General features: G+C 51.1%; 2 protein-coding genes across 5 annotated transcripts in view; one reads left to right on the forward strand and one right to left on the reverse strand.

Moving 5' to 3' along the window:
- Window positions 1-8,758: 8,758 nt before the first annotated feature.
- Window positions 8,759-58,982, reverse strand: LOC120369058. Its single transcript, XM_039481949.1, has 26 exons — window positions 58,441-58,982; window positions 49,523-49,626; window positions 48,787-48,941; window positions 48,055-48,223; window positions 47,513-47,636; window positions 46,661-46,776; window positions 45,868-46,082; window positions 45,093-45,201; window positions 44,476-44,679; window positions 43,359-43,438; window positions 33,971-34,644; window positions 32,436-32,690; window positions 32,082-32,334; window positions 30,967-31,395; window positions 30,565-30,846; window positions 28,845-29,716; window positions 26,502-26,912; window positions 24,711-24,814; window positions 21,331-21,485; window positions 19,938-20,106; window positions 17,153-17,276; window positions 16,419-16,534; window positions 14,663-14,877; window positions 13,546-13,654; window positions 12,121-12,324; window positions 8,759-9,689 (listed from the first exon to the last, which is right to left on the reverse strand). The coding sequence occupies exons 1-26, from the start codon at window positions 58,840-58,842 to the stop codon at window positions 9,605-9,607; spliced, it is 6,135 nt and encodes a 2,044-aa protein (XP_039337883.1). The 5' UTR covers window positions 58,843-58,982; the 3' UTR covers window positions 8,759-9,604.
- An 8,633-nt stretch (window positions 58,983-67,615) lies between these two features.
- Window positions 67,616-70,303, forward strand: part of LGALS12 (galectin 12) — a 12,489-nt gene continuing 9,801 nt past the window's right edge. For 2 of the 4 annotated variants that reach the window (XM_039546297.1, XM_039546298.1), the window contains exons 1-2: window positions 67,689-67,840; window positions 69,556-69,644. In XM_039546297.1, the coding sequence (XP_039402231.1) occupies window positions 67,787-67,840; window positions 69,556-69,644 (143 nt within the window). In that variant the 5' untranslated portion in view covers window positions 67,689-67,786. Of the gene's footprint in view, window positions 67,841-69,555; window positions 69,645-70,303 lie in introns of all 4 variants that reach the window. The other 2 variants (XM_039546299.1, XM_039546300.1) reach the window with 2 other exon arrangements.

Below are 70,303 nucleotides of genomic sequence, written 5' to 3' on the forward strand. Positions count from 1 at the left end.
TGGCTGTATAAACAGGGGAGCAGTGAGGAAAAGCAAGGGGATGATTCTACCTCTGTGTATTGTATTGGCGAGACCAATACTGGAATGCTGCACCCAGTTCTGGGGAGTGCTTTTTAAAAAGGACGCTGAAAAATTGGAGAGGATGCAGAAAAGAGCCAGAGAAATTATTCAAGGGCTCAAGAAAATGCCTGACAGTCAGAGACTTGAAAACTCAGGCTGTTTTAGATCAAGAGGTGAGTCTATTACAGTGACTCAACACCTTCATGGGAGGAAAATACCAGGTACTAAAGGGATGCTGAGGATGCTTTCACCCCAGTTCCAGGTGGAGTTTAAACCTAGCAGAGAGGCAGAACAAGAACCAAAGGCTGGAAGCTGAAGCCAGACTAACTCCAGTTAGAAATAAGACACCTTTATTTCACAGTGAGGATGATTCACTATTTTTCCATCTCCTGACGTCTTCAAACCAAGGCTGGATGCCTTCCTGTAAGAGCTTTAGCCAAATCCAAGTCACTGGGCTCAGTGCAGGGATATCTAGGAGATATCCTCTGACCTGTGATATACAGGAGATGAAGATCCATGGTCCCTTCTGGCCTTAAAAAGTATGGAACTATGAAAATGAGTTGTTGTCTGAGGAGCCATTACTTGGGTCTCCCAGTCTTGCTGCTTGTCCCTAGTCTTTTTTGGGCAAGAGGGCATGGAAGCAGCTTGGGTGCTATGTAGAGCCAATTTTGGGCTGTTTTCAAGGGCAAGATATGGTCCAGAGGCTGCAGTGGTTGATCATTTGCTGCTTGTGTTGGACGAAGGTCAGATGCTGATGACTGGATCTGTATGCCTTTCACAGCCTTAGTCACAAAGCGTTGTTAACTCAACGGCTCATACTAGCAGTCACACCCCCCTCAAATCCCTGTTGGGCCCAGAGGGCATTTCTGGGAGAGCAGTCATCCATTCATGTAGAATGACATGGGGTTATTTTCTGTGCTCCACTGAGCAGTGTGGGTCAAAGGGAACTGCAAGTTGGGATTCCTGGCTCTGGGAGGGGATTGGGGGCTAGTGGGTGAGAGCAGGGGGGAGGGGGCAGGGAGTCAGGACTCCTGGCTTCTATTCCTAGCTCTGGGAGAGTTGTGGGTCTAGTGGGGAGAGCAGGTAGGGCTGGGAGTCTGGACGCCTGAGTTCTATTCCTGGCTCTAGGAAAGGGGTCAGCAACCTTTCAGAAGTGCTGTGCTGAGTCTTCATTCATTCACTCTAATTTAAGGTTTCGCGTGCCAGTCATACATCTTAACATTTTTAGAAGGTCTCTTCCTATAAGTCTATAATATATAACTAAATGACTGCTGTATGTAAAGTAAGGTTTTAAAAATGTTTAAGAAGCTTCATTTAAAATTAAATTAAAATGCAGAGCCCCCAGGACCGGTGGCCAGGACCTGGGCAATGCAAGTGCCACTGAAAACCAGCTCGCGTGCTGCCTTCGGCACCCGTGCCATAGGTTGCCTACCCCTGCTCTAGGAGGTGAGTAGGGGTCTAGTGACTAAAGCACGGGGCCTGGGAGTCAGGGCTACTGGGTTTTATTCCCAGATGTGGCTGGGGAGGAGGGTCTAATGGGTAGAGCGGGAGGGACTGGGAGTCAGGACTCTTGGATTCTATTGCCAGCTCTGGGAATAAGAACATAAGAACAGCCATACCGGGTCAGACCAAAGGTCCATCTAGCCCAGTATCTGTCTACCGACAGTGGCCAATGCCAGGTGCCCCAGAGGGAGTGAACCTAACAGGCAACGATCAAGTGATCTCTCTCTCCTGCCATCCATCTCCATCCCCTGACGAACAGAGGCCAGGGACACCATTCTTACCCATCCTGGCTAGTAGCCATTTATGGATTTAGCCACCATGAATTTATCCAGTCCCCTTTTAAACATTGTTATAGTCCTAGCCTTCACAATCTCCTCAGGTAAGGAGTTCCACAAGTTGACTGTGCGCTGCGTGAAGAAGAACTTCCTTTTATTTGTTTTAAACCTGCTGCCTATTAATTTCATTTGGTGACCCCTAGTTCTTGTATTATGGGAATAAGTAAATAACTTTTCCTTATCCACTTTCTCAACATCACTCATGATTTTATATACCTCTATCATGTCCCCCCTTAGTCTTCTCTTTTCCAAGCTGAAGAGTCCTAGCCTCTTTAATCTTTCCTCATATGGGACCCTCTCTAAACCCCTAATCATTTTAGTTGCCCTTTTCTGAACCTTTTCTAGTGCTAGAATATCTTTTTTGAGGTGAGGAGACCACATCTGTACACAGTATTCGAGATGTGGGCGTACCATGGATTTATATAAGGGCAATAATATATTCTCAGTCTTATTCTCTATCCCCTTTTTAATGATTCCTAACATCCTTTGCTTTTTTGACCGCCTCTGCACACTGCGTGGACATCTTCAGAGAACTATCCACGATGACGCCAAGATCTTTTTCCTGACTCGTTGTAGCTAAATTAGCCCCCATCATGTTGTATGTATAGTTGGGGTTATTTTTTCCAATGTGTATTACTTTACATTTATCCACATTAAATTTCATTTGCCATTTTGTTGCCCAATCACTTAGTTTTGTGAGATCTTTTTGAAGTTCTTCACAATCTGCTTTGGTCTTAACTATCTTGAGCAGTTTAGTATCATCTGCAAACTTTGCCACCTCACTGTTTACCCCTTTCTCCAGATCATTTATGAATAAATTGAATAGGATTGGTCCGAGGACTGACCCTTGGGGAACACCACTAGTTCCCCCTCTCCATTCTGAGAATTTACCATTAATTCCTACCCTTTGTTCCCTGTCCTTTAACCAGTTCTCAATCCATGAAAGGACCTTCCCTTTTATCCCATGACAGCTTAATTTACGTAAGAGCCTTTGGTGAGGGACCTTGTCAAAGGCTTTCTGGAAATCTAAGTACACTATGTCCACCGGATCCCCCTTGTCCACATGTTTGTTGACCCCTTCAAAGAACTCTAATAGATTAGTAAGACATGATTTCCCTTTACAGAAACCATGTTGACTATTGCTCAAGAGTTTGTTTTTCTATGTGTCTGACAATTTTATTCTTTACTATTGTTTCAACTAATTTGCCCGGTACCGACGTTAGACTTACCGGTCTGTAATTGCTGGGATCACCCCTAGAGCCCTTTTTAAATATTGGCGTTACATTAGCTAACTTCCAGTCATTGGGTACCGAAGCCGATTTAAAGGACAGGTTACAAACCTTAGTTAATAGTTCCGCAACTTCACATTTGAGTTCTTTCAGAACTCTTGGGTGAATGCCATCTGGTCCCGGCGACTTGTTAATGTTGAGTTTATCAATTAATTCCAAAACCTCCTCTAGTGACACTTCAATCTGTGACAGTTCCTCAGATTTGTCACCTACAAAAGCCAGCTCAGGTTTGGGAATCTCCCTAACATCCTCAGCCGTGAAGACTGAAGCAAAGAATCCATTTAGTTTCTCCGCAATGACTTTATCGTCTTTAAGCGCTCCTTTTGTATTTTCATCGTCAAGGGGCCCCACTGGTTGTTTAGCTGGCTTCCTGCTTCTGATGTACTTAAAAAAACATTTTGTTATTACCTTTGGAGTTTTTGGCTAGCCGTTCTTCAAACTCCTCTTTGGCTTTTCTTATTACACTCTTGCACTTAAGTTGGCAGTGTTTGTGCTCCTTTCTATTTGCCTCACTAGGATTTGACTTCCACTTTTTAAAGGAAGTCTTTTTATCTCTCACTGCTTCTTTTACATGGTTGTTAAGCCACGGTGGCTCTTTTTTAGTTCTTTTACTGTTTTTCTTAATTTGGGGTATACATTGAAGTTGGGCCTCTATTATGGTGTCTTTAAAAAGGGCCCATGCAACTTGCAGGGATTTCACTTTAGTCCCTGTACCTTTTAACTTTTGTCTAACTAGCCCCCTCATTTTTGTATAGTTCCCCCTTTTGAAATTAAATGCCACAGTGTTGGGCAGTTGAGGTGTTCTTCCCACCAAAGGGATGTTGAATGCTATTGTATTATGGTCACTATTTCCAAGCGGTCCTGCTATAGTTACCTCTTGGACCAGCTCCTGCGCTCCACTCAGGATTAAATCTAGAGTTGCCTCTCCCCTTGTGGGTTCCCGTACCAGCTGCTCCATGAAGCAGTCATTTAAAGTATCGAGAAATTTTATCTCTGCATTTCGTCCTGAAGTGAAATGTTCCCAGTCAATATGGGGATAATTGAAATCCCCCACTATTATTGTGTTCTTAATTTTGATAGCCTCTCTAATTTCCCTTAGCATTTCATCATCACTATTACTGTCCTGGTCAGGTGGTCGATAATAGATCCCTAATGTTATATTTTTACTAGAGCATGAAATTTCTATCCATAGAGACTCTATGGAACATGTGGATTCGCTTAAGATTTTTACTTCATTTGAATCTACACTTTCTTTCACATATAGTGCCACTCCTCCCCCTGCACGACCTGTTCTGTCCTTCCGATATATTTTGTACCCCGGAATGATTGTGTCCCATTGATTGCTCTCAGTCCACCAGGTTTCTGTGATGCCTATTATATCTATATCCTCCTTTATCACAAGGCACTCTAGTTCACCCATCTTATTATTTAGACTTCTGGCATTTGTGTACAAGCACTTTAAAAACTTGTCCCTGTTTATTAGCCTGCCTTTTTCTGATGTGCCAGATTCTTTTTTATGTGACTGTTTATCATCTGATCTGGCCCTTACATTATACTTTTCAGTCCTCTGCTCCTGACTATAACCTGGAGATTCTCTATCATCAGACTCTCCCCTAAGAGAAGTCTGTGTCCGATCCACACGCTCCTCTGCAGCAGTCGGCTTTCCCCCATCTCCTAGTTTAAAAACTGCTCTACAACCTTTTTAATGTTTAGTGCCAGCAGTCTGGTTCCACTTTGGTTTAGGTGGAGCCCATCTCTCCTGTATAGGCTCCTCCCATCCCAGAAGTTTCCCCAGTTCCTAATGAACGTGAACCCCTCCTCTCTACACCATCGTCTCATCCATGCATTGAGACTCTGAAGCTCTGCCTGCCTACCTAGCCCTGCGCGTGGAACTGGGAGCATTTCTGAAAATGCCACCATAGAGGTCCTGGATTTCAGTCTCTTCCCTAGCAGCCTAAATTTGGCTTCCAGGACATTTCTCCTACCCTTCCCTATGTCATTGGTACCTACATGTACCACAACCACCGGCTCCTCCCCAGCACTACACATAAGTCTATCTAGATGCCTCAAGAGATCCGCAACCTTCGCACCAGGCAGGCAAGTCACCATACGGTTCTCCCGGTCATCACAGACCCAGCTATCTACATTTCTAATAATCGAATCTCCCATTACTAACACCTGCCTTTTCCTAGAAACTGGAGTTCCCTCCCCCAGAGAGGCAACCTCAGTGTGAGGCAACCCCAGCACCATCTGGAAGGAGGGTCCCAACTACGGGAAGGTTTCCCTCTGCTCCCATCAACTGCTCTACTTCCCTGGGCCGTTCTTCCTCCTCAACAGCACAGGCGCTGTCTGAGTGGAGGTGGGACAATTCTACAGTGTCCCGGAAAGCCTCATCAACATACCTCTCTGCCTCTCTTAGCTCCTCCAGTTCCGCCACCCTGGCCTCCAAAGTCCGTACATGGTCTCTGAGGGCCAGGAGCTCCTTGCACCGACTGCACACATACGCCACCCGCCCACAGGGCAGGTAATCATACATGCAACACTCAGCGCAATATACTGGATAGCCCCCACTCTGCTGCTGGGCTTCTGCCTGCATTGTCTCCTAGTTAGTGGAAGGGTGGTTTACGGAAACGAGTTTTGGAATGTGGCTTGGTTTACAGGTTTTAGGGTTTTAGGGGGGGCCCCACAGGGAAGGGGTTACAGCTGGCAAGGGACTCCCACTCCCCTTCCAAACTCCCTTGCGAAACTCCCTGTTAGCAGCCCCTGGTCGCTTGTGCGCGGCTTTATAAAGCCCTGGCCTGAGTGAATGCCCCGCCCACTGATTAAGGCTCAGCCAATTACCAGAGGCTTTGAGCTTTCAAATAGAGTGAAATGGGGTCTGGTGGGTTAGTGACACATAGCGGGGACTTGGGAACAGAACCCAAGAGCCTTGACGCCATCTCTGCAAGGGGTTTATGATCTAACAGTGGAAATGGGAGGGACTGAGAGTCTGGATTTCTGGGTTCTGTTGCCTATTTGGGGAGGAAGTAGTATAGTTTAGTGATTAGAGCAGGGGATTGGAAACTGAGATGCTTGGGTTTTGTTCCAAACACCAGGAGGAGTGTTATCTTGTGGTTAGAGTAATAGGAGAGTATTGATAGTCTTGGGTTCAGGGCCAGTGCAACCATTTAGGCGACCTAGGTGGTTGCCTAGGGCGCTGGGATTTGGGGGGTACCATTTTCTTCGGCAGCAACCACAGCGGCCGGATCTTCGGCCGCCCCGGTCACCGCCGGCATTTAGGCAGAAGGAGCTGGAGCAGGGGAGTGCGGGGAGGGCCGCTTGCAGCAAGTAATGGGGGGCGGCGCACAGGGGAATTCCCTGCCCCAGCTCATCCCTGCCCCGCCCCCTCCCTGAGCATGCAGTGGCTGCTTCACTTCTCCCGCCTCCCAGGCTTGCAGCGCCTAAGCTGATTGGCGCCGCAAGCCTGGGAGGCGGGAGAAGTGAAGCAGCGATGGCGTGCTCGGGGTGGAGGCGGAGCAGGGATGAGCTGGGGAGGTGCTTCAGGGCGGAGGGTGGGGGGTGGGGAGCTGACGCAGGGGCGCGCGCCTCAGGGCGGAGTGGGGGAGCTGACGCATGGGGGGGTGCCTCAGGGCAGGGGCTCGGGGACGGAGGAGGGCGCAAGGTGGAAGTTTCGCCTAGGGCTCGAAACATCCTTGCACCGGCCCTGCTTGGGTTCTGTTCCCAACTCTGGGAGAGGAATGCGGTCTAGTGGGGGAGGGGGAGCTCTGAGTCAGGACTCTGGGGCTCTAGCCTTAGCTCTGCCACTGACTTTCCATCCATAACCTCGGTCATGTTGCTCTGTGCCTTACTTTGTTATTCTGTAACACGGGTACAATAATATTCACCTAATTTCCATGAGAGTGTGAGGCTTGGTTCAGCAATATGCAAAAAGCCCTTTGAGAGCACAGAGAAGAGCAGAGTATGATTGTATGGGATGGCTGTGTTCCCTCCAGCACCCCAGAGACTGAGCATGTAACCGGAACCAGCATCTGTACTTGAACCTTGAGCCTAGCTTCCAAAGAAATGCAGAACCCTGCCTTCAAGAAGAACACTGCCAAGTGCAACAGAAACTGTTTATTTGCGACAGCATTTCACATAGGTAATTTCTTTGTACAGTAAATAGATGCTTTTGCCCCAGTTCTAGGTGGAGTTTAAACCCTACATGGATTGGGATGAGCCACATTTTGATCCTGTTAACTGGATTTTTTTTAACATGAAAATGTGCATTTTATTAACACACAGCATGGGGACAAGGAGACAGATTCTCAAATCCAACCAAGGCAGCTGAGTTAGGGTCTGTCTGTGCTGCAGTCAGAGGCTGCAATTGCAACTGGAGCAGACATACCCCAGCTCGTTTTAATCTCGCTAGCTTGGCTCCCAGAACAGTCAAGCTGCAGCAGCACATGCTTCAGCACGGGCTAGACCTGTGGCTAATGACCCAGGGTTCCAGACAGGCTTGTACAGCCTGTGCTGAAGTATTGCTCTGGTACCTGAGCTAGCGAGAGTAAAGCTAGCTCAGGTATGACTGCTCAAGCTGTAGTCACTCCTTCACTCTTGATTTATACTGGCATAATTGAGTGGTCTGGTGGTTAAAACTAGGCATCAGGATTCTTGGGTTCCATTCCCAGCTCTGTGAGGGGAGTAGGGTCTCGTGGTTAGGGGAGTAGGGGCTGAGAATCAGGACTCCTGGGTTTGGTTACCAGTTCTGGAAGGAATGGAGTCTAATGGGTCAGAGCAGCAGGAATGAGGGTCAGGACTTCTGAGCTCTGTTCCCAGCTCTGGCTGGAGAGTAGTGTCTAATGGTTAGAGCAGATGGGGCTCGGAGTCAGGACTCCCAGGTTCCATTCCCAGCTCTGGAATGGGAGGGGAGGTTAGCGTGTGTATGTGTTTGGCGGGGGGGGTTGGGAGTCAGGACTCCTGACTCTGAGGGAAGTGAAATGTAGTGGGCTAGGGCAGGGGAAGCTGAGAATCAGGACTCCTGGGTTCCCTTTTCAGTTTTCAAAACTGAACAAAGGAAATATCCTTTCTGACATGATAGTGTTAGACTGTGGAACTCACTGATACCGGATGACATCAAGACCACAACTTAGCAAGATTCAAAGGGGAGACTGGACATCTCTATAGGTAACAGGAATATCAGTAATAAAACAAAGTTTTAGAAGGCATATAAACCTCATGCTTTGGGCCTTAAGCCAATCTGTGACTAGTGGAGCTGTGAAATTTTTCAACAAACTGTTTTGGGATGAAAAATGCAGATTTGGTGACACTACAATAGTTCATGATTTCATGTTGGTTTTGCTGCGTTGTTCATTTCAGGAGGAAAAATCCTGAAAGTCTAAATGTTTTGATCTTTCGATTTGAAACAACTTCGTTTAGAAATTTCCTTTAATTGTTTTTTATACAAAATACTAAAGTTTAAAGCAATTCGCAATCAAAGCAAAATGTTTAGTTTGAAACAAATTTTTTACTCTTCTTGATTTGCTGAAAATTTTGAACAATTTCATTTTCAGCCAAAATGTGTTTTCCCTTGATTTTTCCAAATTGCGAGTGAGCTGAAAAATCCATGTTTTGCCCAACTTTAATGACTATTCAAGATCAGGATGAGACTTAATGGTGGGGAGATTATTTCATATCTGCCCACTGCAGATTTCTCACACCTTCCTATAAGGCATCTATTGCTGACCACTGTCAGAGAGACTACATGGACCTTGGCTGTGATCAGTCCAGCAGTTCTTATATTCTGCCACCATTTCTGTACATATTCTTACAGAATTCCCTTAAGAATTGCCACCACGTGACTGTCCTGCAGTACTGGGTCAATCCTCAACTACGTGGATTAACACTTGCTGAGGATCTGGCCCAAAAATATTTGCTGAGCTGTTAGGTACCATATGTTGGATCCCAGCAGAGTGCAACACCAGGTTTTGAACTACATGGAGGAGCTACATAGAGTAATTGAGTCGTGTCCCCCACCTTACACACCAGCAGGTCCCATGGTATAAATTCCTGCTGTGATTTGGAGGTCAACATGCTTTTTGAAGAGGTTGATTCCCTGCATTAAGTGCAAAATTCAACCCCTATGGAGTTGTCACTGATGCCTGCATATTACTTCTGCTATGATTAAAACAGTAAAAGAGAGAGGGTGGAGTCTTCAAAAGTGCCTAAGCCCTCACTTTCAAAAGTGATTGGGAGCCACACTTTCAAAGGTACTTAGGTACCAAGAGATTCAGATAAGTGCCCAGTGGGATTTTCAGAAGTGCTCGGGTAGATGAGGCATGGGAGTGGCTAAGTCACTGGTGAAAATGGAACATAGGCTCCTAAGGCACTTTTGAAAATTTTACCCGTAGACCCTACCACAGTTACTCATTTTTTCTTTCCTTAACTGGCTTCCTTGGCTGGGTCTGGCATGGTGGGTTTCAGAAGGATCTTCATTTGTTGTTCATCATCTCTCAGATGCCTGGATCTCAATGAAAAAGAATATCAGTAAATATTAACATTTATACAAGCATCAAGAGACAGACTTGGCTTAAAACATGCTTGGAGCTAATGGGGCCAGATCCCACCTGGTGTAAATCATCCATAGCTACACTGGAGTCAATTGGATCAGACTATCTATCAATCTGTCTATCTACCCAAATGATTGGAGGATAGCTACTGTGACACCAATTTTTAAAAAGGGCTCCAGAGGTCACCCTGGCAACTACAGGCTGATAAGCCTCACTTCAGTACTGGGCAAATTGGTTAAAACTATTGTAAAGAACAAAATTGTCAGACACATAGATGAACATAGTTTGTTGGGAAATAGTCAACATGGTTTTTGTAAAGGGAAATCATGCCTCACCAATCTACTAGAATTCTTTGAGGGGTCAACAAGCATGCGGACAAAGGAGATCCAATGGATATAGTATATTTAGATTTTCAGACAAGATCCCTCGCCACAGGCTCTTAAGCAAAATAAGCAGTCATGGGATAAGAGTTTAGCTTCTCTCATGGATTGGTTAAAAGATCGGGGAAAAAATGGTTAGGAATAAATGGTCAGTTTTCAGAATGGAGAGAGGTAAATAGTGGTGTCCCCCAGGGGTCTGTTCTAGGACTAGTCCTATTTAACATATTCATAAGCGATCTGGAAAAAGGGGTAAACAGTGAGGGGGCAAAATTTGCAGATGATACAAAGCTACTCAAGATAGTTAAGTCCCAGGCAGACTGTGAAGAGCTACAAAAGGATCTCACAAAACTGGGTGACTGGGCAACAAAATGGCAGATGAAATTTAATGTTGACAAGTGCAAAGTAATGCACATTGGAAAACATAATCCTAACTATACATATACAATGATGGGGTCTAAATCAGTTCTTACCACTCAAGAAAGTGATCTTGGAGTCATTGTGGATAGTTCTCTGAAATCATCCACTCAATGTGCAGTGGCAGTCAAAAAAGCAAACAGAATGTTGGGAATCATCAAGAAAGGGATAGATAATAAGACAGAAAATATCATATTGCCTGTATATAAATCCATGGTACGCCCACACAATGAATACTGTGCCCAGCTGTGGTCGCCCCATCTCAAAAAAGATATATTGGAATTCGAAAAAGTTCAGAAAAGGGCAAAAAAATGATTAGGGGTATAGAACGGCTTCTGTATGAGGAGACATTAATAAGACTGGGACTTTTCAGCTTGGAAAAGAGGCAACTAGGGGAATATGATAGACGTCTATAAAATCATGAGTGGTATAGAGAAAATAAATAATTCCTTATTTACTCTCTCATAATACAAGAACAAAGGGCTACCAAATGAAATTAATAGGTAGCAGGTTTAAAACAAACACAAGAAAGTATTTTTTTCACACAACGCACTGTCAACATGTGGAACTCCTTGCCAGAGGATGTTGTGAAGGCCAATACTATAACAGGGTTCAAAAGGGAGCTAGATAGATTCATGGAAGATCTGCCCATCCTGGCTAATAGCCATTGATGGACCTGAATGGTGTCCCTAGCCTTTGTTTGCCAGAAGCTAGGATTGGGTGACAGGGCATGGATCACTTAACCTGTCTGTTCATTCCCTTTTGGGCACCTGCCATTGTCCACTGTCAGAGGACAGGATACTGGGCTTCATGGACGTTTGGTCTGACCCAGTATGGCCGTTCTTATCTATCTATCATGACAGGGTCAGGCCAGATGGCTACAAGAGAGTGGTTCAAGGTATATACATTAGCTCCAGGTTAAGCAGGTCCCTTTTCCCTGGGTAAGATAACAGGGACTATTCCAGAATACTCAGGAACTTTCTAGAATTAATTCAGGCAGGCAGGTTAATTAGGACACCTGTAGCCAATTGGGAAGTTACTAGAATTAATTAAGGCTAATCAGGACACCTTGTATAAAAAGGCTCTCACTCCAGTTAGTGAGGTGTGTGTAAGGAGTTGGGAGTGAGAGGATGTGCTGCTGGAGGACTGAGGAGTACAAGCGTTAACAGACATCAGGAGGAAGGTCCTGTGGTGAGGACAAAGAAGGTGTTGGGAGGAGGCCCTGGGGAAGTAGCCCAGGGAATTGTAGCTGTCGTGCAGCTATTCCAGAAGGCACTCTAGACAGCTGCAGTCCACAGGGCCCTGGGCAGGAACCAGGGTTAGAGGGCGGGGCCTGGTTCTCCCCAAAACCTCCCAACTCCTGATCCAACCCAGGAAGATCTCTGAGACTAGCAAAATCCGCCAATAAGCACAGGACCCACCAAAGTAGAGGAGGAACTTTATCACACTATCTAATCATGCATATTATTTCTTGTTTGTGCACTCGCGCTCTCTCTCTCACTCTCTCTCTTTCAGTGGACCCATGTCTATATCACAAAGCCCCCACATAGAGCATCATGGCTACTGTTCCTGCCTCCCAATAGATTCTACTAACCGTGTCTCCACCTCCTCTATGGTCTCAGGCAATGGCACGTTGAGCGTCTCGGGCAGGAAGGTCGCTGTAATGCCAGAGATGATTGGGGCAGCTCCATAAATGATCAGTGGCAGGAAGGGAACGTATTCCTCCAGCATCTTTACCAATGGGGCAGTGATGCTGCCCAGGCGCGCCATGGTGTTGCTCAAACCCATGCCGGTCTGCCTGTGAATTTGAAATCATAACAAACAGAGCTATTAGCATAAGCCACAGTGATGAGAAAAATCTGGGCTAAGGAGCTCACAGGCAATAAGCCAAGCAGTACCTCTCAGCCAGGCCCTGTGGACTAGTAGAGTGACTAGGGAGTCAGGACACCTGGGTTCTTTTCCTTGCTCTGCCACTGACCCACTGCGTAACCTTGGGCAAGTCACTTCCTCCCTTCATTCATCTCTTTCTCCTTGCACCTCAGTCTGTCTTGTCTATTATGATTGTGAAGAGCAGCAACTGCTGTCACTATGTATCTGGGCAGCACCTGGCACAATGGGGCGCTAATCTCAATTTGGGTCTGTGCAGTGCCTCATATAATGGAGGCCCTGATCTCACTCATGACCTGTGGAGTGCCTAGTACAATGGGAACCTGATCTCAATCAGGGTCTATGCAGCAGTTGGCACCATGGGGCCTTGGTGTGGTCTTTAGGTGCTAACTTAACAAATGGGAACTTTCCTGGGGGCAGGTTACCACAAGTGCAGGGTTTCTTGCAGCTGAGACAGAGCTAGCTAGATCTTTGATCCGATGTGACAATTCCTAGTTCCTAGAAGGGCAATTTTGGGTGGCTAGACTGAGACGCTTCAGAGATCCTCACTTTTCAGATGGCACATCCTCAGCAATTGCAGAGAATCAAGCCCAGTTGCAGTGTCCTAACGTGAGCATACCCCGAGGTGCCCAAAATCACTAGTAGAGCTGGTCGGAAAATTGTTTTCCTGTCCCATGATAAATTTTGAGATTTCAAACATTTTTCCCATTCTCAATCAGGACGAACTACTGAAATTTCAAAAAATTTTGTGAATTCAACAGTATAAAAAAATCTTGGTTTGGGTCCATCACATCATTTCATTTTGATTTTGACCATTATGAATTTGTACAAAAAAGCGTGGTTGTTTTTAATGCACATTCCAAAACACAGTTGTTTCCAACCAGAAAAACTAAAATTTTCATTTTGGAAATGCAATTTCCAACCTTCCCCTGCCCCCTCCCCTCCATTTTTTCTAACCAACCCTTTCCCATGAAAAGCTTTGGCTTTGGTGAAATAGCTTTTTCTGTCAGAAAAGTACATTTTGATGAAAAATTCCTGCCCAGATCTAATCACTTGGCTTTGGTCTCTTGCTGTTCCATGGGGCTGCATGTGTAGTTTGAGCTGCACCCTCTGAGGTTTTTTTTCTACCTACCTAATCACTGTGGGGTACAGCTCACTTGTGTAGAGGTAGACACAGTTAAAGGAGGCAGCAAGACAGCCTTTTCCAAAGACAGCCAGAACGGTGCGCAGGGTCTTCAGATCTTGGGAGAAGCACACAATAGAGGAGGGTTAAGCACGTGGAAAAAGGCTGAAATGCTCAAGAAGGGTCAGGGGCTGATGGGGCCAGATCCCCAGCTGGTGTAAATCAGCATAGCTGCACTGGAATCAGTGAGGCCAGATCCCCAGTTGGTACAAATTGGCTGTAACTCCATTGGAGTCAATAGAGCCAAATCCCCAGCTGCTCCATTAAAGCCAAAAGGGGCAAGAAATCAATGGAGCTGGGCTAATTGACACCAGCTGAGGATCTGTGCCTCAGTTTGCCATCCAGAATCAATCCTAGATTATTAGGGACCTCAGGAGATCATCTTATCCAACCCCCTGCTCAAAGCAGGACTAATCCCCAAATGCCCCCCTCAGGGATTGAACTCACAACCCTGGGTTTAGTAGGCCAATGCTCAAACCACTGAGCTCTCCCTCCTCCTAGAAATAAGAGTGATAGTCCTTTCTGTGTTGTCTATTTAGATTGTGAGCTCTTTGGGGCAGGGCCTGCCTCTCCCTTTAGGTCTGTGCAGTGCTCGGCACAATGGGGCCCTGATGTCATCTGGGGTCTGTGCAGCACCTCGCCCAATGATCAAATACTAATAACCATCTACCCAGCTTTGTTTGTGAAACTGTGTCTGTCACCCCTCCCAGACAGCGGCTCATCCAATTCACAACCATCTTGCAACAGGCCAGCCTGGATCAGGCTGAATATGTCTCTCAGGTTGCTTCACGGGGAAGTGCCATGGCAACTGGTGTCGTAAACACGTGTCAGCTGCTTCAATCCCTGGCAGCAGCAGGTGGTTCTGTACCCTGCAGTACCTCAGCCACAGAACACAGATGTGACATATCGGTGGGCTTGAGCCCCCTTAGCCCTTATGGACCAGCTCTCCTGGATCTTCTCCCTCCCCTGCAGCTGACCATATTAGCCAGGCTTTGGACCTTTGGTATGACAAAGGCTTGAACACGTCCGTATCGAACCCTGAAAATCCAGGACACCAAGTAACCACCTTGTGGGACAAAGATGTTGGCTAGGATAGAGAGTCCAGCCAGGATGAGGACCAAGGCCTGTGTGAACCGGCGCCCGATGAAGCTGATTGTGAGGACCGAAATGAACTTCGCTGGGAAATCGACAGCTCCAAAGACCAGCTGGATCAAGAAGATATTGACACCGAAATTCTGCAGGTCCATGGCCAACCCATAATAGGCAAAGCTGGTGGAGAACCTGGGATGAAGCAGACAGGTATTGATGCATAGAGAGTCCTTATCATTGAGTTTATTTGTTACAAGCATGTTCCCTTTCAGCAATGGGCCCTGGAAATGTGTTTAGTGGTTGGAGTCAGGACCCCTGGGTTCTCTTCACTGCTTTGGGTGGCAGTGTAGTCTAGTGGGTAGCAGGGGCGGCTCTGTTTTTTGCTGCCCCAAGCACGGCAGTCAGGCGGCCTTTGGTGGCACGCCTGCGGGTGGTCCGCTGGTCACTTGGATTAGGGGGTGGCTCTGTGGGTGATCTGCCAGTTCTGCGCCTTTGGCATACCCGCAGCTGAATTGCCGCCAAAGCCGCGGGACCAGTGGACCTCCTTCAGACAAGCCGCCGAAGGCTGCCTGACTGCCGCCCTCACAGCGACCGGCACGCCGCCCCCTCCAGCTTGCTGCCCCAGGCACGCGCTTGCTGCACTGGTGCCTGGAGCCACCCCTGGTGGGTAAACTGCACTGTGTTCTGTTCATGGCGGTGGGAAGGGAGTATGGTCTAGTGAGTTAGACTGGGGAGCAGCTGGGAGCCAGGACTCCTGGGTTCTATTTCCAGCCTTGGAAGAAGAGTGGGGCCTAATGGGGGGGGCTTTGCTCTGTTGTTAACTCTCAGAGAGGAATGGGGTCCAATAGCTGGAACAAGACACACTAGGCACCAAGGATTCCTGGGTTCTTTTCCCCGCTCTGCACATGGAATGTGTCATAGGAATAGGTGACTATAGGAACCAGTAAAAGCAGCAAAGAGTCCTGTGGCACCTTATAGACTAACAGACGTTTTGGAGCATGAGCTTTCATGGGTGAATACCCACTTCATCGGACGCATGAGACTCCTGCGTCCTATTCCTGCTTCTGGGTATAACAACCTCCTGATGGTTTTCTCTACATGCTGTCTCCCAGGTGGGATTTACCAAAGTCTAGCTATCACATACTGAATTGTGATCTAGTGGGATATTCAATCAAGTTGAAATTGACTGTCATGCCAATTGAAATTGGCTGTCACTGACATGCCATGGGATGAAGTGGAGCATCAGTGGGGCTTAGTAGAGCTGAGCAAAATGTTTCATCGAAAACCTTTTCCAGCACAAAATGCAGACTCCACGACATCAAAATGCTTAGGGAATTCATGTCCCTTTTGCTGAATTGTTTCAGATAAAAAAAAAAAAAAAGCCCCACAAAACCAAACCAAAACAAAATCTAAATGTTTTCAGTTTTGGTTCAAAATGAATGTTTGTCTCAAACATTTCTTTAATTTTATTTTTTTTTAAAAATCTTAAACTATTTGAAATCGAAACAAAATGTTTTTTCAACTTTTTGATTAGTCAGAAATTAAGAAAAAAAATGGTTTTCTGTTCAACCCAAAATGATTTTTTTACTGATTTTTTCGGAATTGCCTGCAGGTCAGAAAATCCATTATTTGCCCCATTCCTCAGCAAATTGTCATGCCTGGTTTCCTTGCTGCAGGCTGCTTCATATCATAGTCTCAGCTTCCTCTTTTTGCGAGCACAAGAGCCGACTAACCATACAAAGCAGAGGCAGAAGGAGATCCGGCGTATGACAGGGGTCCGCACCAGGTCGATGAAGGTATAGCTGCTCTTTGCAGAGGCTATTTCTTTCTGCATGTTGAATCTCAAGACCTGGGGAGAGAAGAGAGTTCTGGGTAACGGCATGGGGCCTCCATGGTGGGAAAGGCCTGGAAACAGAGCAGGGGAATGGGAGGGAATGAGATTCTGTATCATCCAGTGGTGCCAAAATTCTTGTCTCAGAGCAGGCCTCAGTGCAGACCAAATAATGTGTATGTGTAGGAAGAGAGGGATGGATGGATGGATAGATAGAAGGGCGTGCATGGGGATGGATGGATAGAAGCATTTGTATGGGGATGGATGGATAGAGAGGTGTGTGTGGGGATGAAAGATCAATGGAGATGAATAGAGATATGTGTATGAGTATATGTTTATAAAGAGATGGATGCACAGATGGCTGGATAGGTGGTTATATATGTCCGGCTATAGGTAGAGAGATTGATAGAAGATACCTTGTAGATATGGGAATCCAATTGTGTCAGAAAGAAGTCAGACCATGGTGAGAATACCATTGCTCAGGGAACACTAAAGCCAGTTGCGCCACTGGTGTACATGTGCAGAGTCCCCATGACATGAGTGCAACCATGCTGATTTATATCTGCTTGTCTCGTGTTCCTATATCGGCCACTGGAGTTGGTGGGAACTCTCAGCCTCTCTGAGATCCAGTCTTACCTCTATGTTGAGTTTGTCTCCTTCTTCCTTCTTCCTGTTTATCCTGGCCACTCTCTGGAGCTGCTTCACTGCCTCGTTGGGTCTGCCGGCTATCACCAGCCAGCGGGCGGACTCCGCAAACCACCTGGGAAGCAGAAGATATGAAAACACACCTGCACAGAACACGCGCATTGCTCTTGTTGAACTGGGATCAGCCCCACTGGAGCACGGTGCTGTGCTTCTACACTAGGGGCAGTGCCCAAAGCCAGTGCAGGACACAAGCAGTGGCAGAGGCAGCAGGGAGCATGTTGTGGAATAGCCTCAGTGGAACCTGCATTCTCTGCTTTAACTCCCCCCTCTGCTATCTGCAGCCCCCTAGTGACAGGCAGGTGTTACTGCAACCTGAAGCTCCATTCCTGCCAGGAGACTGCCCAGTGGCAGCAGGTGGTACTGCCCCTTGCCATGCATCAGGAAGGAAGGATGGTGATTGGGTGATAGCGGAGCCCTGGTTTCAATTCCCTGCTCCCCTGCAGACTTCCTGTGTGATCATTGCAGGTCACTTTGTCTGTCTCTGTGTCTGAATCCCCTCATCTGTTCAATAGGATAATAGCACTGCTCTCCCTCAGAAGGGTGTTGTGGTTACAGCTGGTCGGCACTTTTCTGCTGAAATATTTTTTCCATTGAAGAATGCACGTTTGTCCAAACTGAAACTGTTTGCAGGGAAAGGTCGGATTCAATGAATCTCTTGATTTAAAAAAAATATATTCAAAATGTGACCTTTGTCAAAATTAAAAGTTTCAACAATTTTGTTTCAAAATTTTTAATCACTTATGCTAAAAAAAAAGGTAAAAAATAAACAAGTTCCAGATCAAAAAGAAAAATTTCAAAATTATCAAAAAGCAACATTTCAACTGACCCAACTGGAATATTTTTTCAGATTATCAATTTACAAAAGTTTTCCTGGTTTTGACTTTTGGCCAGATTTGGGATGGGAAAATTTTTCAAAGTCTCAAAGACTCTCATGGTTTTTGCTAGCCAGCTCTAGCTGTGAGAAGAAATATATTAAACATTGTGGTGTGCCTAGATACTATGGTGGTGAGTGCCAGATAAATACCCATGATAGGTCAGTTCCTCATATTACCTAGCAGTGACATTATGGGTAGAGTAGAGCCCTCTTTGGTTTCACTGGAAATTTTTCACAATATTTTATATATTTTTTTCAACAAAACAAAAGTTTTCATTTTGTTTCCATTTTGGGGTTGGTTTGTTTTTTATTTCCTCTCTTTTATTTCTTTTGCTTTCATTTTTCCACTGGAAAATGGGGGGAAAGTGGAAAAACATGGCTCTAAAACATTGAAATGAAAACGTTTGTTGTGTCAAAAAAATAAATTTAGAAAGAAATGGTTATTTTTCAGCAAACCTTCCCCCCCACCCCATCCTGAAAACTAAAATAAAATGTTTCCTTCCATGGAAAATTTTTGAAGGAAACAGAATTTTTCGGGGAGGAGTAAGCCATTTTTCATGGAAAACAAATTTAAGATGTCAAATCTTCAACTCTCTCTATTCATACGTTATCCTCTAAGTCTTGCCATTTCCCTGGTTTGCTGAAACAATTCCAGGTATGAAACTCCACCGCTTTCATAGTTTTTTGTTCACTGTTTGTATTACCGTAATGCCCTGAAGGCCCAGTCATGGGGCAGAACCCCATTCTCTCACGTGCTGAACAAAAAGACAGTCGCTGCCCCAAACAGCTTATAATCTAAGGACAAGACAAGCAACAACAGGTGGATACAGACAGGGGAACACAAGGAAACAGTGAGACAGTATTGGTCAGCATGTTAGGCAATGGTCTCTGCACATCAGCAACCTAACCGTGGTCAGGTATTTTTGTAAGCCACACAGCAAAGGAGAGTTTGAAGAAGGATTTGAAGAAGGACAATGAGGTACCTTTGCTGATGTTTACAGGGGAGCTCCTCCCAGGTATGAGGGGCAGCACGATAGAATGCACAAAGGTGCTTGTTTGAAAATTTAGCAAGCGGGCAAACAGGGCCGCCCAGAGGCGGGGGGGGGGCAAGTGGGGCAATTTGCCCCAGGCCCCGCAGGGGCCCGCACGAGAGTTTTCAGGGGCCCCCATGAGAATTTTTGGCAGGTCTTTGGCAGCAGGTCCTTCAGTGCTGCCGAACACACCCGGATTGAGTGAAGGACCTGCTGCTGAAGACCTGGAGCTTCTTCCGCTCTGGGTCTTCAGCTGCAGTTTGACAGCGGGTCCTTCACTCGCTCCGGGACCCACCACCGAAGTGTCCTGAAGACCCAGAGCGGAAGGACTGCTGCCACCGAAGACACCAGGTCCCCTGAATCCTCTGGGCGGCCCTGGCGGGCAACGGAGGCAGGCATCATGGGCCAGCCGGAGTTGGGAGTCGGCATTGTGCTAGTGAATGACAGATGGGATAGGTAGCAGATGGGATAGGTATGGTGCAGTAGGGCGTGACGATGAGTAGTTTATGTATGATGTGATGAAGAACGGGGAGCCAGTGGACGGCTGCAAAGAGCGAGGTGACATGGACAAAGCAATGAGACAGGGAAATGATCTTTGCATGAGTGTTTTGAATGGATGTAAGTGGAGCAAGATTGCATTTGCCAAGACCGGAGAAGAGGATGTTGCAGTAATCGAGACGCAAGATTATAAGAACTAGGATAAGAGATTTGTTTATTCTACTTGCTTAAAGTTTGTCTCATTCCTGCATCCAACGAGAAAAGCAGGATGGAAGGGGAATGGATCAGAAAGGATAAGGGTGAGCTAACCTACCAGGAGTAGATGAAGTAGATGAAATAGGGCAAAGACACCACAAGCTGCAGCCAGCGCCAGTTGGGGATGGCATAAGCCATCCCAGCCAGAATGAACTGCCCGATTGTGTAGCAGTATCCATACATGGTGCCCACAATGGCCCGTGTGCGGGTCGGTGTCCATTCCACAGCTGGGGAGAGACACACACAAAGGGGAAATGATCTCTCTGTCCTTGGGCTGATGGCCTCCAGTGGTGAGAACAAGCACAAGCAGAGGCAGCAGAAACATGTACAAACAGCCTTCCCCTGGCTCTTTGAGGCTGAGATGAAATAGCTCCCCAGAACCCACATTCCCTGATCCATGCCGCCTTCCCTGCTAGTTGCATCCCACCTAGTGGTAGTAGGTGGTACTGCACCCTGCTAGAGGCGCTCCATTCCCCCTCCCCATGGCAGCAGGCAGTACTGCGCCCTGCAGCAACTCCAGCCCCCTGCTGGCAGCAAGCTGTACTGTACCCTGCAGGGCTACTGCAGCACCAGTCTCCCAGTGGCAGCAGGCAGTACTGCCCTCTGCAGGGTTGCAAACACTCCAGAAGACCCCCTCAGCGGCAGCAGGCTGTACTGTACCCTGCAGGGTTGCAGCAGCTCCAATACCCCGCAATGGCACACTTATGCACCCTGAAGTACATCAGCCACAATACACAGCTATTATGTAATTGAATAAGCTGAGTCCCATTAGCCTCTGATACCCAACTGCCCCTGGGTCCTTCAGTTCCTAGAGGACCTGTATATGTTGTATAGTGCAAGGGACTTTCTAGTAATGAGGAGGGCATTCTGTAGCTCCTGGCTGATGCACATGGCCTGTGCCTGTTCTGTAGAAGATGTATTGTGGAATCTCTGTTCTGTTGTGAATCATCACCATCTGATGATGGCACTCCACTCTGAATAACTTCCATTCCATTCTTGGGGACCTGCATGCTATTGGAAGCTGCCTTGTTTTGTGGCATCTCCTGTGCTCTGGCACTGCAGAAGCACACGGAGGTGGGATTGTTCCAGAGAACTCAGTTCTCGTTTAGGTACTAAATTTTCAGAAGAGGACAGGGCCAGATTTCGAGGTGCAAAATACCTCCTAAATAACATGCTCAGGTCTTTGTCAGCTGTGGCAATCAGTGTCCCAAAGAGGGCTGCTGAGTGCTTTGGTAAATCCAGGTTGGAATGGGAATTAGGACTTTTGGAAAATCTAGCTCCCGATTTTTGGTGCTGAGACCTTGGACATCCCACCCATGCTGTGTGTGCTTCTGGTCTCTCTGTGCTCCCACCACAGAGTAATTTACCAGCAGCAGGAACAAGGCAGTTCCGTCCATCCCCAGTAACCAGCTCATCTTGTGTCTGGGATGGCAGGCGCCGGACACACTTACACAGAGAGACACCGTTCATCACAATGCCTGAGAAGGCCATTCCAGTCAGGAAACGGAAGATGCAGTAGGCAGTGAAGTTGGGCGAGAAGGCAGTGCAGGTGCCCGTGACAGCCATCTGCAAGTAGCACCAGATCAAGACAGACCTGCGGCCAAACCTGAGCCAAAAAGAACCAAGAGAACAGGTGAGGGAAACCCAGGATACTGAGGCAAGTGTGTTCAGAGTAGGAGTTAAACCTGGTGCAAGGAACAATTGGTGCCATTGACTGGCATGGCTTCCTGGCTTGGGGAATGGGCTAAGAGGGCAGGAGGCTCCAGTTCTAAAACCAGCTCTGTGGCACATGACAAAAGGTTATTGATGAAAATACTTCATGTCAGCTGTGCTGTAGCTGCTAATGATGAGGCCTGCAGGCAGGGTTGGCTCCAGGCACCAGCGAAGGAAGCAGGTGCTTGGGGCGGCCAATGGAAAGGGGTGGCATGTCCGGGTCTTCGGCGGCAATTCGGCGACGGGTCCCTCAGTCCCTCTCTTCCTCTTTGAGCTGCCGCTGAAGTGCCACTGAAGAGGAAGAGAGGGAGCGAAGGACTCGCCACCGAATTGCTGCCGAAGAATGAAGCGGCGCGATTGAGCTGCCACTGAAGTGCCACCGATCAGCATTAACATTTTTTTTTTCCTGCTTCACCACTTGGGGTGGCCAAAAAGCTGGAGCCAGCCCTGCCTGCAGCACTGGATTAAGGCAATCTAGGGCCTTGGCAGTAAGGTTATCCCCAGCTGATATTTGACTGTTAGAAAAATATGCAATCTTCATTTAAAAATCTCCAGGGCTGGAGAATCCACCACAGCCCTTGGGCCATTGTTCCAATGGTTAATTCCTTTTGCTGTTAGAAATTTGCACCTTATTTCCAGTCAGAATTTGTCTAGCTTCAATTTCCAGCCACTGGATCTTGTTAGACCTTTGTCTGCTAGATGGAAAAGCCCAGTGATGAGCTGCCAAAATATTAACAACAGGTTCCCTCCTCCTCCTCACCTCACGAGGGGGTCGTGGCCGCCCCCGCCCCGGGACTCCTGCCCCATCCAACCTCCCACGTTCTTTGACGCCCCCCCGGGACCCCTGCCCCATCCATCCCCCTTCCCTGACCACCCCCTTCCGCCCCATCCAACCCCTCCTCTCATTCCTGATTGCCCCCCGGGACCCCTGCCCCATCCAACCACCCCTTCTCCCTGTCCCCTGACCGCCCCTGGAATCCCTGCCCCTGACTGCCCCCCGCCACCCCATCCAACCCCTGCTCCTTCCTGACTGCCCCCAGGACCCTTGCCCCCATTCAATCCTCCTGTTCCCTGCCCTCTGACCGTCCCACCCCTATCCACCCCCCCACGGTCCCCCAAACCCCCCGGCCCTCTTACAACATCCCCTCCCTGCTCCCTGCTCCCGTCCTGCGCTGCCTGGAGCCACGGGGGCCGGGCCCAGCACCGGTGCTGCGGGGCCGGATACGAACCGGGCCCAGCACCGGCTCCACGGGGGCCGGGCGCAGCACCGGCGCCAGCGCTGCGGGGCCCGAGCCCCTGAGCCGGTGCTGCAACTGCCGGGCCAGGCGCAGCACCGGCGCCGTGGGGACCAGGGCTGGCTGGGCTGGCGCCGCGGGGGCCGGGACCAGCACCGGCACTGTGGGGCCCGAGCCGGTCTGGAGCCGCAACCGTGGGGGCCGGGATAAGCCGGGCCGGAGCCGTGGGGGCCGGGACCAGTACCAGCGCTGTGGGGACTGGGCTGGAGCCGCGGGGCAGAAGCTGGGGGTACTCGGTGGGGGCCGGCACAGGGTGGGCTGGGGCGCTCAGCCGGGACCAGGAGCCGGGCCGGAGGGAGCCACGGGGCCGGAGCCAGGGGCACTCGGCTGGGGTCGGGACCGGGCTGGGGCTGGGGGTGCTCGGCCGGGGGGTGCCAGGCTGGAGGGAGCCGCTCTCCGGGACCAGGAGCTGTGCTGGAGGGAGCCACTGAGCCAGCTGCACCTCCCCTCCCCCAGCTTACCTGCCTGCCTGCTGCTTGGTCAGGCTTCCCAGCAGGGGAGGGGGAGGAGAAGGGGGCGGAGCATTCAGGAGAGGAGGGGGAAATGAGCTTGGGCAGGAGCTTTTGTTAAATAAAGGAAGCCTTTATAGAACCGGTTGTCCTGGAACAACCGGTTCTAAAAGGCCTGCTAAATTTAACAACCGGTTCCTGCGAACCGGCTCAAGCTCACCACTGGAAAAGCCTCTCATCAGATTGCTGCTCCCCGCGTAGGTACCTATATAGAGAGCCCCATGTTTTTTGCAAATGTGAAATAATTTGAAATAAAGCTAAAAGCTCACACTGCAGTGGCAGCTCCTGTTCTGTGAAGCTCGGCCTGGCTCCCTACTCTGAACGGGGGGGGCACCCAGCCAAACCTGAACAGCTCTGAGACCCCGTGTGCCAGGCCACAACACCCGGAGTCGAGACCCAGGCCCAGCCGCACCACACAGGACCCCAGGAGCCGCTTCTGCGGGATGAGTGCAGGGCAGGCTCGGGGGTGCAAGACTCACCTCCCCCAGAGCCTTCCGACCCCTGGTGGTAGGACTCAGCCAGGGCCGCCCAGAGGATTCAGGGGTCCTGGCGTCTTCGGCGGCGGCAGTCCTTCCGCTCCGGGCACTTCGGCAGTGGGTCCTGGAGTGAGTGAAGGACCCACCGCCGAACTTCCACCGAAGACCCGGAGTGGAAGGAGCCCCCGCCATCGAATTGCCACCAAAGACCCGGAGCAAAAGGAGCTCCGGGTCTTTGGCAGCGAGTCCTTCACTCGATCCGGGTGTGTTTGGCGGCACTGAAGGACCTGCCGCTGAAGACCCGCTGAAAACTGTCATGGGGGCCCCTGAAAACTCTCGTGGGGCCCCTGCGGGGCCTGGGGCAAATTGCCCCACTTGCCCCCCCCCAGGTGGCCCTGGATTCAGCCCCTTTCCAGGGCCTCCCAACCCCCAGAGGCAAGAACCGATCCCCGTGCATGGATAACATTAACAAAACAAAAAACACAAGAAATTCCCCCCAAAATAAAATAAACAATTATTAAACGAATTCAAGGGGCTCCACTTACAGACTGTGATCAAGTCACCCCTTAACCTTTGCTTTATAGCTCGAGCTCCTGGAGTCTCTCACTGTAAAGCACGTTTTCCAAGCCTTTAATCATTCTCGTGGGTCTTCTCTGACCCCTCTCCAGCCTACCAACATCCCTGTGGAATTTTGGACACTGGAACTGAACATAGGATTCCAGTAGCAGTCACACCAGTGCCAAATACAGAGGTACCAAAACTTCCTCTCCACCTGCTCGAGATTCCTGATTCCCCCAGGAATTAGCTTTGCTCGGCTTCATAACGACATTGCTCTCACCTGTCTGACAGACCTCCAAAGAGGATGCCTCCTGCCAGGATCCCAGCCATGTAGATGGACTGAGCCATCTGCTTCAGCTGCCGGGAGTCACACACCAGGTCCCACTGTAAGGGAGAGAGAAAATGAAGCTGGGCTCCAGGAGGAAGACTGGCTTGTGGTCAAGGCCCCAGACTGGGGCTGAAATTTTCAGAGCCATTAATGGCATTTAGACAGCCAGTTCCCCTAGCAATCATTACAATTAATTTTAATTTGTTAATTACAAGTCCAAAGCTACCTACATTTAATGGGAAATGTGATCTGCAGGGCATCACAGCCTTAATCTCTCTGAGTCTCAATGTCCATCATCTGTAAAATGAGGGAGGATCATCCTGGTCTCTAGCTTTGTCCCTGTGCAGCACCCAGCACAGTTGGGCCCCAATCTCAGTTGGGGTCTACAGAGCACCCAGCACAGTCTCAGTTGGGGTCTGTGCAGTGCCCAGTGAAATGGGGCCCTGATTGGAGGTGGGGGTCAATGCAGTATCTGGCACAAGGGTTCCCCAGTCTGAGTTGGGCTCTGTGCAGTGCCAGGCACAACAGGGCTCCACTCTCAGCTTGGGTCTGTGTAGCATCTGGCACGGTGAGTCTCTGAACTCAGCTAGGGTCTCTGCAGTGCCTCGCAGAATGGGTCCTTTAGATGTTAATGTAGGATCAAATATAATGATCCCACGTGAGGTGGATGGTTTTGAATGGAGTGAGCATTCAAGAGACTGGGACCGCTACTCCTAGCTCTGACACTGACTTGCTGTGACCTTGGACAAGTCATGCTGCCTTGCTGTGCCTCAGTTTCCCCCAGTTGTGAGATGGGATAGTAAGGTTTAGTCACTATTGTAAAGCCCTTTGAGATCTAGGGGAGAGCAGGGCTAGCTCTTAGCATCATTCATGGTTCCTTTAATGTAGATTAGTGGATTATGTCCAGTTTAATTGGGAGGAAACTGACTGCAAAATGGACGGGGGAATTCCCACCGCAACCACTGCAACCACAGCTTCCTCCTACTCATACACTGAAGGAATCAAGACTCTGTGAAGCATAAAGGCCATGTCCTGCTTTCCTTTACAGCTGTGTAATGGCAGCCACTTGAAGCTGCATGGATTGAAGTCGCCTTGGGGGCCAGAATGTAACTGTGAACAGCACATGGCCCTGGATGAAATTCTGCACTGTTTTAGGCTGAAACAGGGCCGCCCAGGAAGGGGAGGGGGGAGGGGGGCAATTTGCTCCGGGCCCCACAGGGGACCTGTGAGCCCTGGCCTGGCGGTGGTCCAGGTCTTTAGCGGCATTTCAGCGGCAGGGGGCCCTTCAGTCGCTCCGGGTGTTCGGCGGCATTTCGGCAGTGGGGGGCCCTTCAGTGCTGCCAAAGACGCGGAGCGACTGAAGGGTCCCCCGCTGCTGAAATGCCGCCGAAGACCCGGACTGCCGCCGGGTGAGTACAAGCGCCGCAGCTCCCCCGCTTTGTCCCAGGCCCCCTGAATCCTCTGGGCGACCCTGGGCTGAAACCAAGCTGATGTCAATAGACATGCAGGGGCTGTAGGTTGGTGCAAATTTTAAGATCCGATACTAGGAAGAGGAGGATTGATAGATAGATACTCTGACCCTCTCTGCCCATAGGACAGTGAAACTTGCGTGCAAAAATCTATGAAAAGACATGATTCCAACAAAAATATTTTCACCTCATCCACCCCAACTTCCACCCCATGGTTTCAGTATCCCTTTCCCAGCGGGTTACCCGCACTGCAGCAGGTCTTGCTCTCACGTACCTCTGTAATAATGGTGCTGGTGAAAGTGCTCTTGTCGTACACCCACCCATCAGCGCAGGGTTCAGTCTCCAGCTCGGTCAGGTTTGTGACAGTGGCGTTGGAGTCTAGGAGCTGCCACTGCATAGTGACAAAGCGGTGACACTTCTCTGGCTGCAGCTTGCTGTCCATGGGGATGGAGACCCTGAGGAGGTCCTTGGCAGCGAGCTTTCCAGTGAGGTTGGTGTAAGGAGTGTTGTTGATGTTGATATGGACATGGCAGTGGTGCTCAGAGATGGCAGCAGTGAAGTTCTGCAGGAGGTTATGGCTGGCCATCATGAAAACTGGGAGAGCCAGTAAGATAGCATAGATGATTTGGAAGCGACCCATCCCCCCAACGTGGTCTAAGAGCTCGGCAAAACTCATGGTGCCGGGTTGGAAGATTCAGCAGTAACCGTCTGGGTTAAGCAAAAACGATGGGGCTTGAATAAACGACGTTACCTGAAATAGGTCGATTACTTGTAAAAATTAAACATTGTGCGATCAAAATATCTACACAGAAAGACATTAATTTGAATCCAGCTTGTATTCCACTTCACAACTTCAAAGACACCCATAAAGCACAGCACTTAGAAAAAGTCAGCTGTTCACAAATAGTGTCCAGGGATTCTTGAGGGTGTAGTTTCCAAACAAGAGGCGTTGAGTTATATTCTCCCTAAATAACTGAGTATGCTACCACGTTGCTTCTCCTTTGTTGCAAAAATTCCATGCAACCATTCCTACTTTCCTGTCAGCTGCGGGAAAACTCCACACACCTTTTCTATGACTTGTTGACGCATAAGGGAATGATTTTGCCAAGCTTAATGCCACATTGATCCTTGCATTTTACCCTCTGGAAAAGCAGGTGGGGGTTTATATATCCCTCAGAAGGTTATATAAGGCCTAAAGCAGGTCACTTGGTTACAATTTTACTTTGTTTTGCATGGATTAAGTCCAAAAAAGAGAGAGTCTGAAAGCAATGTGCTAGATACGGCGCTAAATGTTTCCAGTGCAAAGGTGACACAAACACTGATCCAAGCTGCTAAACCAGATTGCCTTTGGGTGAGTATATTATTCACACCACAGGACTAGAAATTAACAATAACTAAAAAGGATCCAGATTTAGCTGAGATACCACAAGCCCGCCTTTGTCCTGAGCAGGGTGACCAGACAGCAAATGTAAAAAAATCGGGACAGAGGGTGGGGGAGTGTAGAAGGGCTCAGCCGAGGCTCCTCCCTCTGCGGGGCTGTGGGGTATCCCACCACCTCGCACTAGTTTGCTCTGGGCCCAAGCCCTAGGTCAGGACAGGCCAGTAAACTCACAGTCAGGAGCTCAGGCCCTTAAGCAGGGGCTGAGTCAATAATTCAATATGAGCCCAGGCCCTATATCAGGGTGGGGCAGCAAACACACAGTCAGGAGCTCCGGCTTCTGAGCGTCTGGTGCGAGGGGGAGACTGCCACCCGTGAGTGGGGTGGCAGGGGGGACGCAGGCCCACCCGCTCCACTGCGTCCCGGCCCAGACTCCCCATCGTAAGGTATCTGGGTTTGGCTGGCATCCTCAGCAATTTCCAGCACCATTTGTTCCTCCGGGTAATTAGCGAGGGGTAGGCTCGGCTGCTCCTCAGGGTAGCTGGTGAGGGGTACGCGCGGCTCCTCCTCAGGGTAGCTGGTGAGGGGTACGCGCGGCTGCTCCTCGGGGTAGCTGGCGAGGGGTAGGCTCGGTTGGTCCAGCCAGTCCTCGGGTCGGCCGCGGCCTGCCAGCATTCCCCAACCCGGAGCTAGGCCACAGGCACCTGGCCTCTCTGGCGGCTGGCTTTCTACTGAGCTGTGCAGCGGGGCTTTTCTACTTCCTGTCCTGTGCCGTGTCCTCTGGGGGTTGGGTGCAGGACCCACTGGCTCCGCCCATGTTGGTGCTAGGGGAGGCTCCTCCCTCAGCAGGGCTGTGGGGTATCCCACCGCCTCGCTACACCCGCCCCCCGCCCACAAGCCTGGCTCCCATCCAACTCTCCGAGATGGGACAAGAAGTCAGCAGTCGCGTGGTCCTTACCGGCCCTATGGCGGACAGTATAAGCATAGGGCTGTAGAGCCAGGTACCAACGCATTAGCCTCATATTATTATTATTTTTCGTTCTGGCCAACCACTGTAACGCGGCGCGGTCGGTGACTAGTATGTAGTACCACAAGGTGTGTCAGGGCCATTTTATTGCCAGGGCCTCCTTCTCTATCACCGCCTAGTTTCTTTCTCATGGAAACAGTTTCTGACTGAGGTATACAACCGGGTGTTCCTTTCCATCCACCTCCTGAGCCAGGACCGCCCCCTAGGCCTACCTCCGAGGCGTCCGTCTGAAGGATGAACTCTCGGTTAAAGTCGGGGCTGTATAGGATGGGCTCGTGGCAGAGACTGTTTTCGAGGGCCTGGAAGACGCGGTCACGCTCCGGGGTCCACTCCACACATCGGGGGATGGCTTTGGTCAAGAGTCCCGTTAGCAGGGCTGCGATGGAGTCGAAATCGGGGATGAATTGTCGGTAGTAGCCCGCCAGTCCGAGGAACTGGAGTACTTGGCGCTTCGGGATGGGTGGTGAGCATGCTGCTAGGGCCTGAACCTTTCCCACAAAAGGGCTCACTTGTCCCCTCCCAATAGTGTACCCCAGGTAGGTGGTCTCCTGCCACCCAATATGGCATTTTTTTGGATTGGCCATTAATCCTGCTGCTTGCAGGGACCTCAGGACGGCCGCTACCTGTTCCAGGTGGTTCTCCCAACGGCAGCTGTAAATAACAACGTCATCCAGGTATGCGGCTGCGTACTCTCGATGAAGTTGAAGGAGGCGGTCAATCAGCTGCTGGAACGTTGCTGGGGCACCATGGAGCCCGAAGGGCATTTGAGTGAACTGGTAGAGGCCCGTGGGGATGGCAAACACGGTCTTTTCCTGAGAGGCGGGGTCGAGGGGGATCTGCCAGTATCCCTTGCTCAGATCAAGAGTAGTGAGAAAGCCGGCCTTGCCTAAGCGGTCCAGCAGTTCATCAACCGGGGGCATCGGGTACGTGTCGAATTTCAAAATGGAATTGACATGGCAGAAATCAATACAGAAGCACTGTGTCCCATCCGGCTTGGGAACCAGGACTACCGAGCTGCGCCATTCGCTTTGCGATGGTTCGATAACCCCAGCACCAACATCGCCCGGACTTCCTCCTCTACGACCTGCTGCATATGATGTGGCAAGGGCCTATTTGATTCCTGGATCACCACCTCCGGCTCCGTCTGGATGGTATGGTAAACGAGGGTCGTGTAACCTGGCTGGACGGTGAACGTTCTGGGGAACGCCTGCAGGAGGCATCTGGTCTGCTTTCGTTGCTCCTCGGTCAGGGATTCTCCGAGCTGAGGCATTGCGGAGTCCTCGGTCGGGGTTACACAAGGTCCTAGCTCGGGCTCCGGGGAGCAGGGATTAATTAGAAGGCCTTCTTGTTCTTGCCAGGGCCTCAGGAGGTTAATATGGTATCGCTGGGCTCCTTTTCACCAGTCCGGCTGGTTAATCACATAGGTGACCGGCCCGACCTTCCAAACCACCTCATATGGCCCCTGCCACCGGACCAGTAGTTTTGAATTGCTGGAGGGCAGAAGGAGCAGAACCTGGTCGCCGGGTTCGAACTCGCGGACTCGGGCCTCCCGGTTATACGTTTGGGCTTGAGCTTCCTGACCCGCCTTCAAATTCTCCCGAGCTAGAGCTCCTGCTTATGTGAGACGTCCCTGAAGCTGGAGGACGTACTGCAGAAGGCCCTGGGCTGGTGACGGGGCTTGCTCCCACATCTCCCTCATGAGGTCAAGCAGCCCCCTCGGATGACGGCCGTATAAGAGCTCAAAGGGGGAAAATTTTGTGGATGATTGGGGTACCTCGTGGACGGCCAGGAGCAGAGGTGGGAGCAACTGATCCCATCGGCGCAGGTCCTCTAGGGAAAACTTGCGCAGCATGGTTTTCAAGGTATGGTTGAACCGTTATACCAGGCTGTCAGTTTGTGGGTGGTAAATGGAGGTGCATAGTTGCTTAATACCCAGGAGGTTGCAAACCTGCCGCAGCAGCCTGGAGGTGAAGTTGGTGCCCTGGTCAGTGAGGATCACCCAGAGCAAGCCTATGCAGGCAAAGACCTTGATGAGCTCCTCAGCGATGGCCCTGGTGGTGATGCTCCGGAGCGGGATGGCTTCGGGAACACGGGTAGCATAGTCCACAATGACTAGAATGTACAGAATCCCTGCCCTGCTTCTCAGGAGGGGTCCCACCAAATCCATGGCCACCCGCTCAAATGGCGTTTCCACAATGGGCATGGGGATCAGGGCTGTCCGTGGGGGAGCAGCCAGCTGACACTCTGGACAGGAACTACAATACTCCCGTTCCTCCTGGTGTACCCCGGGCTAGAAGAATCAGGTCAGAATCCAGGCAAGGGTCTTTTCCTGACCCAGGTGCCCTGCAGCTGGGACGTCATGGGCAAGTTTCATCACTGCGCGGTGGTTGAACTGAGGCACCAGCAGTTGGGTCTGGACCTCTCCGGTGCGGGAATCTCGGTCCACCTGATAGAGGCAGTCATGGTGTAGCTTGAAATGGGGCCAGACCTGGGCTCGGCCTGGATCAATCAGAGCACCATCCATGGCCGCCAGCTGCTCATATGCCCGACTAAGGGTAGGGTCCCCCAGTTGGTCCCGGCAAAAGTCAGTGTCGACCCTGGGGTCGTCAGCAGATGTGGGCGGGGGGTCCTCGGGCTCTTCTTCCTGTCTAATAGGGTCCAGTTCTTCCGCCTTCTTGGCGGGGTCCTTGCAGCAGTCCGCCTCCAATGCTGGGGTGATGTCGGGGCTTTCCTCGGCATTTGAACGAAGGACTCCAGAGAAGTCTGGCCAATCCCATCCCAGGATCACAGGGTAGACAAGTAGCGGGGCCAGGCCAACCACCATCGTCCGCATGACCCCATCCAAGGTTAGTCAGACTCGGGCACTGGCGTAAGGACGGACATCGCCGTGGATGCACTGCAACTGGATGGTTCCCAAGCAGGGGTCCGCCTGGAGGCCTAGGCTTTGTCGGACTAGGGTCTGGCCACAGCCAGAGTCGACCAGGGCCCACGTCAGGCATTCCCTGACAACTACGGGCACGGTGACCTTGGTGGCCTGCGGCAGTTGGGCCCGGTTTTCCCCGGTGCAAACGTGCCCAAAGCTGCACTCCATCTCTGTGCAGTCCCGTTGCAGGTGTCCATGTTTCCCACAGGAGAATCAGGGCCCGAGTTCTGGTCATCCGGATTAGGCCGAGCCTCCCTGGGGGGACTTCATGGGACCCGGCCACTCCCGATCTCTGGGCCTGCACAAGTGGGTCCCTCAGGACATCTATAACGGGGCTCCTGACTCCTCGGAGGATTTCATAGTTTGACCCGGGCACTTGCCTTCCTCTTGAGGTTAGGGTGCTTGAGCCCTGGCGGGTGGCCCTGAGTAGCCGGTCCGACTGGGGCTTCCGCTGCAAAGAAGTCTACCATGAGGACGACAGCGGCGGCTACCATTGGAGGCCGATGCCAGAGGACCCAAGCCCTACCCTGTGATGGGAGGATATGGACGAACTGTTCCAGGATGATTTGCTCAGTGAGGTGCTCGGGGTTCCGCCTGTCGGGCTGTAGCCACCGCTTGCACAGGTCTCTCAGCTCCTGGGCCACCAACCGGGGTCGAGCACCCGGGGTGTAGGACAGACTCTGGAACCTCTGTCGGAAGGTTTCTGGGCTGATGTCTAAGGCATCTAGAATCGCCGCCGTTATCCGGGCATAGTCCCAGGCATTCTCGGCGGATAGCCCCTGTACACAGTTTGGGCCATCCCCGTCAAATACGGGGCCAGAAGGGAGGCCCACTGGTCGGGTGTCCACCCTGCGACATGTGCCACCCTTTCAAAAGTCACCAAAAAGGCTTCAGGGTCATCCTGCGGTCCCATCTTCAGCCAGATGGGCAGTGGGGGGCAGGGTGACCCAACCATGTCTCCCGGCTGGGGCTCCTTGGTGCGAGGCAGTGCCGTCACCAGCTGCTGCAAGCATTGCTGCTGAAACTCTCGGTTCTGCACGGTCAGGTCCCAAATCTGCTGCTGCTGCTGTGCCCCCCAATACAGGACAAGCTGCTGTTGCTGTTGGAACTGAGCCGCCTGCTGTCGCTCCTGATTCTTCGCCAGGAGCGTAAAAATTTTGGATAAATCCATGTCTCCTGTGGGGGACCGTTCCCCCCCCCAGACCCTTTCTCACAGGGGTCAAAGGCTCGTGCCCACATCCTGGGCAAGAATCCCCACTTCTGGTACCACGTGTAGAAGGGCTCGGCCAAGGCTTGTCCCTCCACGGGTCTGTGGGGTATCCCACCACCTCGCACTAGTTCGTTCTGGGCCAAAGCCCTGGGTCAGGGCGGGCCAGTAAACACACAGTCGGGAACTCAGGCCCTTAAGCAGGGGCTGAGCCAATAGTTCAATATGAGCCTAGGTCAGGGCAGGGCAGCAAACACACAGTCAGGAGCTCCGGCTTCTGAGCATCTGGTGCGAGGGGGAGACTGCCACCCGTGAGTGGGGTGGTAGGGGGGACGCGGGCCCACCTGCTCCACTGCATCCCGGCCCAGGGCCCTAGCAGCGGCAGAAGATTTGCTGCTGCGTCAGTGGGGTTCCTGACGGCAACACACTGACATTGGTTCTGGCCCTGCTGCGGCCAGGCCAGGGTCTGCTGCCCCCAGGCTACTTCCGGACTCCCCATCGTAAGGTTTCCAGCACCACTGGTTCCTCTGGGTAACTAGCGAGGGGTAGGTGCAGCTCCTCCTTGGGGTAGCTGGCGAGGGGTAGGCGCGGCTCCTCCTCGGGGTAGCTGGCGAGGGGTAGGCTCAGCTGGCCCGGCCAGTCCTCGGGTCGGCCGCCCTGCTTGTGTTCCCCAACCTGGAGCTAGGCCACAGGCAGGGCCGGCTTTAGGCCAATTCCACCAATTCCCCTGAATCGGGCCCCGCGCCTAAGAGGGCCCCACGCAGTGATGAGCTGCCAAAATCTTAACAACGGGTTCCCTATAAAAAGTTCTGATTTAACAACAGGTTCCCTATAAAAAGTTCTGATTTGAGGGATGTTCGTCCACTCATTATATTCAGCAGTTCCTGGAGCTTCATAGAGGACAGAAGATGCTTTTGTGTGGGATTTAAAGCCTATTTCAAACCCTTGGAGGGAGAGCCCTATAGGTCTTGGCTGCAGACTCAGTTCAAATAGGCAAACGGGGATATTTGCAGTAACTGTATAACAGATTGAGGAGGACAACTGGGGAAGCTGAGAAAATAGCAAAATGAGAAACCCTTGGAGACAATGCTGAGGACAGTCTCTGGCTCAATGTCCACCCAAGCAACACCCAAGGAGGAGTCCACTCAGAGTCTGACAGAGAAGGATGTTCCACACAAGCAGCCCTTCTCAGCCTGTGGATTGCTCACCACCTGGAATGAGTTGCGGATTAGCTCCTGGCTGAAATCCACCATTGCACCTTTCACAAAGGCCAGGCTGTCCCCATCCACAACAACACGAGCACCACCTTGTTCAAACAACCTGTCATCAGGATTGATAACTGTGTCCAAGGAAAACTTGTACTGGAATCCAGAGCAGCCACCTCCCTCCACCTGCAGCCTGAGAAACTCAGACCCTTCTATAATCTCCAGCAGCCTCTTCACACACCTGTTGCTGAGGTAGATCTGTCCCTCGCTAGAGTCAGACACTGGTTCCCCTGGCTTAGAAGAGGATGATGCCCACTGCACCCTGATGCTTGGTACATAGGCTCCATTCTGAGAACAGGGTGGTGTTCTCACTAGGCGCAGTAAAGTAGGAGAAAGGCTGCTGCTGCCAACTCCTGGCCCGGCACCAGGCCCTAGCGAGTCCCTGCGCATTATTCCTCTGGCAGGGTCACACTGCGTGGCAGAGCTAACCGCGCCCTCGGCCCTAGCCCTCTCCAGGGGCGCCCCCCCCGGGAACGGCCGGGTCAGGCGCCGCAGCGGGGCTTGGCGGCGCCGCACGCTCTCTGCACGGCAGGGGCCGGGTGCTCGGGCGAGGCTCCAGGAGGGGAGCTGCAGGCGCTCAACAGCCGGGCGGCGCGGGGACGGCGATGCTGCCCCGGCTGTGCGGCGCCCCCCACACACGCCAGGGACGGAGAGGGGACCCCGGGCTACTGTCCTAGCTCCACCCGAGCCAGTAGGGGGTGGCCTGCGGGGCCAGGCGGCGGCTCTTCTCCCCACCTGGGCAGCGGGACTCGGGAGCAGCCGCTGCTGCAGCTCCCACTGCCGCGGAGGGAGGAAGCGGCCGCTGGCCAGGCTCGGCGGCTGCAGCTCTGGCGCCCACGAACCCCCTGAGTCTGGGCCTGCTGTGGGGACCCAGCGGGCACTGGCCCCTGGCCAGTCACATCTGGGCTGGCTGCCCAGCTGGTGCAATGCCGCGGGCGGCCCCGGAATAGGGGCAGCAGGCCCCAGCCCCCCCAGGTCCCACAGGGGAACGAACGGGGCTGGGCTGCCGATGCCTCCGCCGCGGGATTGCACCAGCTGGGCAGCCAGCCCAGACGCGACTGGCCAGGGGCTGGGCGCAGCGTGCGCGCTGCTGGGTCCCCGCAGCAGGCCCAGATTCGGGCCCAGGCGCCACGTGCTTGGTCACGTCCTCCCCCCGCGGCAGTGGGAGCTGCAGCAGTGGCTGCTCCCGAGTGCCGCTGTCCAGGTAGGGAGAAGGGCCGCCCCCCTACTCTCCCTCCAGGTGCCAGGCCGGACTCACACTCACCCCGACTCCGTGCTCCCCTGCGTCTCCTGGGCATGGCGTGCTTGGTAAGAGGCGGGGATTTGGGGAGGGAGCCAATGGGGCAGTGAGGGGGCGGCGATTTGGGGAGGGATCCAATGGGGGAAGGAGGGTGCGGAGTCGGGGCAGGGGAGGGTGCGAGCCCTTTCGGGCTCCGGAGCCTTTGCTTGTTTGCCCAGTGTCCCGACCTAACATTGGTCAGGATGCGGGACAAACAAGCAAATATCGGGACGTCTGGTCACCCTATTCGCAACGGTTCGCGTGAACCATTTGCTAAAATTAGACGCCGGACAGAGAACTTTAGCATCCGGTTCTCTGTCCGGCGTCTAATTTTAGCAAACGGTTCGCGCGAACCGTTGCGAACCGTCTGCAGCTCACCCCTGGCCCCACGCCCAGTGGCAGGGCCACCGCGAGAGGGGGGTGCAAGTGGCTGAGAATCCCTTCCCTGGCTAGAGGCTCCTTTTTAATTTTTTACTCACCCGGCAGCGCTCCAGGTCTTCGGCGGCAGGTCCTTCACTCGCTCCGGGTCTTCGGTGGCAGGTCCTTCAGTGCTTCTGAAGACCCGGAGCGAGTGAAGGACCCACCGCCGAAGACTCGGAGCACCACTCGGTGAGTACAAGCCCCACATGTTTTTTTAGTCATCCCTGCTGGGGCCCCGTCGAAACTGTTCGAATCGGGCCCCACACTTCCTAAAGCCGGCCCGGCCCACAGGCATCTGGCCTCTCCGGCGGCTGACTTTCTACTGAGCTTTGCAGCGGGGCTTTTCTACTTCCTGTCCTGCACCGTGACTTCTGGGGGGCGGGCACAGGACCCACTGGGTCCGCCCACATTGGTGCTAGGGGAGGCTCGTCCCTCAGTGGGGCTGTGGGGTATCCCACCACCTCGCTACAGGGGGTAATAGGACCCTGTATAAGAAAAAGACCCAAAAATTGGGACTGTCCCTATAAAATCGAGACATCTGGTCACCCTAGTCCTGAGTCATCACTGTTCTTAAAATACCACCTAGATATACCCAGCTGAGATTGGAGCCCTGTTGTGCCAGGGATTGTACAACCCCGTAGTGTGAGCCATCCCTGTCCCAAAGAGCTTACAGTCTAAATAGACAAGACCGACCAAAGGGAGGGTTGTAATTAGCGTTGGTCTGAAAAAATTTAGCAAAAGGGTTTTGCAGGAAAGTGTCATTTCTGACAAATGTCTCAACTCTAAAACATTTTAAGAAAAAAGATTTGAAGATGAAAACTTGGAGATGACAAATTTCAGTTTTTCAGTGTAAAATGGCTTTTTGTTTAGAAATTTGAGCTAATTACAGAAAAAAAGCTTTGGAAAATACAAAATGGTTGAAAGATAAACAAAACGTTTCAACTGACCAAACCAATTTTTTCTTTTTTAATTTTGAAATATTTTGAGTTTTCAACTTTTCATCCTGATTCCAGGCTGGAAATATTTTTGGAATCCCAATGAATTTTCTCTGGATGGAAAACCTGCCCTGCTCTATTATCTTCCTTTTACAGATGGGGAAACTGAGGCACGGGGCGAGCCAAAATGAGTTGCCCAAGTGTCTGTAACTGAACGGGGGATGGAGCCCTGAATTCGTGAGTCCTCATCTCATGCATTAACTCTGAGGCCATTCTTCCTCACGAGGCTCTTCTTGCTGTGGTGTAGCTTTGATGTCTGAGGAGTGTCTTGGTATGTCCAGAACTGCCAGAGTCAGCCTAGTAGGCTGATTGGCTTAGAGGAGGTGTCCTTTGTTTGTTACATGCTGCCACTCTCGCCTTGCAGCTCAAGTGCTAGGGGCCTCAATCAAGCCATTTGGGGGGTTTTAATGAAGGATAATAGCTGAGTAAAAAAGAGATATGAGATATGATCCTAAGACTGTTGCATTATGGGTTGTTGTTTGTCTTGGTTCCCAGGTACCAGTGACTGGCATAGATAAATTGATACATATGGGGATGGGGGGATGTGCATGGGGATAGATGGATGGACAGATATTTCTTTTGGGTCATGTCGTATGTTTGCTGTGGGGGAGGGAAAAGCTGAGGAGCTCAGCAGAAGTGGGGCAGTTCTGTTCTGTGGGGTTGAGCAGGGCAGTATGAGCTCACATAGCCAGTCTGTGCCCTGACCCACAGCTCTGTGAGGGTCCCTGTCTGACCCGGGCAAACAGAGGAGGCAGCTCTGCCATCTGCACTGCAGAATCAATGGCGGCTGCAGCCTGTCATGGGGAGGGAAGTAGGAGCAGAGGCTACCGCAGGAGCAGCTACTGAGTGCAAACTATGGCCCAGCCCCTTCCTCCTTCCCCCAGGGATGCTGGGACAATTTCTACAGGGGGGGTGCTGAGAGCCATTGAACCAAACTGTAAACCCTGTATATGATGGAAACCACTTCAAGCCGGGGGGTACTGTAGCACCCCAAACAGCCCTAGTTCCAGCACCTATGCCTCCCGCCTTCCTGCAAACCATGGCCCAGCCCCTCTCTTCTTCCTCCCCCCTGCAAACCAGGGCCTGGCCCCTCTCTTCCTCCTCCCCCCCAATTTCTACCCCTCTCTCTTGTTTCTGTGTGTCCCTGTAGGTGCCCGCAAGTGCTGCGTGGCTTGCAGGAGCGGTGGTTTAAGGTACAACTGATACCCTGGAGCCTACCACAGCGTTGGGGGCAGAGGTACTGGGATTGCTGGGAGTAGCCAGTGTCAGGGGCTGGATCTCGCAGGGGAACGATTTGAAGGGAATGGGGTGCAATGACCAGGTTAGGGCTGGCATTGCCCAGAGGGCAGTGCATGAGGGAGGGAGCTGACACCCAGCTGCCACAGGGAATGCCCTTTCGTTGGAGGCAGGGGTGACAGGGCGACTCACAGTCCTGAGCACAGTCCAAGAACTTCCCCTCCACAGAACAATGGGATGGGACACCTGGCCTGGAAAGGGGCTGTGGGAACCTCAAGACAGTCATTTAGAAACTGAAAACAAAACGTCTCATTTTGAAAAGGGATATTCGGACAAGTTAGACACCCCACCCCCATCTGTAAATCTGGGATAACAGTCCTGACCGCCTTTATAAAGCGCTTTGAGAAGCATGGCTGCAAAGCCCTAGGCAAGAACTAGGGATTATTATCAGTGGCCATCAAGTGAGTTCTTTTTTTTTTCACACTGTCCTTTATTGGTTCAGGGGGTTGCCTGATTGGTAAATGGAAAAATCACAATCTAATAATCTAACTAAAATCAATTTACAAAAATTGAGCATAGTTCTGTATGAACCCACCAACAACAATTTAACAGTCTCTCTTCCTAAGAGATCTTTATTTACAAATCAGCTTCAAGTGTAGTTTCATGGTGCATTAAAACCAAAGACGTGGGGTTCTCAAACTGTGGGTCGTGGCCCCATTTTAATGGGGTCACCAGGTCTGGCGTTAGACGTGCTGGGACCCGAGGTTGAAGCAGAAGCCTGAGCCCAACTTCCCAGTGATGGAGCCCTTTGGCTTTGGCCCCCGCACCCGGGGCGGTGGGGCTCAGACGGGCTCAGGCTTCGGTCCCCCCTCCTGGAGTCGCGGTGTAATGAAGTTTGAGAACCGCTGAAAGACAATCACAGACTTCGCTAAATCTGATGGGTGTGCCAAGCCCCGTTTCAATTTGTGGAAGAAGCAATTAAGCCCCTTCATGCAGTAGAGCCAGCTACAAAGAATGAAGTGACCCCCCTCCCCACCAGAAGCTCAGAGCTACACCCTGCCTGCTGAGGGATTTCCCGGGTTGCAGACGCAGGGGCTAGGAGGTTGGTTTTGCATCCTGAGTATGCTTGAGGCAGGAAGCCAGAAACAGTTGTGGGAGCCTGAGAGGATGCAGAGAGGCAGGGCTTCTTGGGCACAGAGCCTGTTTGTGGGGCAGACTTGGGGATTTCTGAGCAGGGAAACTATTGGCTGTTGTTATTTTCTTCTGTGCTCGGGGAAACAAGACTGTGTGCATTCTTTGTGAATAAACTAGATTATATCATGAGCTCCCGGTGAGATGCTGGGGCCTAAAGGGCCAATGCGATCCTTAGTTGTATAAACAGGGGAGTAGTGAGTAGAAGCAGGGAGGAAATTTTACCTCTGTATAAGGCATTGATGAGACCCAGAGTGGAATACTGCCTCTGGTGCGCACATTCTTGAAAGGAGGTTGAAAAATTGGTGAGGGTGCAGCTGAGAGCCAGAGAAACGATTTGAGGGCTGGAGAAGATGCCTGACAGTGAGAGACCTGGGCAGCTCATTCTGTTTAGCTTCTCAAGGAAAAGAAGATTGAGAGGTGACTTGACAACAGTGTACAAGGACCTTCATGGGGAGAAAATCCCAGATACTAAAGGGTTTTTTAGCTTAGCAAGAGAGGCAGAACAAGAACCAATGGCTGGAAGTTAAAGCCAGACACATTCCAATTAGAGGCAACAGTGTTTCCCAGTGCGGATGATTAGCCATTGGAACAAACTCCTGAGGCAAGTGGTGGATTCTCCGTCGTTTGATGTCTCCAAATCCAGACTGGCTGCCCTGCTTGGAAGGTGCTTTAGCCAAACACAAGTTATTTGGGCTCCGTACAGGGTATCAGACTACATTATATAATGAGCCCTTCTGACTTCAAACTCTGTGAATCTATGAAAACCTACCAGGAACATACCTGTCTATATCATCAATTTCTCCTGCTAATGGAAAGAACTCTACAAGGCCCTGAATACTGAGGCCAAGGGAACAGCACTACAGAGAAAGCTTCACCTCAGAGCTTCTCCATCTAAGGAAAGTATTTGCAATTTACAGCAATGGGGGTTGAGCATTATGGGTATCTAGAGACAGGAGAATGGGGCAGACATGGAGGAGGCAGCTGGAAGCAGCCAGTAGAACCACTGATGCCCAGTGCCATGTGGCCTAAAGGACTGATTGTTGCCCTGTGACTTAGAAGACCTGGCTCTGCTGCTGGGTGATCTTGAGTAAGTCATTTCCCCCTCTCTGCACCTCAGTTTCCCCCACCTTTAAACAGGGATAATGATACTCCCCTCTTTTGTAAAGCATTTTGAGATCTGCTAATAAAAAGCACCAGGGCTGCCCAGAGGATTCAGGGGGCCTGGGGCAAAGCAATTTCAGGAGCCTCTTCCATAAAAAATAGTTGCAATACTATAGAATACTATATTCTCGTGGGGGTCCCTGCAGGGCAAATTGCCCCACTTGCCCCTCCTCCTCCCGGGGAAGCCTTGGGAAAAATAAACATTTAAAAACCTTCCGCATCTCGGCACAAACTCAGTTTTGAGAAAACTTCTTTTCAAGTCACCTTTACAAGTTATCACTGGTTCTCAGCATCAGCTAGTGCTAAAAGGCACTAAAGCTCATTAAAAGGGTTGGACAAATATTTTCTGTCAAAACTTTTTCTGGATCGAAAACTAGGGGTTTTTATAAAGCAGAAAAAAATTCCGGCCAATGTCTGTTTTCCTTCAAAATTTGTTGTGTTTTTTTAATTGAAAAGCTGAAATTAGTCTGCCAAAACCTGAACATGGTTTGGGGTTTCAGAAGTGTGTGGCCAAATATTTGCTGCTTGCTGTGTTTGTTTAAAGAAACAATAAAAAAATTCTGCTTAAAAAAAAAATCCAAAACTTTTGAACCACCTCAGCTTGTGACCAAACGCCTGAGCCCATCCAGTCAGAGATTTTTCCAGGTTTCTGATACTCTGCTGGCTTCCTTGGCTCATATCTGTCTCCATAACTTTGGGTTCATTTAGCTTAGAACATAAGAATGGCCATACTGGGTCAGACCAAAGGTCCATCCAGCCCAGTATCCTGTCTACCGACAATGGCCAATGCCAAGTGCCCCAGAGGGAGTGAACCTAACAGGTAATGATCAGGTGATCTCTTTCCTGCCATCCATCTCCACCCTCTGACAAGCAGAGGCTAGGGACACCATTCCTTACCCATCCTTGCTAATAGCCATTAATGGGCTTAACCTCGATGAATGTATCTGTTTCCTAGAGACTGGCTCCACGGGGTCCCTCACAAACTGGAGATGGTTACTGTGGGTTTGTCTTTAGTACAGCTTATGTACATACTCCACAAACTGAGCATTTGAGCTTGTTCCAGAATCTGGGATGAGCTTTTGTTGTGAAAACTGAAATGCTCAAAATAGCACATTCATGTGAATGGACACAGGGTGCTAAAACCCAGGGGTTCTAAAACTGGGGGTCAGGACCCCTTAGGGGGATATAAGGTTATTACTGGGGGTCGTGAGCTGTCAGCCTCCACCTCAAACCCTGCTTTGCCTCCAGCATTTATAACAGTGTTAAATATATAAACAATTGTTTTTAATTTATAAGGGGGGGGTCACACTCAGAAATTTGCTATGTGAAAGGGGTCACCAGTACAAAAGTTTTAGAACCACTGAATTAACCCCTCTGGAGCCTCGGGGAATGCAGGGGAGGGGGGGTCTCCCTTAGTAGGGTTGGGAAGGAGGTAGGTGGTGTAGAATATTGCTCTTCTCATGTGATTCCTCCCCCATGAAAAAGATAACAGCTTGACTCTTTGTGTTAAATAGCTGACTGCAAGCCTCAAACTGCTGAATGAGCTTTAGGGTAGGGAAGGCTGTGCCTCCCCAAACAGCCTGGCCCTGCCCGCTATCCAACTCCCACCCACTTCCTGCCCCCCGACTGCCACCCTCAGAATCCCTGACCCAGCCTGCTCCTTGTCCCCTCGCCGCCCCCTCCCAAGACCTGCTCCTCAACCACCACCCTGGGACCCCACCCCCCGTTCCCTGTCCCTTGACTGCCCCGACCCCCTGCCGAGTCCTGACAGACCCCCGGAATGCCCATGATCCAACCTCCATTCCCCGTCCCCTGACCGCCCCCGTCCCAGAACCTCTGCCCCCTCCCTGTGCCCTGACTGTCCCCAGGACTCCCTGCCCCTTATCCAGCCCCGCCCCCAGCCCCGGCCCCCTGCCATGCTGCTTACGCCCGCCTCCCCCTCTCCCGGAGCCTCACCGCGCCGCGTCCAGGAGCGTCCCTGGACGGCGCTGCAGTGACGTGACTCCAGTGGGGCCCTGAAGCTCACAGCCCCGCTCACTTACCACGCGGCTCTGAGCAGGGCGGAGCTCAGGCCCTGCTAGAGCCACGCCACTTTAGCTTTGTCCAGGGCCGCTCCTGTACGCGGCATGCTGAGGCGCCGGGGTATGGGGGAAGGCGGAGGCGGGGCCGGGGCATTCTCTTGGGGGCCCCTGCAGGGCCCTAGGCCTGGGGCAAATTGCCCCACTTGCCCCCTCCCCCCAGGTGGCCCTGAAAAACACTATCTAAGTGCTACATATAATTATTATTACTACTGTTTGAGCTAGAAGAGCAGCTCAGCCAGGTGTTGTAGTTGCAAGGGCCAGCCACTAGGGGGCAGAAAGGCTCACATGCACTGTTGCATATATTTTCCCCCAATCTGTTGCATCTCACTGAACCAGCCCTGGGCTCAGAGGTTTAGTAATCACAAGACACTGTGCTGTGAAATGACTGTGTGTTTATTATAGGGCCATGTTTGCTCCCCAGTATACAAAGACTTGTTTTCTCCAGTGCATAGGCTGAAACTTAAGCTTTGGGATAGTGTCATCCCGGCTATATTTCCAGTGGGGTCTGTAATCTTTATCCACCTCTTGTGACAGGCAGGTGCAGAGTAGCCTCTGAAAGCAGAAGAGTTTGTCCCTGACTCCTTTCAAAGCGCGGGGGGAAAGGTTGCATTACAGAAAGCTGATGCCACCTAGGAGATAAAGGGCATCATTGTACTCCTTGGCATACTCAGAGCTTTGGTTAGCCCTGGGGGTGGAGGGTTCCTGCCTGTTCTTGAGAGCTTTGAATCAGTCCACACATTCCTTTCCTAATAGGTTTCTCTCTTGCAACCTTTCCCCCAAGCTGTGGTGCAGATTTAACCCCTTTCCCCCCTGAATCCTTGTGTGCAAAAGCCCACCCTGCGTGTGGGTCTCAAGGGACAAGGTGTTAACTGTGAGAGTATGTGTAATTGGATGGAGGAATATTTGAAACTGAGCTGCTGCTACCCCGCAACCCCCATTGGCATCTGGGTCCAAGTGCCATCAGCAAGTCTCTTTGAGCAGAACTTTCTTCTGGTTCTGAAGGGGAATCTTCTCTTTGGTGTCTTTACTCCTCTTCATTTGGGACCTTTGATGAAATGAGGGAGGGAAATACCAATGAAGCAGAGAGGCAAAACAAGCATAAGTTACTTTCCAGCCAGTTTGAATACTAAGATGAGGCTCAGACATTATTCACCAGGGCTGAACTTCACTAGAGGAACAATACAAGGGCAGTATACCCCCAAAGAGCTCCGTAGTCTAGTGGTTGATGCTCTGGGTGGGGACTCAGGAGTTGTTCAGTTCTAATCCCAACTCAGCTGTTGACTTGCTGTGACACTGGGCAAGTCTTATCTTGCCTCTGTTCCTGCCACTCATTGTCCATTTAGATCAGCAATCCCCAAACTTTTCATTGTCATGCCCCCTCTTACCCCTGTCCGTGCACACACACCCTGAGCTGGGATTGGGAGCACGGCTGCAGTTCCAGGAGTGTGGGGGACATGGACGGGGTAAGGGGGCAGCAGCTGGGGGTGGGTCCGGGGCTAGGAACAGAGGGGCTGAGGCTGGAGGCGGGGCCAGACCAGAGCTGGGAGCGGAGTAGGCCTGGGTGGCGCTCCCTCCCTGCTCCCCCTGGGAGCTGGCCCAGGCCCCACCATGCCCCTTGAACATTCCTCTGTGCCCCCTAGGGGGCACACCCCACATTTTGGGGATCTCTGATTTAGACTCTTCAGGATGAGTCCATCTCACTGTGCGTTTATGGGCACAACAGGGGCCCCAATCTTGGCTGGGGTCTGTGCAGCACCTGGTACAATGGGGGCCTGGAGAGCTATCTATCTTTCAACATACATGCCCAGTCTCTTTCCACTCACTGGAATCAGTCAGTGGATAGAGGATGATCAGGAAGCCGTTTATACAGCACCTAGCACAACAGGATACAGGGCCATGACTGGACACCTGGGTGCTACAGTCATACAAATAATAACAACTCTGCACAATTTGCCTTGCTGGCTGGGTGGGGACAGGGGTGATCCCAAGCACCAGCTGAGTGTTTTGGCCTTTGGAGTCCAAGCCCTGTCTTGTCCGCAGGTGTCAGGGTCAGACAGGAAGACCCCCCCCCACCAGACCAACCTGCTCTCCACCTCCTCCACAGTGTCTGGCAGTAGTTGGTTGAGAGTCTCCGGGAGGAAGGTGGCCACAATGCCAGAGATGATTGGGGCAGCACCGTAGACGAATGGCGGCAGGAAGGAGAAGTATTCATCCAACATCTTGGCCAAGGGAGCCACAATACCTCCTACCCGGGCCATGGTGCTTCCAAAGCCCAGTCCGGTCTGCCTGGCGTTGCAGGGAAATAACCATCCAGAACAGGGAAGGATTAGCTCAGTACTGGGAGGGCAGACCTGCTGGGAATGCTAAATAGTGACTCAGCAGGATGTGCTGCTCACCCTTCACAGCCAGTGCTGACCCCAATGCCCCAGCATGGCACTAGGGGGCGCTGTGCTGCAGGGAGCAGGGTGGGGGCTCAGTAGGAGATGCTCTCTTCTCACAGCCACTGCTGACCACAATGCCCAAGCATGGCACTAGGGGGCGCTGTGCTGCAGGGAGCAGGGTGGGGGCTCAGTAGGGGTATACTCTCCCCTCTCAGTCAGTGCTGACTCCAATGCTGCAGTGCCATGCTAGGGGGCGCTGTGCTGCAAGGAATTGGGTGCAGGGTTCAGTAGGGGTCAGTTGGAAATACAGCATCTTACCTGATCGGTGTAGGGTAGAGCTCGGTTGTGAATAGAAACACGCAGTTGAACGCAGCTGAAAGACATCCCTTCCCAATCACAGCCAGTGATGTGCGGACTGTCTGCAGCTCTGCAAAGAGGGGACAAGGAGAATCCAGGGCTAGAACCCTGTTCCAAACTCTGAGCTCTCCCGTGCCTATCTTCCATTCTGCATCCCAGCACTGTAATCTTGGCAGCCTCTCTCCTCTGCCCTGTTTCACCTGGCATATCCCCAACCCTGCTCTTTCTTCCTTCGTCACTTCTCCAAGACCTGGCCTTTCCCCTCGCTTCCATGGGTAAGAATCTTCTCCATCTCTCATCGTGATTGTTTTATCCTCTGACCTCACGCCTACCTCAGGTCTATTCAGACAGATGGCTGTGTAAGGAGATAGATAGGTGGTTATGTATGTGAATGAGCTGATGAATGGATGGATGGATGGTTATGTATGTGGATGAGCTGATAATGGATGGATGGATGGATGGTTATGTGTGTGGATGTATGGATAGGTGGTTATGTATATGGATGGATGGATAAATAGGCGGTTACATATGTAGATGGATAGATAGGTGGTTGTGTATGTGGCTAGAAGGATGGATAGATAGGCGGTTATGTATGTGGATGGATAGATAGAGAAAGAGAGAGAGAGATGCATACTGAGGGAGTCAATTACTCTTTCTTTGAGTTACTTTAGACTCATTGACATTTCTTGGCGGTTATGCGCTAAGCATTGCCGTATGTGGACTGGACCAAACCCACCTCTGGGCACAAAGATGTTGGCAATGATGACAAGCCCAGCCAGGAGGAGGAAGGCTGAGAGCGTGATCCTGCGCCCAATGTAGGACATGGAGATGGTGACCACCACTTTGGCCGGGAAGTCGACAGCTCCAAAAATCAACTGGATCAGGTAGATACTGACGCCAAAGTTCTGCAGGTCCATGGCCAGCCCATAATAGGAGAAACTGGTAGAGAACCTGCCGTTCACCATAGAGAGAGAGAGGCAAAGGAATGAGTGTGCAGCCTGGTGAGATTTAGCTCCAGGCCTAGTCACAATTTAAGACCAATCTAGATGGGACTTGAGCGCAATCTAAGCCCTTGTGCCAGCCCTGTGAACAGCCACAATGTCCCCTCCAGGGTAGAGTTGTCCAGAGGAACTTTTAGTGTAACGCTTGTGGGTGCTCTGGTTGGTGTGTGCAGTGATGTAACAGAGTGGGGGGCGGGGCATTATTCAAAGCAGGGATGTCCTGGACTGAATGGACACACAAAGGGCCCTAAAATGCACCAGCTTTAGAGAGAAAACCCACAGACCTGATAAGAACCTGACAGATTGCAAGATAAGACCTAGATAGACACATAAGGTAGACAGACAGACAGATCTGCATTTGTCTAGGGATGGATTGAAGCATGGATGAATAATCCTTAGGCAGACAGATGTCCAAAATCTGTGGATTATCTATGCTCGGAAATGGACTAAGGTTATCGATACTGGGTCTGCCAAACTTAATTCGGACCCAGATTTAGGATCAGGGCCGAAGGGAAGAAGTGCTCTTACCACACAATTGAGAGGCAGCAGAATATCCGGCGTATTGCGGGCGTGCGTACCAGATCCGAGATAGTGTAGGAGGACTTCACCGTTGACAGTTCCTTCTGCATTTTGGATTTTAGAATCTAGTAGGAAACAAAAGGGTCAGTTGGGAAGCACATGACAGCCCCATGGATTCAGCTATGACAACACAGGACCTGCCAATGGCTCCTTGCTCTGGCAAATGGCAGCTAGTCATTCCTTACTGAGGCAAACTTCCATGGACCTCAGCTTTCAGTTCAACAAGACCTACTTGTGATGGAATATAGAGTCCACATGTATTGACCATACAGGTCTGGTATTATTGGTACTATTAATTAGTATATTATGGTAGCACCAAGAGGCCACAACTAAGATCAGAGCTCAGTTACACAGCTCTCTCTCTCTCTCCCTCTCCCCCGGCTATTCGAACCCTACTCCCCGCCCTCACTCTGCCAGTGGCCCTCAATCCTGACTCACAGCCACAGCTGCTATCCCTGCCCTGGGCCTCCTTTGAGCCCAGACTGGCAGTTGTGTGAAATGATGTGCTGGTTTTATAACATGGACAAATATCCACAGGGGACTAAGTTAATGTCACTTTGGAGCAAGGGAGGAAGCCAGGGCTGTGCCAGCTCTCTGTTGAAATCAGGGTTTATTCAATCTCCTTTGCCCTGTGCTAGAAATCTGGTGGGACAGGCCCTGGTTCTATGTTCTCTGATAGATTAAAAAGTTAAATGGCCTGATCCTCAGCTGGTGTAAATGAATGACTCCAGTGGAGTTGTGTCTTGTTTAGACCACCTGAGGATCAAGCCCTTCATTAAAGACTCCATTGGGTCTCTTTACCTCTGTGGTAATCTTCTCCCCTTCTTCCCGTTTCCCATTCATTCTGGCAACCCTTTGGAGCACCTTCACTGCTCTGTCATCTTTACCTGCCAGAACCAGCCAGCGAGCAGATTCTGCGAACCACCTGTTGAAAAAGGCTAGTCAAATGTTTTTCTTGCAGAGCCAAGGTCAGTGATGTGACCCATAACTTCGACGGGGCCCTCAAAGCAGGATCAGCTGAAGTGTAATGCAGCACAAGATAATTATCCCTGTGTTACAGAGGGGGAAACTGAGGCACAGACAGGCGCAGGAACTTGCCAAAGGAGTCAGCAGCAGAGCCAGGAACAGAACCCAGGAGTCCAGTGCGCCACCCTCTTGAAACTCAGATGCCTGACTCCTAGTTCCCTGCTGTAACTCCACTTCTCCGAGAGCTGAGAATAGAATCCAGGAGGCCTGACTCTCAGCTCTAACCACTAGACACCACCCCCACCCTGTCTGCTAACAACCACAAGGAAAGAGGACAGCACTTGTGCCTAGAAGGAGAGATTTCCAGAGACACGTACCAGGAATAGATGAGGAAGAAGAAGAAAGGCAAAGACACAGTCAGCTGAAGCCAGCGCCAGTCTGGGATGCCATATGCCAAGCCCGCCAGTAGGATCTGGCCCAGGGTGTAGACGAATCCTGTGATCGCAATGGTGATGGTGCGGAACTCAGTGGGGATCCACTCCACAACTGCAAGGAAAGGAACCTCGTTTAACCTGCCCATGGGCAGTGACCAGGATACTGCTAGCCCTGACTCTCCTCGGACCCACTGGCACCATGTGTTACTGCACCCTGCAGGGCTGCAGCAGAGGGAATGTACAGCTCTGTACTTTGAGCTGAAATAGCCATATTGGAAACAGCAACTCTTGCCCCGGCTACCTTCAGATCCCCCATTGGTAGGCAGGGATATTGCAGCCTCCAGAGCTGCAGCTCCCCCAGTGGTAGCAGGTGGTATTACACCCTGTGAGGCTGGAGCTGCTTCAGCCCATAGACCAGGGCAGCTGCAGAGGTAGCAAGGAGAATGTGCAAACATCCCAGTACCCTGAGCTGAAATAGCCCCATGGGAGCCTCTTGCATGCTCTGCACTTCCTCTCTCTGCTACCTGCAGGTCAGGGTCATGCAGGTGTACGGAGCCACCAGGAGATCCCCAGTGCCAGCAGGTGGTACTGCACCTTTTAGTACATCAGTCACAGTATCTGTTAAGGGTTGAGGTGAGAAGCTTAAGACCTAGCTGCTAAACAGGCAGGGCTTACTCAGGCAGGCGATGCTGAGCCCAGTGCCAGACAGTGCCATCCCACCCAGGAAGCGGAAGATACAGTAGAAGATGTAACTGGGGGCGAAGGCCGTGCAGGTTCCCATCACAGCCAGCTGCAGAAAGGACCAGATCAGCATTGCCTTGCGTCCAAACCTATGTCAAAGGGGGACAGAGAAGGGAATAAGTTACGGGCATTGAGGTAGTGGTCAGGGCTCGGCTGTGGGTCAAATGGGCTGTGATGTGATTGGAGAGGAGGTGATTCTCGGGGCTGATAGGACCATTGGCTTCCAGCTGGCATGTCCAGCTGGGTTGCCATGGATGACTGACCATGAACCAGATGGGGACAATATGGAGTGATGGTTGACAGATTTTAAGGCTAGATGGGAGAATTAGATTGTCCAGTCTGACTTCCTCTATAACACAGATCATTGGGCTAATTCACTAGGACCGGGAGGTCCCAACTGAAACTGGGGCTCCATTGCGCCAGGTGCTGCACAGACTCAGTGAGAACAGAGCTCCATTGTGCCAGCGCTGCTCCGCCCCTGACTGAGATCAGGGCCCCATTGTGCTGGACACTGCCCAGAGCTGTAGCGAGAGACCGTCCCAGAGAGCTTGCCCCAAACAGACAGAGTACCAGAAGGAAAGGTGGGGCAGAGAGAGAGGGACTTGCCTCAGGTCACACAACAGAGCAGGGAATAGAACAGAGGTCTCCTGAGTCCCTGTCCTGTGCTTACCTGTCAGAGAGACCGCCTAGCACGAGCGCTCCCAGCAGCACCCCGGCCATGTAGATTGACTGAGCCATCTGCCGGAACTTCTGCAAGTTACACACCAGGTCCCACTGCAGGTGGGAGAAGGGAGACAGAGAGTAAGTCAGGGATTTCTGCAGAGGCCCAGTGGATGGTGGTCAGATCGTAAAGCACTGGAGCATTGCAACACATCCCAGCCTGTGGGCTGTGAGCTTGCAAAGTATCCTTGGTGCCCGGTGTCCATGTACAACAGTGGTTGCTGTCATTACACATGCTGTGGCTGTGCAACACAGTTGCTGGCGTTCTGTTCTCATTACCCTGCTGCAACTCCCACTAGAATCACTGGGGCTGATTCTCACTCATGCTCAGACCCCTCTGCAACTCTCTGGCAACATAAAGGAGCCTTAGGGTTTGGCTACACTTGCAGGTGTGCAGCGCTGGGAGGTACAGGTGTCTTCGTACAGCTGTGTAGGGAAAGCGCTGGAGTGTGGCAACACTGACAGCTACCAGCGCTGCAGTGTGGCCACATTTGCAGCATTTGCAGCGGTGTTGGGAGTGGTGCATTATGGGCAGCTATCCCACAGAGCACCTCGTCCCATTTTGGCGCCATTTTGGCACTGTGGGTTGTGGGAAGGGGGCGGAGGGTGCAGGTCATTCTGCTTCCTGTCCCAATGCCCCGTGATGCATCGCTTCACATCCCAGCAATCCCTGTTTTTCCGTCCACGTTTGGTGCCATCTTGACTCTCTCAGCGGTTTCTGTGCAGCACGATTTCTGTGGGAAATGGAGCCTGAACTGCTGATGAGTATGCTGACGAGTCTCGCCAGCACATCACGTTTGGCAGTTGAGCTATTCCTTAAGATCCAAAGTGATGAGGAGTCCGACAATGATAGCAAGTCGCCTGACGCGTATGACACTAAATTTCTTGTGGCGTTCACGGAAATGCTCAGCACCGTGGAACGCCGCTTTTGGGCTCGGGAAACAAGCACTGAGTGGTGGGATCACATCGTCATGGAAGTCTGGAATGACGAGCAGTGGGTGCAGAACTTTTGGATGAGAAAAGCCACTTTCATGGGACTGTGTGCTGAGCTCGCCCCCACCCTGCGGTGCAAGGACACGAGATTGAGAGCTGCCCTGATGGTGGAGAAGCGGGTGGCTATTGCATTCTGGAAGCTGGCAACTCCAGACAGCTACCTATCGGTCGGGAACCAGTTTGGAGTGGGAAAGTCGACCGCTGGAATCGTGCTGATGCAAGTTTGCAGGGCCATTAATCGCATCCTGCTAAGAAGAACCGTGACTCTGGGGAACATGCAGGACATTGTGGATGGCTTTGCACAAATGGGTTTCCCTAACTGTGGAGGGGCGATAGATGGGACGCATATTCCTATTCTGCACCACCCCACCTAGCACCCGAGTACGTTAATCAGAAGGGGTATTTCTCTATGGTTCTCCAGGCACTTGTGGATCACTGTGGGTGTTTCATTGACATTAACACAGGCTGGCATGGAAAGGTGCATGATGCACGCATCTTTCGGAACACTGGCCTGTTTAGGAAGCTGCAGGCCGGGACTTTTTTTCCCAGACCGGAAGATCACAGTAGGGGACATTGAAATGCCCATTGTGATCCTTGGAGACCCCGCTTACCCCTTAATGCCTTGGCTCATGAAACTGTACACAGGGAGCCTTGACAGCAGCAAGGAACAGTTCAACTACAGGCTGAGCCGGTGCCGAATGACTGTGGAGTGTGCTTTTGGCCGTTTAAAGGGGCGCTGGCGATCTCTGTATGGAAAGCTAGACTTGGGGGAAAGCAGCATCCCCGCGGTTATAGGCGCATGCTGTACTCTCCATAATATTTGTGAAGGGAAGGGTGAAAGATTCAGTCAGGCATGGACCTCCAAGGTGCAACGCCTGGAGGCTGAATTTGCACAGCCAGAGAGCAGGGCTACTAGAGAGGCCCAGCACAGGGCTTCAAGGATTAGGGATGCCTTGAGGGAAGAATTTGAGGCTGAAAACCAACAGTAATGTTTGGTGCAGTGCAGTGGTTACAATGTTAGTAGGAATCTGTTTTTCCTAAGCTGATTTGCAGTGCCTGTTTCTTTCCTGGGCTAAGGTATCTTTGACTTTCTGCAATAATAAAGACTGTTTTCAAAGCCATGAATTCATTTATTGAAAAGAAAATAACTTTACTGACAGACACCCAACTTTTTGGGAACCTAAAAGGGCAGGGGGTGGGGTGGGGAACTGTGCAGTCACAGGTTTGAATATGTCCTGTCTGGAGTGCTGTGCAATGACTGCTGCACTTCAGGGTGCATATACTGCCTGGTGATGGGGGTTGAGTGCAGAGGGTAAGGGTCGTAGTTCTCAGGGCTGGTTGGTGAACATACAGGTGTTGGAGGCAGCTGGTGGTGGTAAGAACCTGGATGCTGGGAAAGGGGGTTTTGAGCTGACATTGGGGCACAAGGGAAAGAGTTTTGGGACGGGGGAGGGGGGCGGCATGGTAGTGCTCTGCCTGCATGGCTACGAGCGCCTGGATAGAGTCCGCTTGGCGCGCCAGAATGCTTATCAGCTGCTTTGTGCTTTTCTTCCTGGCCACTGCATTTTTCTGGCGGATCCTGCTTTCCCTTTCCCTCCAGTCCTGCACTTTTTGATTCTCTGTGGCAGAGTGATCCATAACTGCTTGCAGCAGGTCTTCTTTGCTTTTTCGTGGCTTCTTCCGGAGGTTTTGTAGTCTCTGAGCTGTTGATAACACAGGCAGCTGAGAACTCAAGATTGCTTGTGGAAAGACAAAAAAGGCAACATTTAACAGAGGCAGCATTGTTTATATCTCAGACAGTTATTCCCACACAGTGAAAGAGTAACATTCTTCACAATAGCATAATTTTCCCATACCAAAGAGAGCGCACATAACCCACAATGGTGAGTAAGGGGGACTGATTACTTCAGGTCTGTACTGGGGTTTCTGTGCGTTGGGGAAAGCAAACAGCTTCAGGGGGCACCTACACTGAACACTCTCACAACATTTTCCACAGGAGTTGATCCTGGGAGATATCTCGCTGCTGCGGGTCACCTGGGAAGGGGGAGTGATTGCTTCAGGGCTGTACTGAGGTTTCTGTGCGCTGGGGAAAGCAAACAGCTTCAGGGGGCACCTACACTGAACACTCTCACAACATTTTCCACAGGAGTTGATCCTGGGAGATATCTCGCTGCTGCGGGTCACCTGGGAAGGGGGAGTGATTGCTTCAGGGCTGTACTGGCGTTTCTGTGCGCTGGGGAAAGCAAACAGCTTCAGGGGGCACCTACACTGAACACTCTCACAACATTTTCCACAGGAGTTGATCCTGGGAGATATCTCGCTGCTGCGGGTCACCTGGGAAGAGCAGGAGGGTCTTCTACAGCAATGCGGATTCCACCCTGGCCCCTATGCAGCTTGCCTGTGTGCAGCAATGGTCCCCCCACCCCTCGCGGCACAGTGGCGCGGATGCATTAGCCTGACTGGGACAAGGACCACGGTGGCTCGCCCAATAAACTTGCACAAGCGCATTGCCCACGCTCTGACTGAAACTTTTGAAGAGATCACCGAGGCGATTACCGCGACGTGATAGACCACATCAATGCGCTATTCCACATCTAGGCATGCATGCAGAACCCTCCCTCCTCTCCCGAAAAATTTCCATCCTGAAAATAAAAAGCCGCTTACCGGGAACCCGCTCCTCTGTTTGTCTTCCACAAGTACCCGCTGCTGCGACTGGCTACCTTCCTCCTGGCTTGAGAAGAGCTCCTGGCTGCATGCCTCCAGGGACTCCAGGGTGTCTCCCCCCACCCCAGTACCCTCACTCTCAGTTTCCTCACCCCCTCCTCCACCTTCTCCCCCCCCCGCTCTGAAGTGTCCATCGTGGTCCTCGGATTGGCGGTGGGGTCACCCCCAAGTATCACGTCCAGATCTTTGTAAAACGGCAGGTCGTGGAGGCAGCGCGGAGCGGCAGTTTCCCTTGTGGGCTTTGCAATAGGCACTCCGCAGCTCCTTCACTTTAACCCTGCACTGCAGCGCGTCCCGGTCATGGCCCCTTTCCAGCATGGCCTTTGATATCTGCCCATAGGTATCGTAATTCCTACGGCTGGAGCGCAGCTGAGACTGCACAGCTTCCTCCCCCCAAACACTGATGAGGTCCAGCAACTCGCCATTGCTCCATGCTGGGGCTCGTTTGGCGCGTGGAGGCATGGTCACCTGGAAAGATTCACTGATTGCACTCCACACCTGGCTGAGCAAAGAGGAAGGGGATTTTTAAAATTCCCGGGGCATTTAAAGGGTGGGTCACCTGAGGCCAGGGCAGTAGAGTTCAAACTGATGAGCAGAGTGGCTGAACAGGCATTCTGGGATACCTCTGGAGGCCAATAACAGCGCTTTTGGTGGCCACACTGGCGGAGCAGCACTGCATCACCAGCGCTGCAGTCGTTATTCCCCAGGCCGAGGTGGAGTACATGCAGCGCTGTAGCCAGGGAGATACAGTGCTGTATGTGCTTTGCAAGTGTGGACGGTGAGTGAGTTGCAGCGCTGTAAAGCCACCACCAGCGCTGCAACTCTCCAGTGTAGCCAAGCCTTTAAAGTGGGTGGGTGTGGCCCCCTAGGAATCCCCACTGAGCTGAGTGCCTCCCTGGCTGGTGTGGAGCTGGAATAAGGGCTGATGCAGGGGGAGAATGGGCACCTGGCCAGAATGCATGGCGCTCTGGCTATTCTCTTCCCCTCAGGGCCATGGGAAGCAGCACATGTGTTAGAGCAGCCCAGAGGTTCTTGTCCCTGGCTGCCATCCCTGCCCTGACCATTCTCCCCTCCCAAAAGATGCATTGTTGATGCTGATTTTGCAAAAGCAGTTACAGTAACAAACACCATGGTAACAGGCCTGCGAGAAATGGAGAGGGGTTTGTATGGTGATAGATGATGGGTGTGTCTGGGGATAGATATTACAGACACATGGAATGTCTTTCACTACTATATCACCTGTATAAATGCTGTCTGTTATCTGTATGGGCTAGGGTGGTATTCCGGGTTCCTGGGTGAGTAACAGGGTTAAACAAGTCTGGAGAAGCCTCAGTCCTTGGGGGAAATTGCATAATCTGGTTTGAACTAGTGGACAAAGGTGACCACACAGAGGACTGAGAACAGTATGAAGTGATCATTCTCTCCTGATCCAAGAACTGACATCATGCTGTGCCCAAAAGGCACGGGAAGGGTTTGAAGTACTGTGTTCCTACCCCATTTGGAAGATGGGTGACTGCCAGATAAGACAGGCACATGTATAAACTGTTGATTGTTTTCAAGGTATAGTTTTCTGTAATGCTTTCGTTCTGAATAAATCGTACTTTACTTTCTGATGGCTGGCAGGGCCCTGGGTAAGCAGAGCTGCAGGTGCTGAACTCAAGTCAGGCCTGCAGGGATAATCACAGTGAGTTTCAAGAGGAATTGCAAGTTTGCTCTGGGGGGAGAGAGTTGTGGGACTCCATCCCAACAGAGGTGAGGACCGGAGGCTTGAGACCTTAGTGGGGGTGCCCTAGAGGAGGCCACGAAGGGGTCAGACAGGCAGTTACCACAGGAACTGTGAGGGCATGTAGGGGGATGGATGGATGGATAGGTTGAGGGGTGTGTAAGGAAATGGGTGGATAGACTAACAAATCAAAATCTCTGCAGATATGTTCTCAGCAGTTTTTGCCAAGAACCCCAGTCATGGCAACAAAGAATTTGTGGGCATGTCAGCTGCCAGCAGATAGCCTGAGAGAGCCCAGTGCAGTGTGGCCAGGCAGTGGCCTTTGTACTACCTTCAGAGTAATTTTGGACTGTAGAGTTTCTGTGATGTTGATCAGTATCACTGGGATTCATGGAAGTGCCCATTCTGGGCTCAAGTTGTTCTGTGATCTGCAGGACCGGCTGACCTCCCACAGGCAATCCACTGAAGGCTGCCTGACTGCCGCCCTCACAGCGACCGGCATGCCGCCCCCCCGCGGCTTGCCTCCCCAGGCACGCGCTTGCTGCGCTGGTGCCTGGAGCCGCCCCTGTCTGCCATGACCCCCAGCTCATTCCCAGCAGTACGACTGCTTAGCCAATTAGTCCTTTTTCTGTAGCTGTGCATTGGATTCTTCCGTCCCAAGTGCAGTACTTTTCATTGCCTTTACTGAATTTCATTGTGTTGATTTCAGACTGTAACAAGGTGCCCTGAGTCTCTTCTCAGTCACTTTTACTTCTCCAGGTGTTGGGCAAACACAACACAAACAGTTCCTCAGCCAGCCCACCCTGGGCTACAGCTTCCAGGTAGGGTGACCATATGTCCCAGTTTGGCAGTGACAGTCCCATTTTTCAGCTCTGTCCTGGCCGTCCCTACTTTTTTGCCCAAACTGGGCATTTGTCCCGGCTGCAAGGCAGAGCGGAGAGTGGGGGCTGCTGTCCAGGGGTTCAACTGAAGGCAGTGCTGCCCGCCAGCAGGAAAGCAGAGAAATTTGCTGCTAGTGGGCAGTGCTGCCTTCTTCAGAGCTGACCCCCTGGACGGTGTGGAGCTCGGTGGGTCAGCCCCAGCCCCGGGAGCCACAGAGCTTGGGGCTTCAGCCCCAATCTCGCCGCAGGTGGCATGGAGCTCCACGAGTCAGTCTCAGCCCTGGGTGGCATAGGAGGGCAGCTCTGGCGAGCCTTATGCGCAGGGGGACGGGGGAGCGGCTCGGGGGAGCTCTGGGCCATCCTGTTTTTACTTTAAGAAATATGGTCACCCTACTTCCAGGGTTTTTTCCCCTTTACCTTTCAGTGGTTCCTGCAGGAGTCTTCCATGCTCTGTTCCCTGAGCACCACCTCCCAGAGCTTTCTCTTTGGAAGGCCCTTTTTCCCCAGCAGGTTTCCACTGCCTCCCCTCCCAGAGATCTCTTAGGAACTCCCTGATTCTTGCAGCTCCCTGGCTCTGTCTCACCCGGTCTCTCCCATCCCACAGAACTTCCTGCTTCTGGCCTGTGTCCCTATTCCCAGGAAGCCAGCAGCAGCTCCCCATGTCTCCTCTCTCTACCCCCTTTCCTAACTGACGAGGCCTGATGCACCCAGGCATCCCCCCTCTAAAGCCCAATCGTGATACGCTGACCAAGCACAGGTGCACTGGCCCTGCTCCCTCTCAGAGAACTGATGTCACCCTGTGATATAGACATTTCTCCAACTTGTCACGGTCCTTTTGAATTCTAATCCTGCCCTTCAAAGTGCTTGCAACCCCTCCCATCATGGTGTCACCTGCAGATTTGATAAACATACTTTCCACTGCATGATCTGTCACTAAATGAAAATGTCAAATAGTACCAGACCCTGGGGGACCCCACTAGCTATGTCCTCCCAATGTGACAGCAAACCACTGATTACTATTCTGAGAATGGTCTTTCAGCCAGATATGCACCCCCTTTATAGTAGTTTCATCTAGACCACACTTCCCTAATTTGCATGTCAGGGGGACTGTGGCAAAAGCCTTACTAAAATCAAGACCCATCACATCTACTGCTTCCCCACATCCACTAGCCAGTTACTCTGTCAAAGAAGGAAATTAGGTTGGTTTGGCAGGATTTGTTCTTGACTAATCCATGTTGACTATTATTTACAACCCTGTTATTCTCTAGGGGTGCTTACAAACTGATTGTTAAATAATTTGTTCCAGATCCAGTATCTTTCCAAGTATTGTAGTGGGCCGACTGATCTATGATTCCCCAGGCCTTCTTTGTTTCCCTTTTTAGAGATAGGTACATTCACCCTTCTCCAGTCCTCTGGGACCTCACCCATCCTCCTTGAGTTCTCAGGGATAAACATGAATGGTTTCAAGATTGTTGCAGGTAGTTCCTTAAGTACCCTAGGGTGAATTTAATCTGGCCTTGCCAACTTTCATATATCTAACGTGTCTAAATAGTCTTTAATCTGTTCTTTCCCTATTCTGGCTTGTGATCCTTCCCTCTGGCTCTTAATGTTAAATCTGTTAAACATCTTGTCACAATTATCCTTTTCAGTGAAGACTGAAGCAAAATGGGCATTAAACTCTTCAGTCTTCTTAATGTCGTCCATTAGTAGCTCTCCTTCCCTGCTAAGTAAAGGACCTACATTTTCCTTTGCCTTTCTCTTGCTCCTGATGTATTTATAGAATCTTCACTTATATATTCACCTTTTATATCCCTTGCTAGGTGTAACTCGTTTTGTGCCTTAGCCTTTCTGATCTTGTCCCTTCACACTTGCACTATTCGTTTGTACTTATCCTTAGCCATTAGTCCATGTTTCCACTTCTTTGATTTTCAGGTCATTAAAGATCTCCTGCTGGGCCATATTGGCCTCTTACCTTCCTTACTGTCTTTCCCGTGTATCAGAATGGTTTGCAGTTGTGCCTTTCGTATTGTCTCTTTAAGAAACTGCCAGCCCTCCTGAACTCCTTTGTCCCTTAGATTTTCTTCCCCTGGGTACCTACCTACCAGTTCTCTGAGTTTGTTAAAACTGGCTCTTTTGAAGGCCATTGTCCTCATTCTGCTGCTCTCACTCCTTCCTTTCCTTAGAATCACAAAATCTCTCATTTCATGATCACTTTGACTCAAATTGCCTTCCATCTTCAGATTCTCAAGCAATTCCTCGGCCAGTCAGAATCAAGTCTAAAATAGCTGACACCGCCCTTCCCCTCCCCACCTTTTGAAACAAGTTGTATCCAACACATTCCAACAACTTATTGAAGATTTTGTGTTTTGCTGTATTTGTATCCCCATACAAACCCCTGTGTCTCTCTGTCCCATACACATCCCTTTGTCTACCTAGTTATTTATGCAGTCCTCCTTTCCCTGATCCCAGAGCACCTCAATATTAATGGCACCCGGTGTCCCCAACCTGCCCGTTCCACCTAGTCCCTAGCAGCGGAGTATGTCTCACCTCAGTAATGATGGTGGAGGTGAACATGCTCCTATCATAGGTCCATCCCTCCGTGCAGGGCTCTGTGTCCAGCTGAGTTCCATTGGGCTCGGTGACATTGGGATCTAGGAGCTGCCACTGAGCGGTGACAAAGCGGCGGCACTTCTCTGGCTGCCGGTTCCCATCCATGGGGATGGCGACCCGGAGCAGGTCCTGGGAGTCCAGGCGCAGGGTGGCATTAGGGTAGCCGGTGTTGTTGGCATTGATATGGACTTGGCAGTGGTGCCCTGGGATGGCGGCGGTGAAGTTCTGCAGGAGGTTGTGGCTGGCCATCAGCACGATGGGAATGGTAAGCAATATTGTGTGGATAATTTGGAAACGTCCCATATCGCCCACCTGGTGTAATAATTCGGCGAAAGACATGGTCCCGCTGGAAGCACCTTGTCCTCAGAAATAACCTCAGGCTACAAAAAAATACTGCAGGATTCAAAATACTTCTAGAGCTGCATGGATCTCAAACCAGAACGGTGATTATGGGGCTGCTGCTGCCTCTGAGCTAATGCGTCTCCTTCTGTAATTGAATGTCACGCTCCTAGATCCAGTGCTCCGGAGGTCACTCCCCTCAAGGGGAATCTGGTGTGCAACAGATTGGGGCTTTAGAAAGCTGATGGAAGAGTCCTTGGAGCCCTGGAGAGATTTGGCGTTTACCTAATATGCTGCTGCGGAGTTGCTCCCAGTGCTGAAATATCCACAGGAGAGCTGGCAAAAGAGCTTTTTAGTTTGATCGAGGTGCGTCTGCCATGAATTTTCACCTGTGGCTTGAGATTAGAGTCCCTGTGTCTGTGAATCTTCCAGGTAGCCCAGCAGAAGGGGTGTTCCTTCTAAGGCAAACAAAACAGGGCTTGTTAAAATCCACCATCAGTCACCTGCTTTGCAAATGTCACTAGGCACCTTTGTTAGGGGTGCTGAAACCTTCCTAGATCCTGTTTTCCCCCTTGCGGCAAAGAGATCCTGATTGAAGGGTCCTTGAGAGGATTATATAAACTGTAATCAGCTCATTTGGTTAAAGTTTTACTCCTGTTTTAAGGGATTCATTCAAATGAAAAGGGAAAAAAAATCTAAAAAAAAATAAAAGGGGCAAATGGAGAAAAATGCAGCAGAGGAAAGTGCACTGGGTCTTGCTGGAGGACAGGTTCAGGCTCAGGCTTGGGGCTGAGAATTGACCCCACAGAGCAGTCCGGGAAAGCCAGCCTTCTGGACGTGGAGAGGGGCTGAGAAGGGAAATGCACCAGTGCTCTCTGCTGGAGGGACTGTGTTCAGAAATGTACAGGGCTCTGGGTGGCTAGGTAAAAGGCCTTTGGGTTCTAGAAGTCAAAGTGCCCAGGTCTGGTCTCTCCCACTGGGGAGCATTGCGGGTGTCTTGTGACACATTTGCCTGGCTTCAGCCATCAGAGACGGCTGCATGAGCACAGTGATCTGGGAAAGTGGAGGAAAAATTAAATCTAAGATGGCCCTGCGGTTAAGGCACTGTGATTAGTGTCCCTCCCCCCTTCCAGTCATGAAGGATGCTCCACGGATTCTGACCGAGATCAGGTCCCTCCTCTTGGGCCGGGCACTCCACAGATCCTACCGAGATTGGGGCCCTCCGCTTGTGCTAGGTGCTGTACAGATCCTGACTGAGATCAGGGTCCCTTTCTTTTGCCAGGTGCTGCACAGACCCCGGTGTGGCAGGCACCGCACTGACACACAGGGAGAGACAGTCCCTGCCCTGACGAGCTCAGTCTAAACAGCCAAAGAAAGATAATTCTTCCCCATTTTACAAACAGGGAAACTGAGGCACAGAATGCTGATGTGATTTGCTCAAGGGATCTCCTGGGTCCCAATTCTTTCCCACAAGGCCATTGTTCATCTGCTGGATAGGAATGACAACCAGTACATCCGTTCAGCAGAGCCAGTGATAGCATGCTGAAGCCAAATGTAGTTACACAAGAAGCAGAGGAGGTAGCAGATGCTGGGGACTGCATGTCAAGACCTGGGGGTGGAGCTGCTCCCTTCAAAGCCTGAGCTCCTTAGCCTGGCAAAATACCCACTACAGGCTAGTCCAGGGGTGGGCAAACTTTTTGGCCCAAGGGCCACATCTGGGTATCAAAATTGTATGGCAGGCGGGCCATGAATGCTCATAGTTCCTGGCCATTGGGAGCTGTGGGGGAAGCCCGTGGGGCAGGGGCAGCGTGCAGAGCCCTCTGGCTGCCCCTATGCATAGGAGCTGGAGTGGAGACATGCCACTCCTTCTGGGAGCCGTGCGGAGCCCCAGCATATGTGGAGCAGGGCAAGCCCCAGACCCCGCTTCCCTTCAGGAGCTCAAGGGCCGGATTAAAATGTCTGAAGGGCCGGATGTGGCCCCCAGGCCGTAGTTTGCCCACCCCTGGGCTAGTCCCTGGGGGTGGGATGGATATTTGCATGGCCTTAGTTCTGTGTTGGAGGGATGGTGTTGTGGGTAAGGCACTGGGCCATGAGTCAGGAAAAAATCCCAGCTGTAAAACTCCCTGTGCCTCAGTTTCCCCAGCTGTCTGTTTAGACTGTGAGCTCTTTGAGGCAGGGTCAGCCTATCGCTGTGTGTCGCACAATGGGGCCAAGGTCTGTGCAGCGCCGGACACGATGGGGCTCCAATCTCGGGCGAGGTCCATGCAGATCCTGATCTATGGAGGTTCCTATCTGCCTTTGTCACCATAGTACCTCAGCCCCTATCTTTGCACCGCCACTGTTCCCACTGGCTTCAGCTGCGACTGAAAACCGGGCCATGGTTTGGCCCCCCTGAATTCAAAGGCCGTGAAGATGTTGGCATTTACCTCCCAGCTACATCACCAGCTGACCTGCCAATCAGTGCATCTCTATAGAGCCACATGCCCCAGGCAACGGACTTTATTCAGAGCCTTGTTAATTCACCACATAGTGTTTCATGGCTACTGCCTCATTATTCAGAGCCGGTCCAACTACGGGGGCTAGATTGGATGGTCACACTGAACAGCGTTTGGACAGTGTTGCGGGTTGCTAAACTGGCAAGTGCTAGTCACTAGTTAAAGGGACCCCGTCCTAGTGCAAAGAACACATTGGGCCTTGGAGTTTAGCCTTAGTAAGAGCTGCAGGATTTGTCCCAACCGGTGACTGGTGCTTTGTAAGAAGGAAACAGGCACACCGTCGCTTTTATCGCCTATTGCAGCTGCACTGTGTCCTCTTCTGCCTCTTCGATCATTGACATTTATCTGATGGTAGCACTCCCAGGTCTCAACAGAGATCAGGGCCCCGTCATACCAGGTGCTGGACAGACCCTGACCAAAATCAGGGCCCCATCGTGCCAGGTGCTGCACAGACCTTGGCTGAGATCAGGGCCCCATCCTGCCAAGTGCTGCACAGACCCCCTGACTGAGATCAAGGACCCATCCTGCCAAGTGCTGCACAGACCCCCTGACTGTTATCAAGGACCCATCCTGCCAGGTGTTGCACAGACCCCCTGACTGAGATCAAGGATCCATCCTGCCAGGTGCTGCACCGATGTATGGTGCGAAACAGCCCTTGTGCCAAAGATCTTACACGCTAAATTGACAAGGGAAGGATCATTCTCCCCATTTCACAGATGACCTGAAACTGAGGCCCAGAGTGATGCAGTGACTTGCCCAAGGTCACACAGGAAGTCTGTGTCAGAGCTAGGAATTGAACCCGAATTCCCTAAGTCTCAATGCAGTGTCATAACCCAACTCAAAGAAAGCCAAACTAACTGAACTTGGATACCCCGCTCAGTTCTGCACTGCTTTATGGAGGGGGCCAAAGGCCAGTTTCTCAGCTGCAGCTCATTGCAAGGGGAATGCACTGGGGAAATTTGATTTGGGAGTTGAGTCAGGGTGGGGCAGAGGCTATGGCATGAACCCACTGCCCCACCCCCAAAGACCCCGTCCATGATGGTGTCAGCTTCAGCACACCCCATCCTGCTGCATGATGGGAGGAAGCAGCAGCCTTTCTTATGGCGGGGCCAGCAAAGCAGATTTGTCAATGGCTGAACAATTTAGTCACGCTGTAAGTTGCTGGCTTATTAGAAGCTTGGCACAAGCATTAGACAGCAAGAATGTGGCCAGTGACGAGCTGATCTGCCAACTCTTTACTGCTGTGCAGAGCAGAAAGAACACTCTGTCCTCCGATCACAGGGAATAAAACCCAGGAGTCCTGACCCCACACCTGCTCTACCCGCTAGGCTTCCAGAGAACAAAAATCAGGAGACCTAACTCCCCATCCACCACTAGACCTCAATGCCCTCCCACAGCTGGGATTAGAACCCAGGAGTCCTAGTGCTTAGATCCACAGCGAGAAGGACCCTAGTTACTTTTCCCTTGGTATAACAGCTAGACCACCAAGCTAGTTCAAAAAAGACCCCTCCCCCCCAGTCTATGCAGCCAACTGACTAGCTCTGGAAGGTTCAGCTGCTGAATTCACTGGGATAGGCGCTAAGGTGATGCAGAGGCTGATGCCACGTGGTTAGGTTTTCATCACAGAGCCAGCTCACCAGTGCCCTGTGGCAGAGTCAAATGGATCACAGAGACCCTGCCATGGGGGAGGGGGGCACACACAGAGTCCCTGCCATGGGGGAGTGGGGCACACACAGAGAGCCTGCCATGCGGGGAAGGGGAATGAGGGGCCGGGAGGGCATGAGGAAGGGGCTGGGGAGTTACAGGGAGTCCCTGAACTAGAGGGGGATGGGACGGTGGCACCCAGGAAGCTGTGGCGGGAATGGAGGGACGCAAGGAACCCCTAGTGTTTGCAGTGTGCTCCACCAGCAGAATCTACAAAGTGGGTGACCCCTACTGCCTGATGGGGCAAAACCATTGCTCCTGAGCCCTGGTGGCTGCTGCATATTAGGCTGGAGGCTTCCTGTAGGGCAAAGGAGGCCGGTCTTGTGGTTGAGGCACTGAGCTAAGGCAGAGACCTGGGCCCAGTTCCCTGTGTGACCTTGGGCAAGTAGCTTCCACTCGCTCGGTGCCTCAGTTTCACCCATCTAGTGTAGCATAACTCAGGTGTGATTCACAGAGGCGGTGGTGCTGTTACAGGCATCGGCTGGAAAGTCTGCCTGTAGTGACTTGTGACTTCAGCTCTGGAGGGGCCCAGCTCAAGCCCCGCTGTGCTGGTTACGATGACAGGTATCAGCCCAGCACAATGGATTTGCCCAGTCTAGGCAAGGCTTTGGTGAAAGACCCTGCCCTGGTGAAGCTCACAGGGTGAGGAGGGGAAATGACTTGCCCAAGGCAACTTGTGGCAGAGCAGTTAGCTCCAGAGCCCATCTCTAGTTCATCACATGCATGACTGCCTGCCGACTCACGTGACCCTTTCCCTTCCACCTCATTCCTACACCGCTCTCCTGACTGCAGCCACCCTTTGGACCAGGCTGGAATTTGTTGGGTCATCTTTTTTGAGCTGTGGTCAGAGCCCTGGTGAAGCTTCGCTGACCAAGGTCGAGGACCCATGATGCATTGGAGTCACAGTGGGGTGTTTTTCTAGCTGGCTCAGGAAAGTTAGTGGGTCAGATGGAACTTGGCAGAGTGTTAAGCTAGTTTCCAGAGCGGACAGGCGGCCTCATGACTAGGGCCCTCCCCTTAGGACTCTGGAGATCGCGCCGCCATTCCCTGTTCTAGTCCAGATATTTGAGCAAGTCGCTTGTTGTATCTGTGATGTTTGCACTATCATAGCACCTTGGAGCAGGACCCGATGGTGCTAGGCCCAGCACAAAAAGATGGCCCCTACTCCAGCGAGCCGCCAATCTAAGAATGAGACAAGAGATGACAGTTGGATACAGCCAGACGGGGGAGCAGAAGGAAACTAGGAGACAATCCCGGTCAGCGGGACAGGCAATGGGCTCAGACCACCAGTGGCCTGACTGTTGTCAGGCTTTTCATGGGCCTCCCAGCAATGGAGCGTTTGAAGGTGGAGTGTGAGGTGGCTTTGCAAGTGTTTATGGCGAGCTCCTCCCAAGCGCGAGGGGCAGCAGGGGAGAAAGCATGAAGGGGTTTGTGTGAAAATGTAACTAGTGGGCGCTGGGCGATGGAGGCCAGCATCATGGGCTGGCTGGAGGCAGGAGTCATCACCTCCATAGCGGACGAGAATGCTAGGTCAGGTGGGGTTAGAGCGTGAAGGACCTTGAAAGGGAAGACAAGTGGCTTAGGTCTGATGTGAAAGAGAAGGGAGAGCCAGGGGAGGGATGCAGAGACCGGAGTCAAAGCGATAGGCTAAGAAAATGACCGTTAGCTCTTTACATAACACGAAGCAACCACACGGGCACAATGGGGTCCAAATAAAAGTGTTTACTGAGGATACAAAACATGCGAGGCCTAGATGCATTCCTGGGTTGGGTTCTAAACCACAGAACATGGTGAGCAGCACTACAGCACCAATTATTTAAAGGGATACTACCCTATTCCTACGCACTACCTCACTTATGCTCTGTGCCTCAGTTTCCTACTTTGTAAAAATGGCCGTAATGAACGTCCCTGCCTTAAAGGGGTTTTGTGAATAGGGGCTGCTAAAAAAAATTTCCATCTGAACTTTTTTAATTTAATGGAATGTTAGAGTTTGGCTAAATGGAAATTGTCATGAATGATGTTTGCTTTCCTTGAAAAGTTGTAATTTTTTTTGTTAGAAAATTGAAAACCAACCCCCCAAACTGAAAATCTTTCAGTTTTCAGGCAAATTTTTCTGCTTTCCAGAGTTTGGGGCCAAAACTTTTCTATCGACCAATTGAGGAGTGTGTGCTGAGAGAGGATGGATATATCGGGATGGGTAACTACATGTAGATGGGTATGTGGGGAGGGAGGGATAGATTGATCCATTTGTATGTGAGATGACAAACAGACCCCAATGCTTAGTGTTCTCTCAGGTCTAGATCTCACTCTGGCCTCAGCACACAGATTCATGGTAGCCCTCTCTGGGGGGTGGGATAGCTCAGTGGTTTGAGCATCGGTCTGCTAAACACAGGGTGGTGAATTCAATCCTTGAGGGGGCCACTTAGGGATCTGGGGAAAAATTGGTCCTGCTAGTGAAAGTAGGGGGCTAGACTCAATGACCTTTCCAGGTTCCTTCCAGTTCTAGGAGATTGGTATAGCTCCAATTATTACCTTTATTCATCTACACATTGTCCTGGAGGCCAGCAAAGACTATTAGATCATCTAGTGTAACACAGGCCAGAGAATCCCACCCCACCAATTGGTGCAATGGCACAAGTTCCCTTCCCTACTATGAGCATGATGGTGACTTGTGGTTGAACTGGAGTGAGTGAAATCCTACTCCCATGGAGATAATTTGGAAAACTCCCATTGACTTTGTGGGGCCCAGGATGTCACTTTTGTGTAAGCACAGTGGGGCATTTCATGGCACATTTGCATATGATGGCCCCTGTCAAGACCATGAAAAACTGAGGAGCAACAGCTGGGTCTGCAGGAGCAACTTCTGGAGAGCCAGTCAGTAGGGAGATGACCTGGGGGCAAATTTGCTCTTGAGGGAATGACCCAAACAAGGAACCTGCTTGGAGACCCATTTGGGAAGATTGTGATCACCCACAAATGGGTTGTAAGCTCAGTCTGGCAAGTCAACAAACAAATGAGCATCAAAGTTCAGCCCCAATCCTTCCAAGTAGCTCCTGGGACAAAAGCCACCTGGAAGTTGCTGAGTCTGTTTTTTCTCCTGCTAATAGAATGTTAACCTACAGTTGAACATTTCCAGCATCAAAGGTCCTGCACCAGCTGTGCTGCTGGGTAAACTAAATGTTTCCCAATGCTCCCTGAGTTGGGCTGAAATTTTCAGAAGATGGCTGGCTGTGTGGCTAATAAAGCCCTATTCTAGAAGAACTGGGTTCTATTCCTGGCTTTGCCACTGACTCCCTGTATGACTTTGGGGGAGTCATTTTGCCTTAGTTTCACTTCCCCAGTCTTAATCAGTTCTGGTTACAAGGCCTGTCGTTCACTCCGTGCAATGCCTGGCAGAATGGGGTCCTGATCTCCTTTGGGGTATATGCAGCATGATGTGGGCCCCATTCTTGGTTGTGCTCCTATAATACAAATAATTACAACTTTATTTACACAAGTAAAGTTATGCACAGGCTTAAACCTTTGCAGGATTGGACCCTGTCATGTTGTATCCCCCTTGGGTGGGACTTAGCCACAAAGTAACACGAAAAACTTTTGGGACAACACTGCCATCTGGTGAAGAGAAATTAAATTTTTAAAAGAATTGTTTGTTTAAGTTTATTGTGACTGATGAAAGGGCATGAATTTATGCAGCACTTTGGGAGCATGTTTCCTCCTCCAAAGAAATTAAAGGAGAGGCCAATCATGCAAGCTATTCCTGACACATTATTGTTAATTACTTATATTACTTAGTTACAGTGGGCCACAGAAGCATTAGCCAAGATCATGGCTCTGGCATACTAGGCAAGGCACAGCCCCAGAGAGAGACAGTCCCTGCCCCAAAGAGCTCCCAGCCAAAATAGACAAAGGAAGGATTATTATGTCCCCCATTTTACAGATAGGGAAACTGAGACACAGAGCAATTAAGTGACTTGCCCAAGGTCACACAGAGTGTGGAGGCAGAGCTGGGAATTGAACCAGATGCCTTGCATCCTCAATTAGTGCTTTAGCTGCAAAGTCAGCCATCCTCACTCAAAAGCAGCATGACTTCCAAGCGAACTTAGGAGCCTATATGGGCAGGAACTGGGGTTCACATTCCACCTCAGATCCCAGGTAAAATGAGTTTTTCTAGTGTCAGCTGAATTCCCTGCATGGGAAATCTGTCATCCCACCTCCTCTAAAATATTGCAAATGCCAAAAGAAGCTTGATCCCTAAAGGCTTAAAAACAATAAATAAACAGAAAGCAAATTAAATAAACCCAGCATTTATTACTGTGGTTTTTTCTAACCTGGTGATTTTTAAGCCAAGCTCATGATTTCTTGGAGGGAGCTGATTTATGAACTCCTAGGGTGGGCTGTGGGCAATATTGCTAACTCATGAGTTTTTTTACACTCAGTTTTAACAACATTGCATGAGTCAACAGCCCCAACACTCAGTGGGTCAGACCCTCAGCTGGTGCCAATGGCTGTAAGCCAGTCAACACCAGCTGAAGATCTTTGTCAGCATTTCCACGATAATTGAAGAGGGCACTAGGACCCTGCGTGGAGTGTGAAAGAACCAAAATCTGCCTAGGAGGGAAGCTGCTGTGGATTGCTATTAAAATTTTTCTCTCCACCCAGTGTGATTGCATCATGTGACTGCTCCAAAGTCTAAGGTTCCCTGCTGGAAGCTGAAGGTAACTGTTGGGTTTTAGGATTTTCAAGCCATGGGCCCCACTTCTCCGGTAGATTTCATCCTCCAGCCCCCAGTTTTCCACCCGGTGAGTAATCTCTGTGATCTGTGCTCAGGGGCAGCCAGCATGCAATGAAATCAAAGATCAGTTCACTCCTACTTCTGGCCTTTGCCCAGTCTCCTGTGTTCTTATAGCTGAATCATGCTGTGTTAGGTGGGTGAGAGTCCAGAGACAAGGTATTGAATTGAAAGAGGAATGGCTCCAGCCAGGTTTAAATGGGTGTCTGAGAGCAGCATATAGCTCCTGCACTCCCATTGTTCATATTGTGGTAGCGGCTTTACTCATGGACCATGATCCTATGGTGCTAGGTGCTATACAAACAGAGCAAAAAGGCAGTCCCTGCCCCAGAGAGCTCCCAAGCTAATGTCATCCTCTTCTCTCTTTCCCTCATGGGCCAAGTTGTGTTTCCCCAAAAGAGGCAATTTGATCTCTGAATGTCTCAAACCTTGGGGTGCCTGACACAAGGCCCCCTAAAAAGGCTCTGATTGCCCAGAGGGTGGGTGCTTGCCATTTGCTTTAAAACAGGCCATTGGGTGGGGAGGGGTTGGTTTTCTCAACGGATCTCAAGATGGGTGCTATCAAATATCTGACAGCTGACCTCACTTCCTGGCAAGCTGCCTCCTTGAGTCCCTGCTACAGTAGGGACTGTCTGACTTGATCTTAAGTCTAGGGAAAGCCAAACTTTTAAAGGGTTAACCCCCAAGGCCTGCATGTGTGACTAGTTTAGCTGGAATTTCATTTTAAGCTCCTCTGTGCAACTGTGTTTGTTTGGGGGGAGGGGACTAATCAGGTTATCACTAAACTTTTTGGCCATCGTGCTGTTCTCTGCACAAAGATCTTTCCCTTGATCCTTTCTGGACTGATCATGTGAAACTCTGTAATGTGCAGAAACTTCAGCTGAGACCAGGCAGGCAGTTGCTAGTTTCCTTAAATCAAGTCAATCCTAGCTCAGGAGGTTGGGGTTGTGGTTTCAGTTTTGGCTCTGCTAAATCCAGGTATCTACTCTACAAAAATGTGCTGGTTTTTTAGCTCCTGAATCCATTATACCCCCAATTCTCCCCAAAGCTTAGTGGGGTTCACATAAAACATTCTGGCTTTTAATCATCTCTGGTCAACTAGCCGATCACCAATGGGGAGAAGGGAATACCCTTGTGTGTCTGATTGCATCTCCCCCGCCACACCCCATGGCTTTTGGTTTGAATAGATTTTTTTTCCATCTACTTAGCCCAGGAATTTCAGATCACAGCACTGACCACTAGCCACTGAGCTGAAGCAATAACTGGCATCTGATACCCTGGGAAGCCGAGGCACAGAAAGGGGAAGAAGTAAGGGTTTCTTGTGCAAGGTCACACAGTGAATCAGAAGCAGAGTTGGAGATAGAACTTGGGTGTCTTAACTCCCAGTTGCCCCAGCTAATCTGCTTCTGTTTTAAGGCACCATGAGACCCTATTCCCCTCCCAACGCTGGACATAGAACCCAGGAGATCTGTATCACAGCACCTCTGCTCTAGCTGCTCTCCTCCCCTCCCAAAGCTGGGAATGGAAACCAGTAGTCCTGGCTCCCAGCCCCAACTGAGCACAGTTGAGAGCCTCCCTTCCCTGCCTCCCAACTCTCTAGATCCCATTCTCCTCCCAGAGCTGGAGAGAGACCCCAAGAGTCCAGTGTTACCAGTCAGAGCTCCCAGACTCTCCCATTTCCAACACCAATATGGGTCCCTCTCCTCCACCCCATGTCTGTTTCAGGTGCTCCCATACATCACGACGATCTTCGGTGGCTTGGCCCATGGGAAGATGGTTCTGGTGCAGGGCGTGGTCCTTGCAGAGGCCGAAAGGTAAAAGGCTATTTCCCTGGGGCTCGGGCTTCTCATCCTACTTGAACCCCTTGATTCATGGCTCCTGCAATGAGACAGAAAATGTACTAGTTCAGTGGCTGCTGGGAGTTAATGTGTTGAACCCTCTGATTTTACAGTGCTCAGGTGAGCTGCAGCTAGAGTTTCCTTTAGTCAGGGAGTTTCAGGATCCTTCCAGTTCCTTTCGAGGCTGGGTCAGGAATTCCCTTGTCTATGATGCCACTCTATGGGCCTGATTCTTAGCTACACTGAGGCCTTTCTTGCAGCATAAGTAGGTGGAGATGCTCTCCTGTTATATGGGAATCCCTGACTGGTGTAAGGCCAGAGGAACTATGGCATAGTTGGTACAGCACTGGACTGTGACTTGGGAGACCTGGGTTATGCTCCCACCTCGGCCATTGTCAGAGTGCGTTATGCTACAGCTAGTATCTGCTTCACAGGCGCCGCTAGGGAGAGGTATGGATTAGAGCAGCCTGGAGCCAGCTCTAACTTACTCCTGGGAACAAAGTCGGCTTAAAGTAGGGCTGGGCTTTTTTCCACTTTGTTGGTGATTTTGAAAATGACCCGTTTTGGGTCAACACTTAATTTGGGGATGCTTACCTGGAGCCAAACAAAAGGCTTGGGTTTTGATCATTTTTTAA

The sequence above is a fragment of the Mauremys reevesii genome, linkage group 7 (genome assembly GCF_016161935.1).
Source record: "Mauremys reevesii isolate NIE-2019 linkage group 7, ASM1616193v1, whole genome shotgun sequence".
NCBI classification, from domain to species: domain Eukaryota; kingdom Metazoa; phylum Chordata; order Testudines; family Geoemydidae; genus Mauremys; species Mauremys reevesii.

Excerpts from the sequence above, each read along its gene's own strand:
- LOC120369058 (XM_039481949.1), bottom strand. The coding sequence starts at position 58,842 with ATGTCTTTCGCCGAATTATTACACCAGGTGGGCGATATGGGACGTTTC. Across the intron at positions 17,277-19,937 it reads ATCTACTTCATCTACTCCTG|GTGGTTTGCGGAGTCCGCCC; the intron begins GTAGGTTAGCTC and ends TCTGCTTCCCAG. Across the intron at positions 13,655-14,662 it reads CAACATCTTTGTCCCACAAG|ATCTGAAGACCCTGCGCACC; the intron begins GTGGTTACTTGG and ends GCTTCTCCCAAG.